General features: G+C 43.3%; 1 protein-coding gene and 2 long non-coding RNA genes across 6 annotated transcripts; 1 reads left to right on the forward strand and 2 right to left on the reverse strand.

Annotated features, from left to right (window-relative positions):
• Window positions 1-13,078: 13,078 nt before the first annotated feature.
• Window positions 13,079-17,847, reverse strand: LOC129504384 (uncharacterized). Its single transcript, XR_008663347.1, has 3 exons — window positions 17,727-17,847; window positions 17,401-17,450; window positions 13,079-13,339 (listed from the first exon to the last, which is right to left on the reverse strand). It is a non-coding gene; the product is annotated as an uncharacterized LOC129504384 (long non-coding RNA).
• A 6,527-nt stretch (window positions 17,848-24,374) lies between these two features.
• On the reverse strand, window positions 24,375-32,485 carry LOC129504356 (uncharacterized). 3 transcript variants are annotated; one of them, XR_008663338.1, is made up of 5 exons: window positions 32,420-32,480; window positions 30,917-31,289; window positions 29,755-29,813; window positions 26,934-27,076; window positions 24,375-24,526 (listed from the first exon to the last, which is right to left on the reverse strand). It is a non-coding gene; the product is annotated as an uncharacterized LOC129504356 (long non-coding RNA). The 3 variants fall into 3 exon arrangements; XR_008663337.1 differs by lacking the exon at window positions 30,917-31,289 and having other exon boundaries at window positions 32,420-32,485; XR_008663339.1 differs by lacking the exon at window positions 32,420-32,480 and having other exon boundaries at window positions 30,917-31,491.
• A 426-nt stretch (window positions 32,486-32,911) lies between these two features.
• NOCT (nocturnin) lies at window positions 32,912-59,648 on the forward strand. 2 transcript variants are annotated; one of them, XM_055317006.1, is made up of 3 exons: window positions 32,912-33,147; window positions 55,444-55,713; window positions 57,674-59,648. In XM_055317006.1, exons 1-3 carry the CDS (start codon window positions 32,985-32,987, stop codon window positions 58,507-58,509), a joined length of 1,269 nt encoding a protein of 422 aa, XP_055172981.1. In that variant the 5' UTR covers window positions 32,912-32,984; the 3' UTR covers window positions 58,510-59,648. The 2 variants fall into 2 exon arrangements, with proteins under 2 accessions (XP_055172981.1, XP_055172982.1); XM_055317007.1 differs by lacking the exon at window positions 32,912-33,147 and adding an exon at window positions 53,427-53,930.
• Window positions 59,649-60,948: the final 1,300 nt, after the last annotated feature.

A 60,948-nucleotide genomic window follows, 5' to 3' on the forward strand; every position in this document is an offset into this window, starting at 1 on the left:
GAGTCCAGGGTGGGTCTCCCTGAAGGCTCCTCTGGTCCCCTTAGATATCTCGTGCTCTCCCTGGTGGGTGCTGGCTCCCTGCAGCAGGGTGCTGCTGAGGCCTCCACGTTCCTCAGACCCAGCTTTGTGCTATTACGCATGAGCTGTGGGTTCCAATCACAGAGATTTTAGTCAAGCTGCTCTTTCTGTTTCTACTCCCAGACCTTCCTCCCCACGGCTCGAGACTGGAGTGTTTCAGAGTTGGCAAAAAAGACACACATCTCTCCCCTCTGGTCTGGCAGCAAAGGCTCAGAGCACACTGGTGTGCCTTGACCCTAACCTTGGGACAAATTCTTTGCTGGACTCCTCCTTGGTGACTCATATAAATAGTCACCTGTACGGCCTACCGCATGTGCCCTCCATTTACCCCAGGCCCGTGTGCATTTAAGAGGAACAGAACGAAGTCTCAAGTTTGGACACCTGCTAAATTCAGAGAAAGCAGTAGGATGTCCGTGCCGGTGGTAGGAAAAGAGCAAGCTGAGACTGTCCTGGCTCAGAGGGGAGGAGGACCTCCTCCTGCACCCGTTCATTCAACAGCCATACTTAGGAACAGGCTTTCCAGGAATAACCCAGGCACAGGCACTGGAAATCCCAGCCAATGACACTTCCTGACTTGGAAGTCTTGGCAGACTCTGAGAAATATGGCCATGTGACTCCTGGACCAGAGGCAGGGATGGAGTGGAGGCCCTCAGCTGAAGACTCAGACATGACTGGTTTGACTCTTGGCTCCACGCCTTGCTGGAAATGCGAGCTTCGGCTGAGCCAAAGGCAGACGCTCAACCACTGAGCCACCCAGGTGTCCCAACAAGCTTATCTGTAGTGAAAGGAGGGGAAACTAATATTTATTATCTATTATGTGCCAAGGTGACAGTAAAGCTTGGTAGCTAATTGCTGAGATTTTGGAACCACAATGCCTGTGTTTAAATTCAGACTCTACCGCTTAACTAGCTGTGTGGTCTTGGGCAGGAGACATAAATTCTTAGTGCCTGGGTTTTTAATCCACAATATGGTGGTGATGGCACCCGCCCTCCAGGATGTTTGTGACAATTAAATGCAATAATTAGAACAATGGATGGCACGGAATAAATGCTCGGTATTAGCTATTATTGCTTCTCTGTGTTTTGTATAGAGCTCGAGCCTCACAGCAACCCTTCAAGGGCTACGTTTCTCTCTCTAATCCCCCCTGAATGGGAAACTCTGACTGGGAAACCCGCCCTAGGTCCTCAGCTAGCACGCAGCCCCAGCTCTCCCACCCAACATTTTGTGAGCCCAAAGCCTTGACCCTCCTCTACAGCCTGCTATTTTGCAGGTGGTTGCCACTGGTTCTCTCGAAGCATTAAAACAGTAACTAAAACATGACTTATGAGATGGATAGCGCATAGGTCCTGAAGCATGGCTGACATACAACACGTTCCCCTGTGTAGGGGGAGTTTTGGATTTACTTTTGTTCCAGATTAAATTATGATCACATTCATGGTGAATGAATCCTGAAGCCACCTGATGGCCAGCAGACAACATTTCAAACCAAAAGCTACATAACTGCAATGTCCACAACAGCCAAACTGTGGAAAGAGCCATGATGCCCTTTGACAGATGAATGGATAAAGAAGACCTGGTCTATATACGCAATGGAATATTCCTCAGCCATGAGAGAAGACAGATACCCACTATTTGCTTCAACATGGGTGGAAGTGGAGGGTATTATGCTGAGTGGAGTAAGTCAGTCGGAGAAAGGCAAGCATCATATGGTTTCATTATATGGGGAATATAAGAAACAGTGAAAGGGATTATAAGGGGAAAGAGGGGGATTGAGTGGGAAAAATTAGAGAGAGAGACAAACTGTGAGAGACTCCTAACTCTGGGGAACGAACAAAGGGTTGCAGAAGGGGAGGTGGGCGGGGGCTTGGGGTAACTGGGTGAGGAGCACTGAGGAGGGCAATTGATGGGATGAGCACTGGGTATTATACTATATGTTGGCAAATGGAACTTCAATAAAAAAAATTAAATTAAAAAAAAAGCTACATAACTGTTTGAAAAAACAAAAGGGGGAAGGAACTCCTTGTTATTGAGTGCCAGAATGTTCTGCTATGCATTTCACGTGTTTTTTAATTCTCTCGGCGAGGTAAGTACTATTTCCCCTATTTCCTAGATGGGGAAATTAAAGCTCAGATGGATCATGTGACTTCTCCAAAAGTCAGAGAGCCAGTAAACATCAAAGGCAGCTTAACGACACAGGTCTACTCTGAGTGCCAGTGCCTTAGATATCAATAATCTCCGTAAGGGATCCCTGGGTGGCGCAGTGGTTTGGCGCCTGCCTTTGGCCCAGGGCGCGATCCTGGAGACCCGGGATCGAATCCCACGTCGGGCTCCCGGTGCATAGAGCCTGCTTCTCCCTCTGCCTGTGTCTCTGCCTCTTTCTCTCTCTCTCTGTGACTATCATAAATAAATAAAATTTAAAAAAAAAAATCTCCGTAAGCACTGGTCATCCCTTCATGACGACCTCCCAAACCCCCTGCTTAAATGCAAAACTATCTAAAGCTTATCAAGTGTTTGCTGCAGGCCAAGCTCTGTTCTAAGCACTGACACGCAACGTCCCATCTCATTTTCATCCCAGTACTATTGTCATCCCAGTTCACAGAAGAGGAAACAGTTGATAGCTTGTTTCATGTCACAAATCCTGGAGGTGGAGCCAGGTAATTTCAGAGCCTGTGACCTTAAGCAGCAGGCTAGGCTTTTCCCACAGAAAGAGGTTATGAGCATGGAAAATAAACCGAGTATTTTTTCCATAGCAACATGCTAACCTGGAAAGAGCACTGACCTACAGACAGTTCATCTGGGCTCTAACTGACTCTCTGGGCAGGTAAGCGCTCAATTTCCTTCTCCGTAAACTAGAAAGGTTGCACCTGTGTTTGCTCTGCTGCTAGAATCTATGATTTACAGCGCATCCGCATAAATGTCATAAGCAAATCAGTAGAGAAAATTTCACTTGGCCATAGGCACTCTTCCTCATGAAAGAGACCACCCAAGACTTTGTGGCCGTTTGTTAACCTTCACCTGAGCTAGACATTTGCTTTCAAACTCTTATTTGGCCACCCTAGGGAATGCACTAAATATATTAATTTAGAGTTGATGTGTCCCCCATGTGAAAGTGATAGTTCAGCATATGCAACATGGATTTTTACTCTCTGGGATAGGTAGATAAATAGATGATTAGATAGACAGACAGACTGGTGTGACACCGGGGCCACATAGACATGTGTCATTAAGCTGCCTCTGACACTGCTTGCCTGTCTGATCTTTGGAGAAGTCACATAACCTGAGCTTGAATTTCCTCATCTAGGAACTGGGGGAAATAGTGACTACTCGGCCAAAAGAATTAAATAACGAATGTAAAATGCTTAGCACAACGTGTTGTCACTCAATAAACATGAGTTCCTTTCCCTTTTGCTTATCAAAACAAGCAAACAAAATATTTAATTTAAAAAATTCATATACTGATAAAGAAAAAAATTTAAATTTAATTAAATTCATATTTAATTTAAAATTTAAATTAGAAAATTTAATAAATTAATTTTAAAAATTCATATACTGATAGAAAAAGAAAAAAAAAGACAAGGACTACAAAGACGGATATCTTAGGGATAGCCATCTAAATTCAAATGTATTTAAAATAAATAAATAAATAAATAAATAAATAAATAAATAAATAAATAAAAAATAAATTCAAATGTATTCTCCAGGGATGCCTGGATGGCTTAGTTGGTTAAGCCTCTGCCATTGGCTCAGGTTGGGATCTCAAGGTCCTGGGATCCAGTTCCACATGGATGGGCTCCCTGTTTAGTGGGGTGCCTGCTTCTCCCTCCCTTTCTGCCCCTCCTCCCTGGCTGGTTCCCTCTCTCTCAAAAAAATAAATAATTTTTTTTTTTAAATTCATGAGAGACACAGAGAGAGAGGCAGAGGGAGAAGCAGGCTCCATGCAGGGAGCCCCATGTGGGACTTGATCCCTGGTCTCCAGGATCACACCCTAAGCCAAAGGCAGACACTCAACCCCTGAGCCACCCAGGCATCCCAATAAATAAAATTGTCAAAAAAAAATTTTTTTAATGTATCCTCTAGGAGGCAGGGGCAAGGGAGAGGACAAAGAAGCCACAGTAAGGTTGCAAAATGCTGCAAATCCACTTAGAATTGTTTACTGACTTCTTCCCCACTGGCTTCCTCTCAATCTTTAGGGAACATAACCGAGAGCTCTAAACTCTCATTGTTTCCCCTCGTGGAGTTTCCCAATGGGAATTAGCAATCCACTAATATCCCTGTTGCCAATTTTAGCCAGAGGAGCCCCAGAAATCTGCTAAGGAAACGTTCTTGCAACTTCCCCTACAGGCTGACGAACTGCAGTCCTCTCTGACATATTTGGAAGAGTCATCAGAAACACTTTCTGGAGAACTGACCCAGTGCCCGGGGCAGGAAGACGGTAAGAACAAGGCTTCCAGAACAAGGCCTCCCTAAGAGGTCAAGGCAAATGCCAACAAAGGGGAGCCAGAGAACAGAACAAGCAGATTTTGTCTTTTTTTAGTCATTAAATTTTTTGAGGTAATTACAAATTTAGAGGCAGTTGTAGGAAATGATAGGGAGAGGCCTCGCATAGCCGTTACGCAGTCTCCCTCGTGGCAACATCTTGCCACACCATATCCAGTATCACAACCAGCATACTGGCAGTGACGCGGCCCGGACACAGCTCCACCACCACCAGCGTCCCTCATGATGGCCTTTCCTAGTCACATCCCCCTGCCTCCTACCCTAACCCGGAGCCACCATTGATCTGTTCTTTTCTAGAAGTCTCACAGTACAGAATGTGACTTAAATGGAATCATACAGTATATAATCTCTGGGCTGTTGGTTTTTGTTTTTGTTTTTTTTTAAGATTTTATTTATTTATTTGAGGGAAGGTGGAGGCAGGCTCCCTGTCAAGGGGGGAGACCAACACAGGGCTCCATCCCAGGACACTGAGATCGTGACCTGAGCCAAAGGCAGATGCTTTACCGACTGAGCCACCCGGGCATCCCAATCTTTGAGGATTTAATGCTCTAGAGATTCATCTAGGTTGTTGTGTGAATCCTTAGTTCTCTCTTTGCGCTGCTAAGTATTATTCCGTGGTGTGGATGTAGCACTGTGTGTTTGACCATTTACCTGTTGGAGAACATCTGTGTTGTCTCCAGGTTCAGGCTATTCCTAACAAAGCTGCTATGAACATTCATGCATAGATTCTTGTCCAATAAGTCTTCATTTCTCTAGAATAACTGCTCAGGAGTACTATGGCTGGTTTGTATGGCAGCTGCATGTTTAGTTTTATAAGAAACTGCCAAACTACTTTCCAGAGCGGCTGTATTTTATATTCCCACCAACAATGTATGGGAAATCCGGTCTCTCCCCATCCTTGCCAACATTTGGTGTTCCCACTATTTTTTTATTTTAGCCATTCTGATGGGTATGTGATAACATTTCATTGTGATTTTAACTTGCATGTCCCTAGTAGCCAATGCCGTTGAGCATATTTTCACGTGCTCATTTGCCATCTATGTATCTTCTTTGGTGAGATGTTTCTTCATAGCTTTTGCCCATATTCTAACTGGATTGTTTACTTTTTTGCATTTGAATTTTGAGAGTACTCTGTGTATAGTATCTACTCGTCCTTTGTAGGATATATAGTTTGCAAGTATTTTCTCCTACTCTAAGTGTGTCTTTCCAACCTCTTTTTTTTTTTAAGATTTTTTTTATTTGTTTTTTCATGAGAAACACAGAGAGAGAGGCAGAGACACAGGCAGAGGGAGAAGCAGGCTCCCTGCAGGGAGCCCGACATGGGACTCGATCCTGGGACTCCAGGACCACATCCTGGGCTAAACCACTGAGCCACCCAGGCTGCCCATGTCTTTCCAACCTCTTAACAGAGACTTTCATAGAAAGAAAGTTTCCATTTTGATGAAGTCCAATTTATCAATTTTACATCCCTGGGATTGCGTTTTTAGTGTCCAGTCTAAGAACTCTTTGCCTAGCCATAGATCTTGAAGATTTTCTCCTTTTTTTTCCCCAAAAATGTTTTACTTGTTTATTTTATGCATAAGTCTGTGATCTATTCTGAGCTGATTTTTATATAAGGTGTAAGACTTAGGTGGAGGTTTATTTTTTTGCCTATGGGTATCCAGTTCCTCTAGAACCATTTGTTGAAAAGACTACCTTTCCTCTACTGACTTGTTATTGCATCTTTGTCAAAAATTAGTTGGCATATTTCTATGGGGTTTATTCTGGGTCCCTCATTTTGTTCCACTATTCAATTGTCTATCTTTCTACCAGTAATGCACACTCTTAACTACTACAGCTACAAGTAGCTTGAAATTGGGTCAACTGATTCCTTCCTCCCACTTTATTCTTTTTCAAAAATGTTTCAGTTAGGGGCACCTGGGTGCCCAGTCAGTTAAGTGTCACCTTTGGCTTGGGTTATGATCCTGGGATTTTGGGATTGAGTCCCATATTGGGCTTCCTGCTCAACGGAGAACCTGCTTCTCCCTCTCCCTCTACTTCTCCCTCTGCTTGTGTACTCTCTCTCTCTCTCTCTCTCTCTCTCTCTCTGTCAAATAAATATCTTCTAAAAAAAAGGTTTTAGTTATTCTAATTTCTCTACCTTTACTCATAAATTGTAATCTCATCTATAGCTAAAAAAGAAAATCTCACTGAGATTTTGATAGGAATTGCATTACACTTTTCTGTGGGTTTAGGGAGAATTGCCATCTTTGCTATGCTGAATTCTCCAATCCATGAACATATGCCTCTCCATTTATTTTGGTTTGCTCTGATTTCTTTCACCAACTTTGTGTAGTTTTCAGCATACAAATTCTGTACATGTTTTGTGAGATTTACACTTGAGTATTACTTTTTTTAACCAACTGTAAATGGTATTGTATTTTTAACTTCAATGTCTGCATGTTTATTGCTGGAATACAGAAGTACAATTGATTTTTGCATGTTTATACTGTAGCATGTGAATGTGCAGAACTCATTTATTAGTTCTAGGAGGTTTTTTTTTTTTTTAAAGACTTTATTTATTTATTCATAGACACAGAGAGAAAGAGGCAGAGACACAGGCAGAGGGAGAAGCAGGCTCCATGCAGGGAGCCCGACGTGGGACTCGATCCTGGGTCCCCAGGATCACACCCCAGGTTGCAGGCGGCGTCAAACCGCTGTGCCACTGGGGCTGCCCCTATAGGAGGTTTTTTGTAGATTTCTTATGGTTTTCTACCAAGAAAATCATGTTATCTGTAAATAGGGACAATTTTATTTCTGCATGCCTTTAATTATTTTTCCTGTCATATTGTCCTGGCTGAAACTTCTAATACCATAATAAGAATGGTGAAAGTGAGTATTTTTGCCTTGTCCCTCGAACTGGGGAGTATCATGGGCTGAAATTGTGGCCCCCCCTCCCATCTATATGCTAAAGTCTTGCCCTCAGAACCTCAGAATGTGACTTTATTTGAAGATAGGGTCTTTAAAGTTGTAAATAAATTAAATGATGTCTTTAGGGTGGGCCCTAATCCAGTATGACTGACATCCTTATGAGAAGAGATTAGGACACAAACTCACAGAAGGAAGACTCTGTGAAGACATCATAGAAGATGAACATTTACAAGCCAAGGAGGGAGGCCTCATAAGAAATCACCCCTATTCACACTTTGCTATACCTTCTAGAATTGTGAGAAAGTAAGTTTCAGTTGTTTAAGCCACTGAGTCTAGTACTTTGCTATGGCAGTTCTAACAAACTAATACAAGGCTAAAGCATGCATGCACCTTTTCTCCATTAAGTATAATGCTAGCAAAAAAAATATATATATATATAATGCTAGGTGTAGAGGGGTTTTATAGATGTTCTTTATCAACCTGAGGAAGTTCCCATGTATTCCTATTTTTCTGAGAATTTTTATCACAAATGGGTGTTAAAGTTTGTGAAATGCTCTCTCTACGTCAATTAATATAATCATGTGATTTTCTTCTTTAGCCTGTTAGCATGGTAGATTATATTTGATTCCTTTTCAAATATTGAACCAGCCTTATATCTCTAGAATAAGTCCAATCTGCTTATAGTATAGAAGTCTTTGTATATGTTGCTGAAATCTACTTGCTAATATTTTCTTAAGAAGTTTTGCATTTGTATTCATGAAAGATATGGGTCTGTACTTTACTTTTTTATACTCTCTTTATCTGGTTTTGGTATAAGGTAATATTAGCTTCATAAAATGAATTGTGAAATGCTTCTTCCCTTTCTACTTTCAAAAGAAATTGCATACAATAAAAAAAAATTGCTGAAACTTGGTGTTCATTTTTTTTTTTTTAATGTTTGGTAGAAATCTCCAGTGAAATTATCCAAGTTTAGGGGCACCTGGGTAGTTCAGAGGTTGAGTGGTTGACCTTTGGCTCGGGTTGTGATCACGAGGGTCCTGGGATCAAGTTCTGCATCAGGCTCCACACAGGGATAAAACCTAGTTGGGGAGCAGCCCAGGTGGCTCAGTGGTTTAGTACCGCCTTCAGCCCAGGGCCTGACCCTGGAGACCTGGGATCGAGTCCCACATCAGGCTCCCTGCATAGAGCCTGCTTCTTCCTCTGCCTGTGTCTCTGCCTCTCTCCCTCTCTGTGTCTCAAATAAATAAATAAATAAAATCTTTAAAAAAAAAAACCTAGTTGGGGATTGATGGTGGTAATGGTTGCACAATAATACAAATATATTTAATGTCACTGAAATGTACACTTAAAAATGGCTAAAGTAAACTTTATGTTATGTATATTTTAACAACAACTGAAACATAACCCAGTTGGGGATGATACAGATACAGACACACAGAGATAGAGACAGAGATGTTATATATACACATACATAACTATATAAGAATTTTTACTGGGCAGCCCCGGTGGCTCAGCAATCTAAGCGCCTGCCTTCAGCCCAGGGCATGATCCTGGAGTCCCAGGATTGAGTCCCACTTCAGACTCCCTGCTGGAGCCTGCTCCTCCCTCTGCCTGTGTCTCTGCCTCTCTTTTTCTCTCTGTGTCTATCATGCATAAATAAATAAAATCTTAAAAAAAAAAGAATTTTTACTTTGTTAGTTTATAATGAAAGGGTTGGCTCTATATGTACTCTCCTCAAAAGAAAAAAAAATGAGTAAAGAAAATGTGTCTAATATCTCACTTTTGTTTTCAATACTCTAAGAAACATGAGCTTCTTAAAAGGTTAAATCTATCTTTATCTTGAGATTTATATAATAGAAAGTCATGTCATGAATAATCTGGACAGGACGTCAAGGCCGCATCAGAGCAACATAAATAAATTATATTCTCATCCTAAAGACTGCTTATACTGCTGCAAATTTACTTCTGAGAAGGAAGTTATTTTATATTTAGCTTCATTTACATATCAAACTTCTGGGATGACAAGACTTTTTAAGTTCCCTTTATGTTTCTTTTCTGGGTCAAAAGACTTAGAGGTCCTCTTCCTGCTACTTGCTGATTTTTTTTTTTTTTTTGGTAATTTCTTCTGGTATTTGGTTCATATTTCATTATTCACTGTCATTTTCGTTATCACAGACTGGTATTACCCCAGTTCCTGTGACACAGGTCCTGTGGCCGGATCATTGAGTCACCACCCATGCAACTGGCACTTTCCATTAGTCCAGAGAACCACGGACAAAGTCTAAAAAAGTCTGGAAAAGGAGTTGGGAAAAGACCTCTCCCAGCGCGTAGGCCCTGAAGTCCAAGTCTTGCTGTCAATGGTGTGCTCTCCTCACACATACACAGGTCTTTCCCATAATGCTGGGATCCAGGGGAAAGGACTCCTGTGGTTATGAAGAGGGGAATTGAAAGTGGAGTTTCCTCCTGTTGCTGTTTGCATAGCACTTGCTCTCTGCAGCTAGGAAGTCACCAGGGAGATAGCAGAATCGGATTCCATTGTTACTCTGCCCCCTGACAACGCCTTCTCCACCCCACAGCCAAATGTTTTATACGCTATGTTTTCAAATATGTTTTATATTTAAGAACATAAATCGTGGGGCACCTGGGTGGCTCAGTCATTAAGTGTCTGCCTTCAGCTCAGGTCATGATCCCAGGGTCCTGGGATGGAGCCCCACATCCTCGTCCTCATCCTGTCCTGGCAGTTGGGCTCTCTGCCCAGTGGGGAGACCGCTTCTCCCTTTTCCTCTGCCTGCCGCTCCCCCCGATTGTGCTTTCTCTCTCTCTCTCTAATAAACAAATAAATAAAATCTTAAAAAAAAAAAGAAGAACATAATCAGATAGTTTCTTTGTTGCTTAGCCTCTAATGGTTTTCCAGTGCTCTTAGAGTAATATCCAAACTCTATATGTCAGTGTGATCTGGCTTCAATCACATTGGCTCCTGTCCCTCAAAGTCATTAAATGATTTTCCCACCCCAAAGCCATTACCCTGGCAGCTCCCTGCCTCAGCTCTTCCCATACAGGGGTTCATTCTCATCCTTCAGTCTCAATTCAAATATTACTTCCTATCACATCATCTGACTTAGTTCCTTCATAGCACTGACCACACTGTATAACTGTCCTATATATTTTGCTGGCTTATTATCTGTGTCTTTTCCCTGAACTCAAACGTAAACTCTCTACAGCACTGTTGTCTGTCTTGTTTACTGTTGTGTGTGCGGTACCTGGCACTGCCTGAGTAAGGTGGGTGCTCTGTGTAAGTGTGGATAAACAAATAAAGGAGTGCGTAAAGATCCGTACCTTCTGCCTCAAATCCTAGTGGCCATAAAACAGCTCCCCAATGTATACCACATCGTGGGACAAGTATCCCACAATCCAAGAATTTATAGTCTGAAGTTTATTCTTAAAGAAAAAGGCAAATACTTAATGTGCTAAGAATTACTGTTAAGAAGGTATCTCTATCCCACCCCCAAAAGAGATAAAATTTTGATAAATTTACCATTTGCAAAGAGAACACCCAATGGCTAGTACCCACATCTTCCAGACCTTAAAAAGATCACGTGCTTGCTAAGTCGCCACCTAGGGTGTATCCTCAGGAAGACAGGACTGGAATACAGAGATGTTAAGAAACTTAAACTTTTGGGTGCCTGGGTGCCTCGGCTGGTTAAGTGTCTGCCTTTGGCTCAGGTCATGATCCCAGACTCCTGGGACTGAGTCCCCCATTGCGCTCCGTGCTCAGTGGTGAGTCTACCTCTCCCTCTACCCCTCTGCCCTGCTCATGTGTGCTCTCGCTCTCTATCATTCTCTCCCAAATAAATAAGATCTTTAAAAAAGAAAGAAAGAAAGAAAGAAAGAAAGAAAGAAAGAAAGAAAGAAAGAAAGAAAGAAAGAAACTTAAACTTCTTTCGAGTTACACACAGGGGGGTGTGGTTCATATGGAGTCTAAAAAAAATGAGCACCAGAAGGAAGAATCTGCTTGTTTCTCAAACACTGTGTATTCTAGGAAAAAGCATATTTGCTTCTAAATAGCCAGTCCTTCTCTAAACATAATCATGCTGCAAAAGTGAAAAGCAATCCTTTCGAAGCTAGCAAGCCAAAGGAGCAACTGAGAAAGAGACTCGGTTGCTCCAGTGCTATTCCACTCAGGTACCCCGTCTCCTTTCCACCCTGGCGGCCCAGGAACTGCTTCTCCCAGTTGCCTTGGGTAGGCTCCTCCCCAGGAAACTGATGTGAATTACCTGGGAGGGAAGGAGGAGTCACAAGTGAGGGTTGTCCTTCTGTTGTTTGAACGATTTAATGTCTTAAAGTGAGCCTGTATTCATGCATCATTTATAATAAAAACAGAAGGGACATCTGGGTGGCTCAGTGGTTGAGTGTCTGCCTTTGGCTCAGGGAGTGATCCCGGAGACCTGACATCAAGTCCCTCATCAAGCTCCCCGCAGGGAGCCTGCTTCTCCCTCGGCCTGTGTCTCTGCCTCTCTCTCTGTGTCATTCAGGAATAAATAAATAAAATCTTTAAAATATATATATATATATATATATATATATATATATATATATATATACAATAAAAAGAGATAATAAACTTACTTTAAAAATAAACCTCTAACTTATCTTCTTAGAATGAGACTGTCTTCCTGGGAAACAGCCACTTGAAAAGTAATTTGTCTTTTTTCATGAATGTACATTTATCACACAATTCAGCAACTCCACTCATAGGCATTTATCCAAAGGAAGTGAAGACATATGTCCACACAAAGACTAGCACATGAACATCCATAGCACTTTATTCTTAAAAGCCAAAGCTGGACACAATTCAAATGTCCAAAAACCAGTGAGTGAATAAACAAATTGTAGTGCACACAGAATACTCTCCAGTAATAACATGAAGGGACCTGAAGAGACACACAACATGCATGAATCACAAAAGCATTATGTTGAAGAGTGTATACTACATATTTCACTTAACTCTAGAAAAAACAAATTGAGTCTATAATAATAAATAGGAGATCATTGGTTGCCCGAGGTCAGGGTTTGGGGGGTGAGTTTTTACTAGGAAAGAGCACAAGGGAACTTTCCAGGGGGTTGGAAATGTTGTCATCTTCATTGTGTCAGTGATGACAGAAGTGTATACATTCGACAAAACTCACTTAGAAATGGAGGCAAATTTTTAAGACACTGGATTGCGAGAAGCTTAAGGAATTTGAACTAAACTTGAAGCCATCAAGGAAGTATAAGAGATTTTTAAGGTAAATTGAAAGGCAAGGAAATCATTTAAGAGGTAACAAAATATGCCAAGTATAAGCTGATAAGCACCTGAGTGAAATACAGTGAAGGGCAGTGGTGTGCTGGTAAATGTTTAACAAACAGCTCTGGTGGGGATGGGGAGCCCTGATTTTGGGGTATCTGTCCATTTCCCTGGTGTAAATATTCCCAGCACGGCATTTTTCAAGCAACAAATGTGATGTTATTGAACAGGGTCTGAAAAGAGACGCTCCACCATTGGCTCTCACAAGCCAATACAAGCAGCCCCAGCACACAACAGGGTAGAGGGCATTTAGATTTGAGAAAAACAGTTAAAATGTGTGTGTTAGCTAGAGTAAGGCAAACTGTACTAACAAGTTTGAACCACTAAAACTTAGTGATTCAAAAACAGACTTCTTTCCTTTTCAAATAACATTCAGGGCCAGAGATCCCAAGTTGGTGACGGCTCTGGTTCACATAGTCATTCAGGGACCCAGGCTGACTGAGACTCCATATCTTGAATAAATCACTCCCCAAGTCACTCTGGCCACTTCTATCATTGGAAATTCAGCCCCTGAGAGGAGGAAAGAAAGAATATAAAGGAAAGCACATACACACACACACACACACACACACACACACAAGGAAAGCACAGAGGATATTTTATGGAGCAGGCTTAGAAGTAGCACATACCATGGTCTGCTTATATTTCTTTGGAAAACTTAATAACCTGGCTCTATCTAACTTCAAGGGAGACTGAGAAATATGAAGCTGGAAAGCCAAATGGGAGACAGAGCATTCTGGAGCTCAGATAGCAGTCTGTGCTATTTTGAGAGATTCTGAGAAGGTAGGGCTGTCCGATAAAATAGAGGATGTCCAGTTAAATTTGAATTTCAGACCCAAACAAATGAATCATTTTGTGGTATCCATATTCCCAAATATTACACAGGACATACTTATATTAAAAAAATTATTTTTGGGGCGCCTGAGTGGCTCAGTGCTTGAGCATCTGTCTTCAGCTCAGGGCATGACCCTGGGATCCTGGGATTGAGTCCCACATCATGCTCCCCACAGGGAGCCTGCTTCTCCCTCTGCCTGTGTCTCTGCCTCTTTGTGTGTGTGTCTCATGAATAAATGAGTAAAATCTTAAAAAATATATTTTTAGTTTATCAGAAATTCAGATTTAACTGAACACTTGCAATTTTATTTACTAAATCCAGCAAGAGTAATTACCAGGTTTCAGAATTGGATGAGATAGTAATTGGTAATGCTATTATCTGGAGGAGAGATGACAAGTACAGGATAATCAAACACACAAGAGATCCACTATAAGCCACAATGGCAGTTCACTAACTTAAAAATGGGACGTGTATTTGGTAGTTTTGACTAATATTTGCCATTGGTCAGATCATTCTGGGTACTCTTAGGACAGTCCAGTCAAGATACAATAATCATAGACCAAGAAAGTAGGATGGAAACAATAGCATTAGGGCAAAATATGGAAAGATTTCCAAGCTACATAAAGTAAAAAAGGCTAGGTGCTGAGTAATGTGTACATGTGTGCGTGCACATGCAGGCATGTGTGCTTGTATATGTGTGGAGTGTCTGGAAGGAAACAAGAAACTGGTAACAGAGATGGTCTCTAGAGGGGAACTGAATATATGAGTGAGGGAACAATGGAAGAGGCTAATTTTTCACAATATCACCTCTGTAGGGGCCAAAGGCAGAGCACTCCAAGATGGGCCACTTTGGCATGAAGAGTATTTTGAGTTAAAAAGCAACCAAGACCCACCAGATTCAGGAAAATCTCTACTTTCTCTACAGCTGCCTAAAATAATTTAGAGAGAGAATCTGCTCCAGGAAGAGAGCTATCACTATTGGTAACTACAGTACGGTATGAACTAGGGATGATGGACAGGGAGCAAGCTAGCAAGGCTTGTTTGATCAAAGTCCTCTCTTTGTCCCATTGTTTCTGAGTGGTCCACCAAACATTCAAGTACCAAACATTTACCCTTTGTCATCTTCCTGAGGATTGCTTCCTTCCCTACCCCCTCTCCTTGGCTCAGGATGACATATATATCTCATTTTGCTTGACTGTCTTTGGAATTTCCATGTCTGTGTGGGTCTGTGTGGGTTCCCCAGACATACACTATTATATTTGATTTTCTCCTGTTAATTTGCCTCATGTCAATTTGATTCTTGGTTCAGCTAGAAGAATCTTGAAGGGGACAGAACATTCTTATTCCCTGACACCTTTCATGCTTTTTTATTTTTTATCATATGAATATATTCATCGTTCAAAAAGTCAATCATTTTTAAAGATGTATTTATTTTAGAGAGAGAGACAGTGAGCAGAGGGAGGGGCAGAGGGAGAAGGAGAGAATCTCAAGCAGACTCCCCATGGAGCACAGAGCCTGATGAGGGGTTCTATCCCATGACCCCTGAGATCATGATGTAAGCCAAAATCGAGAGTTGGGTGCTTAACCTACTCAGCCACTCAGGCAACCAAAAAATATTAATCTTCAAAAACAAATAATCCCAGGGCACCTGGGTGGCTCAGTGGTTGAGCATCTGTCTTCAGCTCAGGATGTGACCCCGGGGTCCTGGGATTGAGTCCCACATTGTGCTCCCCACAGGGAGTTTGCTTCTCCCTCTGCCTATATCTCTGCCTCTGTGTGTCTCTCATGAATAAATAAATAAAATCTTAAAAAAAGAAAAAGAAATGATACCACTTCCCACTGGAAAAAAAAAAAAAAACAAGCCTCTTTAAAAAAAAAAAAAAAAACAGGCCTCTTTAAAGAAATGGATGCTTCTGGGGTTGGGGCAAGGTATTGTGCCAGAAAATGAAGGTAAGCCCCCAAAATGGTAGGAACATGTGAAAAGGACACAAGAGCTAGCCTACTGGCAAAATACACTACAATATAATTATGAAAATAAATAAATAATAAACATAATGGCATTTAACCTATAAGAGTAAAATAAGTATCCATGAGTTCATACATAGAAACACACATATTCACTTACATACATACATTCATTAGTGAGGGAAAGGAAAGGCTCTTCTTTAAAATGGAATGCCAGTTAATATAGACAGAATGATGGGTCAAATTAATTATTTTACAAAAATCACAGTAATAATTGATTTAGGACAAAATCATCAATAGATTCTACTTTACAGAAGTTATTCATTGAGCTCCAGATCTTGCCTGGTCTAGATAATTTATCTCCTTTGATTAATACTATACATGTAATATACTAATATGTTACACATAATAATTTTGTATGGGTGTGTGTGTGTATATATATATATATATATATATAGAGAGAGAGAGAGAGAGACAGAGAGAGAGTTATCTGTTAGGATTAGGTTCAACTGATATAAAAGAACCCTTTCTCCCTCCTGTTGTATTTCATAAATCTCATTTTCTCTCATGTAAGAGATGACCTGAGGTAGGCGGTTCTAGAGTAGTATGCCAGTGTGTAAAGTGGTCCTGGGATCCCTGGGTGGCTCAGCGGTTTAGCCCCTGCCTTCAGCCCAGGGTGTGATCCTGAAGTCCCAGGTTCAAGTCCCATATCAGGCTCCTTGGATGGAGCCTGCTTCTCCCTCTGCCTGTGTCTCTGCTTCTCTTTCTCTCTCTCTCTGTCATGAGTAAATACATAAAATCTTTAAAAAATAAAATAAAAATAAAAAAGTAAAGTGGTCCTTTCAGTTCCATTCCACCATCTGTAGAGTGTTACCCTTCTTCTCATGATTCAAAAGGACTTCCAGAGACACCTGGATGAGCATCTGCCCTTGGTTCAGGGCGTGATCCCGGGGTCCCAAGATCGAGGCCCACATTGGGCTCCCGGCATGGAGCCTGCTTCTCCCTCTGCCTGTGTCTCTGCCTGTCTCTGTCTCTCATGATTAAATAAAAACAATCTTAAAAAAAAAAAAAAAAAGACTTCCAGAGTTCCAGTGGTCATACCCACCTTCCAGAAAACAACTGCACTCTATTGCAGTCCCTTCCACACCTGCTAACTTAGTTATATGGCCCCATCATCACGCAAAGGCAGCTGGGAAATGTAGTCTTTGAACCCTGTGTCCTGCTAAAACCCAGGGTGCTGTTACTTAAGAGGAAGGGGGAAATGAATAGCCATTCTATGATAGGCAATACTGAGACCATCTTAGAGCTGAGGAAACTGAAGCGCAGAGCTCAGACTGCTTAAATAACTTGCCCACATTCACGCAGCTTGTAGGAGTTACAGCTGGGACTGTTGCACCTCAGCTCTCTTGCTCTCTCTCTCCCCAAAGCCGGCAGACTTCCCAACACCCACCCCCAGCCCAGCTCACTGCACAACAGCATAGAGCTCAGCACCATGCCAGCTTCTCTGAAGCTAATGCAGGAGAGCCAGAGGAGAGGCAGGCAGGGACAGGAGGCCCCACCCAAAGAGGGAAGGAGCACCCCCCCAACCTTTCCCATGTGGTAGGTAGATGACAAAAACCTGATTGGGTGGCCGGCCCAGAGAGGGTTAATCGGATTAAAACAGCCTGCCAACAAACCCATAAAACCCCTAGAGGAAGAAACTCTCTCTGGGGTCCCCTCCCTCTTTGGGAGCTGTGTGCTGGGGCTCAATAAACCTTGTTCTGCTGCCCACCTCTCTGTCTGGTCCACCTCTCCGTTCTTCGAAGCAGCGTGGCCAAGAACCTTGGGAACAGAAGGAAAAGAAATCCTGTAACAAAGCCACACCATACACACAGCATATTTATGTGATACACATTTTGCTCCAGGATTTAGGAATAAAACAAGTTTACTTAACACAAATATAGCCATGTTATGGTGTACAGCAAGACCAGATTCGCACTTATTTTTATGATTAAACAAGAGACCTGAAGAAATTTGATCATGGGTTAGTCCCTGTGGACTGGCCAAGCTTGAGAAGCACCCCCTTCCCCACTGCCCAGCACCGTTTCCACTACACACCTGTTTGTTGTTACTTGGTGTCTCTGGTTACAGCTGTCTGTTTTCTGACCTTATCACCAATTACAGAGTTTACTCTGCTTGGAGCCTATAGCCTCTACATCCCAATAGTACTCCTGTCTTACATAGTATTGATTTGTACCAGCTGCTGTTATAAAGAAAACTAGGCCCCAAATGGTGTCACTTGGGCCAGGCCAAGTCACCAAGCCAGGACTTAATACCTAACCTAATTGCAGTTTCAACCTCCCCCAGAAACGAGAAACCTTAATGGGTGAGTCAGGCATTTTCCCATAAATACCCATAAGATAATCCATCCCGGGGGCCTTCTCCATCCCCCCAAGGGAGATGAGGTCATCTGCATAATAAGACCCTCGCGCTCCCCTGTGATCTGGCCTGAAACAAGCCTTTCTTTTCTCTCGCTAATAGCTTCCCGGCCCCACCCTCCTTCCTATTAAAACCTTTTGTACAACTCAGGAGCTGTCCTCTCCTTACTGATGGGATGCTGCCCAATACACTTAATTTCATTAACCATTTAATAATGCCAGTTAGAACTTCAAAATTACTTGATTCCATTTTGTTTTTTTAACACTGCCAATTGATTTTTTTAATGATGATTTTTAATAGAAATGTTCTGATGTTTTTAAAAGTTGGAAAATGACTGGTGATCCCATTTAAATAGAGTCCCAATGTAATAATAATATTGCTACTACAAAATATAATTTCCCAGCCATTTCACACAGCTTTAGGAATATCAGCTGATTTGCAAGGAAGGGTCTTGATTCTGACAAATAATTCTATGTGGCCCTGAAAGCATACAGTCTTAACTCGTGATTATACTTCCAGCCTAGCAGTTCCTTTGATGCTAAAGGTCCCAGAGTTTTCTGCAGATAGATCTTTCATGGATGGAAGTTTTAATTGCAGAGCATCATGCAGCTGATGAGATCCTATTATAGTGTCTGCTTAAAGGTCCTGGCTCAATTTTAAATAAAGCTCCCTAGAATACTACCAATTTTGGTGTTTGCTCCCTACAATTATTATACAAGCTAATGAAAAGTTTAGGAATACAATTTGGAGTACTATCAAATTAGTTCCAGACATCTGACAGGGAGATCTGCAAATGATATATATAAAAAACATTTCTTTTTTTAGGGCACAGATAGCAAAGAGCTTAGCAACATGTACCAAAGTTTGATTATAATGAGATAAATGGATTATAGTTTATATGGACAAGTAGCTCAGAGACTTTCTAATGTTAATAAAAATCAGCTCAATCAGGTTGCCTTAGTATTAACACAGTTTTTCAGGGTGTTTGGGTGGGGAAAACAGAGGAGGGAACATCTGAAATATTATATATGGGAAACTACACTTCCTAATGCCTTGGGCTCTTACAAATAGATGACATTTAAGCCAAATAAAAAAGTAAGGTTGGGACCCTTGCATCTGCTGCACGGGAAGACACAATATTTAGACATTGGGGAAAAAATGTCTAAGACATCCTGAAAATTATAGAAGTTCTGTCCTTTGGGATCCAAGACTCTGGGTTCTATGATGACCCTGTCATAGGGTTTCCCAACCAGGATTTAGCAAAAGGCAGGAAAACCATAAATTTCCCAGTCAGCATTAGGTGAACAAAACCAGATCTCAAAAAAGATCTGGGAAAAGATTGGTTATAATTATACCTCTGATGAATGTACATATCAAATTTCATTGGATTTAAGAAACCATCTCAAATTCCAAGGTATTAAAATGTGAGGAAAAAAATCAAATCTGTGCCTTAGAATTGATGATACATGGCGTGGGAGATGAGGACTGGGCTGAGACACACGTTTCCTTAACTGGGAAAGAGGCCAAAGAGAAATATATGTAAAACATAATGACCATGAGGCAGAAATGTTGTTGGGGCAAGACTCAGAACTGGATATGTGCTCAGAACAAACTACAGGCCAGATTAATTAGGAGCTCTGAGTGGGAGGACTATTCTTATACAAGAGTCCATTAGGAAGAGGATCTGTGTCAGTATGTAGGCCCTGTGAAGTCATTAGTTTGGACTGAAATAGTCACATCTACCTTTCCAAGCCCACTGCGGGGTATTACAGAGATAATCACAGAGAAACTTTTCAATTGGTCTCTTATTCCCAAAACAACACCTCCAAGGAAGTGTGGAATCCACACTTCCAATCGTTAAACCAATTGGAATGTTATAGGGTTGTTTTTCTGTTGTTTTTGTTTTTATTGTTATAGGTATCACTGATGGGCACTGGGGATTTAAATAAATTTTGGTTGCCATGGTAGGCTTGAGATTCAGTCAGCTGGAGACTGATAACTAGTCAAAAGGATCTATCCTATCATGTTTATATTCATAATTGCAATGTAATATTTTCTCTGCTTATTTATTTACATTTTGTTTTGTTTTATTTACATTTTGAATGGCTGGTTTGGACTATCGGTTTTAATCTTCTAAATTTCCAATCTTGTCAATCGTCTGTATAACTGAGTCTCTATTTTGCTACTTCACGATCAATAAAGAGGAGTTCGGCTTAATAATAGAGCCATGCAACCTGAAGCCTACAAGACAGAATGCTCTTAACAGTCTAGCTGCCTACAATTGTCCAAACCTGGTTTGTTGCCCACATATTGTGGAGATGGAGGGACAGATGTCTGTGGCAGAAAGCCCAAGATGGCATCCCAACTCTCTTTGCTTTCCTACATGACATAGAATCTCTGGTCTAATTTCTAGAGAGAGAAAACTAACCTGAATAGAATGCTGACAGGGTAGTGTGAGACCTGGAAGGTTGGAGATGTTTAGACTCTATAGAGAAAGTACCAGGGCAAAACTGCAAGCTATTCAACAGAGTATAATATAATTGGAAACGGTATTGTAGGAAATTGGTCTGACTTATCTATTTTCTGCAACCCTAAAATATAGGAAAAAAGTTGTGAAGATTATATCTGATAAAGGCCTTCTATAGAATATAAGAATAAATCTTACAACTCAATAATAGGGGTGCTGGGTGGCTCAGTGGTTGAGTATCTGCCTTTGGCTCAGGGTGTCACCCTCGGGTCCTGGGACTGAGTCCCGCATCAGGCTCCCTGTGGGGAACCTGCTTCTCCCTCTGCCTGTGTCTCTGCCTCTCTCTCTCTCTGTCCCTCATGAACAAATATATAAAATCTTAAAAAAAAAAACCCTCAATAATGAAAAGACAAATCATCCAAATTTTTTAAATGGGCACAAAAATATGAATAAACATTTCCCTGAACATCATCAATAATTAGGGAAATGCAAATCAAAAACAATAAAACATCAATTCATACCCACTAGCTAAAATGGCTATAAACAAACAGTAACACTTGCTGCTAAGGGGGGGTGGGTGGATAGGAACTCTCCTACATGGCTGGTAGGATGTAAAATGGTACAGCTGCTTTGGAAAATAGTCTGACAATCCCTCAGGAGGCTAAATATAGAGTTACCATATGGCTCAGCCATTCCATTCTAATGTATAAATCCAAGAGAAAGGAAAACATATGTCCACACAAAACTTGCACACACATGTTCACAACAGCATTATTCGTAATAGCCAAAAAGTGGAAACAACTCAAATATACCAACCGAAATGGTACACAACATGCAGTATATCCTTATAATAGAACTTTTTTGGCCATGACAATGAATGAGTACCTGAATCTTGAAAAGATTATGCTAAGTGAAAGAAGCAGACCCAAAAGACCACATATTGCATGACTCCACTTGTATGAACTGTCCATGATAGGGTAATCTATAGAGACAGGAGATTCATGGTTGCTCGGGGATAGGCTTGTGGAGAAATGAAGAAGTAACTGCTAGTGTCTATGGGATTTCTTTTTAGGATCATCAAAATGTTTTAAAATTGAGTGCCGTGATGGTTGCACAATTTTGCAAGTGTATTAAAACCCATTGCGTTGTATACTTTAAACAGGTGAACTGTTATGGTATTTATCTCAAAAAAGCTGTTAAAACGAAAACCTTAAATCATCTGTTTCCATATTCAAGCAGATGTCCAAATACCGAGTTGACAGCTAGTTATTCTCCTTCCCCTAACCATCAGCATTCTCAGATAGCTTGTTTTTTTCTTTTCTTTTTAAATTATAGCCAGTACTGGGGAATTGAATCATGAAGCTCTGGTTGGACTTTAGAGATTGGCTTGATTTTTCAGAAAGTCAGTAACCCTATCTCCCGTTTCCTGTTTAGCTATTATCAGCCTAACCTTATGGGCCTCTGTTTTTTCCTCATTTGTGAATACAAAAGATTGCACAGATAATCTCTGAAAGTTCTTCCTGTTACACTGAAGGAGCTTGGACTACTCCATCAGTGGAAGTGCTGGTTTTCTTCTTCTCCTTAGAACTAGTCAAAACCTGATATGATTTCAATTTACTTAGATGATTAGCAGGACCGGTTACGAAAAACTTATAGCAGATCTTTGTATAGACAGAAAGACAACAGATGCATAACAATGTGAGGTCAACACTTGTGGAGGTCAATTACTTAGTACCCACCTCAGAACAATAAATCAGTCTCCAGTAATTGTGTTCATTTCTTATTTTTACCTGTTTATAAATGACCAATCAAGAAAATAAGAAAAAAATGTATGTATCCAAGTAGGGGGGATAAGGACCTCAACCTTCATAGATAATCACTATTAATATTTCAGTGTATTTTCTTCCAATAATTTTGCTCTGTAGGTGTTTTGGGTTTTTGTCACTAAACACTAGAAGCATTTCTCCATGCCATTTTTTTTTCCTCCATGCCATTAAGTAGTTTTCATAAACATAATTTAATGACAATGGAGGTATCAGTTTATTCAACCATTATCTTATCACTGGATGTATAGATTGCTTCCAGTTTTTCCCTATCTGAAATAATGGGGAAAAAAGATTAATATCTTTATGCAGAAAGCCTGTGGTGTTTAGGATTATTTCCTGTGGTAGATTCTGATTCCTAAGAATTAAAATTAATGAATCAAAGGATATGACCATTTCATAGCATTTGTCAAGAAGTTGTACCAATTTACACTTATATGGAGTAGTGATATCATTAATTTACTTCATATAACTGGACCCACAAAATGAAGGTTACCCAGTGGCCCAGTCCAAGTCACAAATCTAAACTCAAGTCAGCCTGCATGGACCAGAAACACCTGTCATGGAATCCCACCATACACCAATCATAACCATCCAACTCAGCTTTAGCTAGCTTACCTTACCCTAGAAGACCGAACCTGCTAGCCTTATAAGGAAATCCCTGATCTTCTGAGCTAATCATGCTGTTTCTCAGTTGCTCCTTCTAAAGCTCTGTGAGACTCGCTCTTGCCCCAAATCCCTCGGGAAGAGCACTCCATTGCTCTTGAGGCACTGTACTTCCCTAGACATACACAGATTGGTTTCCCTTGAATAATGGACATCAAATTGGTTACTAAATTGTAGTTTTGTCATTTGATAGAGATAGTTAAGATAGATTTAGTGTCCTACAAAGTATAATTTAAGACCTGAAATTTCTAAGTTAGGTCTTCATCATTGAAATATTTAGTGGGGCATATGCCGGTGGCTCAGTCAGTTAAGTGTCTAACTCTTGATTTAGGCTCAAGTCATGATCTCAGGGTTGTGAGATGAGGTCCCACATAGGGCTTACGCTCAGCGTGGAGCCTGCCCTCACTACCTTGCTCTCAAACAAAATTTTTTTTTTTGAAAGAAATAGTTACTTATTGTTCATTATCTATATACTCTTTTTAGAATCTAAGCTCTACAAGGGCAAGAATCTTGGTTTATTGGTAGATCTCAAGCATCTCGAACAGTGCCTGACAGACGGAAGACACTTAAATATTTGTTTTAAGAACAAATGAAAAAAAAAAAAAAAGAACAAATGAAATAAAGCAGCCGCCTTCAGCCCAGGGCCTGATCCTGGAGACCTGGGATCAAGTCCCATGTCGGGCTCCCTGCATGGAGCCTGCTTCTCCCTCTGCCTGTGTCTGCCTCTCTCCCTCTCTCTCTCTGTCTCTCATGAATAAATAAAAAAAAAATTTAAAAAGGCTTTAAGAAAAGAAATGAAATAGGGAATGTTTATTTTTTTGATCATTATTATTATCAGTTCCGACACTCAAGCAGCTAGATTCCATAGCAGATTGTAACAGCACGGGTACAGCACGGGTAAATGAGGATGTTCCTATATTCATCCCATCCTCTGGTATTATTTACCATGACACAATTTAAGCTTTGATGACTTATCACATGCTTACTCCAAATATAAAAGTTGCACTTCCTCGGTTCTCATATATAGCAGAAACTACTAGTTGCCAATCTAATGTCAGGTTCTCTTGCTTGTTTGAAGACCATGCGCTCCACTAGAAGCCCTCATTTCTACTCTTCTCTAGAGGCCGACAGGTGTGGCCAAATGACTAATGAGATCTACATGGAACTTGTTGGAAGTCCTTTAAAGAAAGCTCTTTGAAAATGGGAACAAATAGCTGGTGTGGTCCTTTGTTTTCCTTCTGCTTCCTGCCTACGGTGTGAACATGATGGCTCCAACAGCCCTATCTTGAACAATGAGGTAAACTGAAGGCTGGAAACTCTGTTCAGTGGGTGATAGAGCAGAAAGATACAAGGAATCATTGTAGGGTTTTTTAAAAAATATTTTATTTATTCATGAGAGACACAGAGAACGAGCATCCCATTGCCACCAGGCATCCCATTGCAGGATTTCGTTTCCTTCGATGCCCGTGCTTCTTGGTCACGCTGCTTCAAAGAATGAAGAGATGGACCAGATGGAGTGTGGGCTGCAGAACAAAGTTTATTGAGTGATAGTACAAAGCTCCCAAAGGGGGATGGGACCCAAGAACGTTGCCATGGGGAGTTTCTATGTCTAGGGGTTTTTATGAGCTTGTGGGTGGGGTGTTTTAATCTGATCAAACATGTGCCTGTCATCTGATCAGGTCTTTGTCATCTATCACGTGGGAAAGGGTGGAGGGCTCCTTCCAGCGTGGTGTAAAATCTTTTAAAGGATGAGTTCCTCCAAAGGCGGGGATCCTTGTCTTCCAACTATCCATCATCAGAATCACAATCTCAGGTGATGTGGAGATGTAAAAGATTTCAAAATGGAGCAAGCAAGCCTAGCTAAGAGTTTCTTTTAAATAGGACCAGGAGGGGGACACCTGCGCGGCTCAGTGGTTGAGCATCTGCCTTTGGCTCAGGTCGCGACCCTGGGGTCCTGGGATTTAGTCCCTCATCGGGCTCCCCGCGGGGAGCCTGCTTCTCCCTCTGCCTGTGTCTCTGCCTCTCTTTCTCTCTCATGAATAAATAAATCTTAAAAAGAAAAAAAAAAAACCTAAACTGTTTTCAGTTTCTTTAAATAGATTAGATAGGCCATAAGGGAGGAATTTATGCAAGTCATCACCTGAGAAACTATGAACCCTTTGCCAGGGGCAGGCTCTCAGCCTGGACTCAACTCTCTTCTCACCAGGACACCTGAATGACTTTTCACATTTCTCACTTCAAAAGGAGCCAATTCAATCTGAGGACAAGTTTCAATTCCTCTTTTGCATATTAACCCAACCAATCCCAGTTGACCGACTTTCACATCCCTGTTTGGCTCACTGATCCTAAATAAGGATTGCATTCGTGACCTTTCATCTTCATAACTCTGCCCCTTCTTCCTCTTCCTCGGAACACAAGTCAGGTTTCTACCTGAATCTGTCTCTGAATCACAATTCTAATTGCCCAAAAAAATCCCCGTTTGCTTAAATGGTCAGTGAATTCTTTCCTGGTCAACCACACCAACCCCTGGACTGCCTGCTTCTATGCTATTTTAAATAAGAAAAAAAAGGAAGCACTATCTTTATGTTTTAAGCCAGTTATTTCAGGTTTCTTATCAGCTAAACACAATCTCAAACCGATGAACTAAATAGGCTGTCCTCTTTGTAAAGCTTTGAAGATTTCAGTCATACTATGAATGTTCTTTAAAAACACAGAGAAAAAAGAGAGAGAAAAAAAAAGAGGAAAAATAAAAACAGAGAAAAAATTAAAAAGTAAAAATACAGAGAAATGGGGACGCCTGGTTGAGCGTCTGCCTTCGGCTCCGGGTCCTGGGATCAAGTCCCACTTCGGGCTCCCTGCAGAGAGCCTGCTTCTCCCCTCTGCCTGTGTCTCTGCCTCTCTCTCATGAATAGATGAAATCATTAAAAAAAAAAAAGGGGGGGGGGAGAAATGGACCACGCCTCCAGCCGCACCAGTGTCTCTCAGCATTACCTGCTCTGGACCTCATTCCTCACTTTGGCTCAAAAGGGACTCCAACTGCTCCCACTACCCCCGTGGCTCCTGCATCTGTGCCCACTCGTGCACATGCTGTAAGCAGAGCTGCTGCCCCTGCTGCCCCATGGGCTGTGCCAAGCATGCCCAGGGCTGCATCTGCCAAGGAGGCATCAGGCAAGTGCAGCTGCTGTGCCTGATGTGAGGGAGAACCTGTTCCAGATGTAAACAGCAGCATGTACGAACCTGCAGTTTTAAAACATTTCTCACCTTTCTTCATTTCGTTACCCTGTTTGCTACATTCCTTTTTCTATGATATACATGAATTATAACAAAAGTTGGTGACTTAGAGATATTTTGCTTTATGTACTTATTTATTAAAGAATAAGAAGAGCTTCTTATTGAGCTAATCGCCAAGTTTTAATTTTAATCATGAAAAACAATATTTGGCCCATAAATTGGAAGCAGGGAATAATAATTTCATATGGCATCATTGAACCTTACCTTGCAAGAGTAAGACCATGAAATAGCTTTGGATGTTACAGTTCAGGAATAAAGAGGAAATCTGATGATTCCTTGATGCCATGAAGAATAAAAGATTAAAATCTAATTTCTGGTCATGGACTGCTACAAGAGTTTGTCCATTACTGAGACAAAACAAGGAAAGGTTTTTGAAATTTGCTTTTATATTTGTAGCTGTGTAAGTCTGTCCTCCAAGAAGTAGAGGCCAAGTAATTAACCTAAAATGAATGAATGTGAAACCTAAACCAGCCACCCCCACCCCCCCACCCAGGTCTACAGTAACCTGACTTAGTGTTCCATTGTCTTCATTGGCATAACTGTACTATTCCAGAAGCCTCTTGTCCGGGCAAATGACTTTATTGTTCATTCAGGAACTTGTTTGAAAAATCATCAACTGGGGGCACCTGGGTGGCTTACTGGATTAAGCATCTGCCTTGGGCTCAGGTCATGATCCTGGGGTCCTGGGATGGAGCTCTGCATTGGGCTCCCCACTCAGCTGGGAGTCTGCTTCTCCCTCTCTGTGTCCACATGTGCTCACTCGATTTCCCTCTCAAATAAACCTTAAAAAAGAAGAAAAATCAACTCTTTAATAGAAACCGTTGACATTTTTCCTACCACCACTCTTCCCCAGCCTCACTAATCCTTCCCCATTTCCACCAATCCTAAATCACTATATCACAAATTGAACCTGACTGATCTCCTCCTTGGTAGACCTGCATTTAAATCAGAGTTCAAAATCTCCATAGAAACAGGCCTCACCCTTTCCCCTTTGGGACACAACAAAGCTTTCTGGAGGTGGTAACTCTCCTGTGCAACAGTGAGCAACAAGCTCAGTTTCATCTTGTTGAGATTTGTGAGCTGGCATTTAACACATGCAAAAGATTTGTTAGGGCAAGGTCTGTGAAGGGAACAGGAAGGACTTGGAGGAGGCTGAGAGAGCGGTCATCCTACAGCAGGTCTGAGGCAAGATGCAGAGAAAGTGGGCAGGGAGGAAAGGAGGAAGGGACGGCAGGCAGCAGTGCCGTTCTCAGAGAATTTATAAGGCCTGTGTGGAGTTACCGAGCCAAATTCAATTACTCCGCAAAGTAGTCCTACATTTTGCAGGAATCTGATTTCTTTGACCTTGGCTCGCTCAGGGCACATCAGCTGCGAGCTGGACGCATGTTATGGGAAGCAAGACCCCAGCCCCACAGCAGTTATGGGGTCCAGAGCAATCAAACCTGCTTGCAGTTACAGGAGATGTGAGACACATTCTCCTGACTCAGGATGCCTGATGATCCAGCCTCTGAAAAGACAACTTACAAAAAGTGTGACCTTCTGAGAAAAAAGCATATAATGAATGAAAAAACTCCAAAGGAGTCTAACATAGATATTCAAGTGAATTTATTAACTATAAAAAATCTAGTCAAAACAATTGGGATTTTTCTGCATTTTTAAATATGCTCAAGATAATATCTGTTATTAAATTCAGTTTATTGGGGCACCTGGGTGTCTCAGTCGGTTGAGTGTCTTTCTTTTGATCTCAGCTCAGGTCTTGATCTCAGGGTTGTAAGTTCGAGAGCTCTGCATTGGGCTCCACATTGGGTGTGGAGGCTAGTTAAAAATAATGAACTCACTTTATTAACTGTTAATAAAAACGAAAGAATAACTTAAAGTGACAACTTGAGCGTTGTTTACCTTGTTTCATTTTGTTTGATTACTAACCAACTGATGTATTTCCGATCTTTGACAGTGCTACCGACTGGTGTACCCCAAAATTCATATGCTGAAGCCCTAACCCCCAACATGACTGTATTTGGAGATAAAGCCTTTAGGAAGGTAATTAGGGTTAAATAAGGTCATAAGGATAGCGCCCTAATCCAAAAGGACTGATGGCCTTATTAGAAAAAGGAGAGAGGATGCCTGGCTGGCTCAGTAGATAGAGCATGTGACTCTTGATCTTGGGGTGGTTTGAGCCCCATGTTGAGCATAGAGATTATCTGGAAAAGAAAAAAAAAAAGAGGGAGAGAGATTTCCCTTGCCCTCCAGCCTTCACCGTGCTCTTTTTGTGTAGCTTTGCTTCAGACAGCTGATGTTAGTAAACAGAGATTAGCTAGTAGACAGAGTCACAGAATTCCCAGGCCAACAATGGCGCTAAGCACAAAGTCTCAACAGCAGAAAAACTACGTCTCCTACGTTTAGTGGGCACCCTCTCCTCAGCTTCTATTTTGAGGTTGCTCCAATATCAAGAAACAAAGAAAACTCACTTGGGGCTTTATCCCATTGTTTTTCATGGACCTCCAGCCTTCCAGCCCCACTAATCCGTGCAATCTGATTTCCTCCACCACTCCCATGCCTGTCTACAACTATTCACAGTAGCTAAAGACCCGCCTTCTGTCAAAGGATTCAGTCCCCACCTTGATTTCTTGGGAGTGTTCATCATTACTACATCCTTCTAGAAACTTTTTTTAAGATTTCATTTGAAAGAGAAAGACCAAGAGCCTATAAGCTGGAGGGAGGGGCCGAGGGAGGAGAAACAGGCTCCCCACTGAGCAGGAAGGGACTCGATCCCAGGAGCCTGAGATCATGACAGGAGCCGAAGGCAGACACTTAACAGAGCCACCCAGGTGCCCCAAAGCTTTTTGCCCCCTTACTTTTAGACACCAGCCTCTCCTTGTTCTCCTCTGACCAGGTGTCGAGTCTCCCTTCTACCAATCCTTAAAGGTACGTGTTTCCAGGGATCTCCTCCTTAACGCTTTTCCTGTCTCACTCAAAAGACTTTTTGTGGGTGACCTCACTATCCAAGGCTTCAGCTCCGGAGCTCTTGAAAGTGCTTGCCCCTGACCCTATGAACTCCAAGTCCATAGTTTTTATTTGTCTACAAAGTGACTCCACCTGGGAGTTCCATGAGCACATCACGATTATATGTGCTGACCTTCAGTGCTCCCTGGAGAGCAGCATTTCCACCTCTTTTCCTTATTTGGTACTGCTTTCCACCCTCACCCAAGTCAGACCTAGACTCTGTCCTTTCCTCCCTCGACCATTAGATTTAACTTGCCACTCAGCCCTGTGGTTCCTGTTTCCATCATAGTTCTTAAAACCCTTCTCTTTTCCACCATCACTGCCCCCAATTTATTTGCTGAGAGAGGAAGAGAGATGTGCGTCAGAATCACCTGTGTTGTGTTTTGTTTTTTAAAAATAGGCATGCTTGCCCTGCCTCTCCTCCTGGGATTCCCACCCAGCACATGCTCTTCCTCACCTGCATTTTCTTACTCTTCCCTGGTCTCCAGTCCATCTTCCCACTGCTGACGGCATGATCTTTCAAAAAAAAAAAAAAAAATGCAACCAGGATAGTGCAAACGATCTGCTTATTTTTTCAGAGGTTCTTCAGAGCCTTCAGGATAAAGTCCAAACTCTACTGAGAGCCTCTCACACTTTGGTTCTTGCTTCCACCTCATCTCTGCCACTCCCGTATGGGCACCCTGCACTCGAGCCTTATCAAAGCGTGGTACTTGCTGTTCCTGGAACATCCCTCCTTTCTTTGCCTCGCTCTTCTCAGGGGATATCATCCCTCATCCCTTTCTGCTTAGAAGTCACCTTGTTCCAAAAGCCTCCCCTGACTTCTCCAGGCAACTAGGTATTTCCTGTGTCTCCATGGTATCTTGCTCCTATCATGATTCTGTATTTACTATCGGGTAATTATATTCGTGTTTATACAATGTCTCACCCACTCAACAGTGAACAGACTGTTCAGTCCATTATTGCATGCCCTAACATAGGGCCTGGGGCATACCGTGCACTCAACAAATGTTTACTGGATGAATTTTTTAAGTAGGTTTTATGTTTTTCTGATTGTTTAAAATAGACAGGGTTAGTATATCATAAAAGTAATAGTACTGATGCACTCCCAGCGTAGAATTGTCCTTTGAAATCCTTTTAATGAGTTTATATTTGAACAGCACTTAACTTTTCAGAGCACTTTTCCGCACTTATGAGTATTTCCAAAAAAAAAAAAAATTATGAGTATTTCCAAACATAGGGAAAAGAAAAAGAATCGTAAATGAACACCCACATACCCATTACCTAGATTCTAGTTCAACATATTGTTATATTAGCCCACTTTTTATGGGCTAATTTTCTTATCACCTTTTATTTCATGTAATGACTGAAGTATGATTCTATGTTTTATAGATAAGGAAATGGAGACCAAGAGAACTTAAGGATTTGCTAAGGAGATTATCTCCTAGAGTTGTGATCAACTTGTGCCAGGTGACTCATCCATACCCTGTGGGTATTAGACCTATAACCTGGGTCTGAAAAATGTTTTGAATATCCTTGCTAATGAAAGGCTTCCAATTCCACAAGATAGGAGAAATCAGGGAAATCATGGGAAAACCAAGAAAACATTTCTGGCTCATAACTCATTGAAAGAGGAATCCAGTCTCGGGTCACCGTCCCTCCGCTTCCACTCCTGGTCAGCCATTTCCCGCCCAATGGGAGATGCTTCTTCCATCCATTCTTCTGCAATACCAGATGCTGATCCAGAAAGATCCTTCATCTCAGCTGGTCTATTTTCTCCCGCCTTTCCATGTGGCAGAGACACAAGACCTCCATTTAAAACATGACCCTTGGGCAGCCCGGGTGGCTCAGCGGTTGAGCGTCTGCCTGCCTTCGGCCCGGGGCGTGACCCCGGGGTCCGGGATCGAGGCCCACGTCGGGCTCCCTGCATGGAGCCTGCTTCTCCCTCTGCCTGAGTCTCTGCCTCTGTCTGTGTCTCTCATGAATAAATAAAATCTTTAAAACAGTAAAAATAAATAAATAAAACATGACCCTCCTATCTCTGCATAGCTCACAAAACATTACCAAGCCACGTTTCCTACCCAATCACGCCTGGTATCACCTGTGCCATCCACACTAGGGTCCATCTATGCATCTGGCTCCTTAGCTTCCATCCTACAGAGCTAAGAGTCCGGGTTTCCCCGAATTCGCCGCGGGCGCTCTGCTCCTCTCCTTTCCCCGCACCCCGCTCCCCGCCCTCCCCGCCCTCCCCGCCGCCTTCCCGGTGCTGAAACCTACACCCAGTCAAGGCCCAACTCGAAGGCCGGTTCCAGGAAACCTCCCGGAATCCTCGAGCCTGGCTTTTTCCCCTCTCTCTTGAACATTTTACTTTCAAAGTCTCCTTTCTTTTTCCCCCCTCAAGCCTGTTGTAACCTCTACTGCGAAGCTCGGGGATCTTCCAGCGCCGGTTTCCATCAGAGCCTTGCGGCCTGGTTTTTCTTGCCACCTCGTGCCCCTTTGCGTGAGTAAAACGCGGCCCAGGGGAGAAGCGCCGGCCTACGCGGCTCGGCCGCAGCACCCACCCGGGCCTCGCGGGCGGCTTTCGGGGACCCGGGACCCGGCGGCCCCTCCGCCCGCACCCGCACGCCCTCCCCCGGGGCCCCCCTCCGCCCCCTCCGCCCGCACCCGCACGCCCTCCCCGGGGCCCTCCCCCGCCCCCTCCGCCCGCACCCGCACGCCCTCCCCCGGGGCCCCCCTCCGCCCCCTCCGCCCGCACCCGCACGCCCTCCCCGGGGCCCCCCTCCGCCCCCTCCGCCCGCACCCGCACGCCCTCCCCCGGGGCCCCCCTCCGCCCCCTCCGCCCGCACCCGCACGTCCTCCCCGGGGGCCCTACTCCGCCCGCACCCGCACGCCCTCCCCGGGGCCCTCCCCCGCCCCCCCCGCCCGCACCCGCACGCCCTCCCCGGGGCCCTCCCCCGCCCCCCTCCGCCCGCACCCGCACGCCCTCCCCGGGGCCCTCCCCCGCCCCCCCCGCCCGCACCCGCACGCCCTCCCCGGGGCCCTCCCCCGCCCCCCTCCGCCCGCACCCGCACGCCCTCCCCGGGGCCCTCCCCCGCCCCTGCCGCTCGGGCGGACGCGGCCCCCACCTGGACGCACACGTGTCCCCGGGGCCACAGCCGCGCGGCTCCCGACGCCCAGCCTGTGGGCGGTTCCATTGCCGCCAGCGGAAGGGGAGGCGCGTCTCCTTAAAGCCCTCTCGCCGCCCCTCGTCCGCCGGGGCCGCGCACAGCCTCCACCGCACGCGGAGCCCGGGGCCCGCCCGCTGCCCGAGGGCCGCCCCCGGCGTCCCGCAGCCGCAGCCGGGTCCTGCCGCCGCCGCCCGGCCCCTCGGCGCCCCCCTCCCGGCCTCGCGTGGTCGCGCCCGCTTTGTCAGCGCGCGGAGCTCGCCGGTTGCGCTCAGCCCTCGCCGGCCCGCGGGACGCCGCTCCGCCGCCGCCGTCGGGCTCGCCTGCCCCGCGCTGCGCCGAGGCCTGGGCCGGGCTGCCGGGAGCCTGAGCGCCGCGGCTCCGACCGCCCCTGAGCCCGCTGGGCGCGCCCGCCCGGGCCCCGGCCCCGGCCCCGGCCCGGCCCGGCCCGGCCCGACCCGGCCCGACCCGGCCCGACTCGCTCCTCCCTCCCCTCCCGCGCGGGGCCTCGGCCGCGGCGCCCGGCATGTATCAGAGCCCGCGGCGGCTCTGCTCCGCCCTGCTGCACCGAGACGCGCCCGGCCTGCGCCGCCTGCCCGCCCCCGGCCTGCGCCGCCGCTCGCCTCCGCCCGCGGCCCCCCGGCTCCCGGCGGCCTCGGCGCCCCCCGCCAGGTCGTGTCCCCGGACCGGTGAGTGCGCGGCGCGGCGCGGCGCGGGGCGGGGCGGGGCGGGGGGGGGTCAGGCCCGGGAAGCGGAGCCCCCTCCCCGCGCACCCCTTGCCCTCCCCGCGTTCCCCTTGCCCGCGCCGCGCCAGGTCCCTGCGCCCCCCCCCGCGTTCCCCTTGACCTCCCTGCGCCCCTCCCCGCGCCCCCCCCACGCCCCCTCCCCGCGTTCCCTCTCCCGCGCCTCCTCCCTACGCCCCCTCCCCGCGTTCCCCTTGACCTCCCTGCGCCCCTCCCCGCGCCCCCCCCACGCCCCCTCCCCGCGTTCCCTCTCCCGCGCCTCCTCCCTACGCCCCCTCCCCGCGTTCCCCTTGACCTCCCTGCGCCCCCTCCCTGCGCCCCCCCCCGCGCGCCCCCCCGCGCCCCCTCCCCGCGTTCCCTCTCCCCTCCCTGCGCCCGGTCCCCGCGCTCCGTCCCCGCGTTCCCCTCCTTGCGCGTCATCCGGGCCCCCTTGGGGCCCCGGACGCGGTCCCCGGGGCGCATCATCGCTTTCCCGACTTGGCCGCGGATTAGCGTCTGTTTTCCTGCTTATTGTGCTAATCATGGGAATTTTGCGTACAAAAGTCACCTAAGGTGATACTCGTTTGGTCACGGAATTGCATGATTTAGGTGATTTAGATGGTACGGGTTTGTTTTTTTTTTGATCGTGTTCGCCATATGGTAACACACATTGACTCCTATTACGTTTATTTGGATTTTTTTCGGAGCCTTGCACTCTCCCACCTAGTCCATCTGTGTCCTGTGTGCCTGGGTTGAGATCCTGTAAAGGTGATGCCTTCCGTTTGTCGGGAGCCAGTTTCCGACATCACATCCCCTGGACTTGCCCTTTTTTGCTGCCGCCTCTTCCGCCCGAGGGTACAGTACTGTGGCCAAAGATTACATACAGATTAATGATACATTTTATTTTATTCTTTATTTTATTTATTCATTGATTCATTCATGACTCAGACACAGGCCGAGGGAGATGCTGGCCCCCTGCGGGAAGCCCAATGGGAGGGGTGGGGGGGTGGGATTTGACCTCAGACCCCAGGATCACACCCTGAGCCCAAGGCGGTGCTCAACCACTGAGCCACCCAGGTGTCCCTAATGATACTTTTTTTTTTTTAAGATTTTTGTTTATTCATGAAAGAGAGGCAGAGACACAGAGGGAGAAGCAGGCTCCTTGCTGGGAGTCCGATGTGGGACTCGATGGGGGGGGTGTCTCCGGGGTCACGCCCCCGGCCCCAAGGCAGATGCTCAACCACTGAGCCACCCAGGGATCGCCCTCTAAAGATACTTTTTAATATGAGAAATGAAGATTCTCTTTCAAAACTGGCAATTCACCGCACTAAAAAGCGTATTTTAGCTGTGCTCAAGTTAGGTTATTACCGTCCAGGACGTTGGTCCAACCATCCTACATTATAAGTACATTTCACTCAAAAGTCTTGGATTAATTAGGGCAAACAGAGGTAGAATATGTCTAACGTGGCTTTCATTTTTTTTTTTTTTTTTTAACGAAAGTGATCATCTGAAATCTAAAAGCGATTGAAGCTAAGACTTTAAGCTCTTAGATTATTGGTGGCTGGTTAGGCTGAGACGTACTTTTGAAATTAGAGTGGCTAACCTGGTTACTGTAGACTCTACACTCTGTATTACAGGTTTTATGCTTTTGGTTGTTTTTAATAGTGCAATAAACACATTCATTACACGAAATCACCCTGATCCTATTCCCAGGATTTTGGGTCTCGCCCCCACCCCAAATAGGAATTCGGCAGGTTGTGAAATAGCTGTTAGAATGGGTGCCACCTAATGACTCTAAGCGTTCGTTCTTGCTGGACATTTTTAGAAGGACCGTTGTTAGGTTTGAGGTGGGAGAAATGAAAGAGAAAACGAGTTGGTGTCTCCTGCACCAGCTCGTATCTGAGTCCCTCAGGCCAGGTTCCTAGGTACATCTGCAATTACCGGTATCTTGTGTAACGCAGATAACCGTGCTGTTAGCTGAGGGGAAAAAGTCAGAGCATTTGGAATGTTTGGCTTCTGACACAGAGAGGGTTTTTTGTTTTTTGTTTTTGTTTTTAAGATTTTATTTATCCATGAGAGACACAGGCAGAGGGAGAAGCAGGTTCCATACAGGGAGCCTGACGCGGAATTCGATCCCAGGACCCCAGGGTCACGCCCTGGACTGAAGGCAAGCGCCAAACGCTGAGCCACCCAGGGATCCCCACAGAGAGGTGTTTAATGAACTTTTAAAAAGTCTCTGAAACCCTAGTTTGACAAAGAAATTGAGAGACTTTTATGGTTCTTAGTTACTACAGAGTCCAGGCAGTTTTCCTTTTTCATGCATTTTTAGCTTCAGCCACTTGTTAGAAGAAACAACATTCACTCGCTCATTGGTTGATCACTCACTCATTCCAGAAGTCTGCAGGATGCCTCATACCCTGTACGTGCTTATTATCATAGGTGGTAAAACCGTGTGAACCTTAGTCTGCCTTTACAGAGTTTACTCCCTAGAGACAGAAGCGCTTGCACATGAAGTGTCTACCTTAAGGGAACACCTTTTATTCTTTTACAGTTGGCACAAGGATACTGGAGGTTGGGAAGTCCCTTACAGCAAAGGTGATTTTTTTTTTTTAGGCTTCAAGAACTGATAACTTGAGCTGGGCCTTGAAATATGGTTAGGTTTGAAAAAAATTAAAACATTTTACTTAGGAAAAGGCAGGAGCAAAAAGGGAAACGCATGCAGCAGGGTGAGAGAAGAGCCTCCGTATAATGTTTTCCAAAGAGGCTTAGAACCCGCATTAGGTGCTTATAAAAATATAGACTAATGGATCCTACTCTAGACCTATTAATAGAGTTGTTATTGCTGGGCCCCAGAGTCCACATTACTTAAAAAACTAACAATAATAATGAAGCTCCAGATCATTCTTCTATGCCCAAAGTTTAGGCGTTTGGCAGTCTGGCAAGAGAAGTCTACAGGTACCTGATAGGAACTCTCCCTCGAGAGAGTACGTGGTTGAGGGCCTGGGGGGACGCCATGAGTCCCAACTCTGGACTCCACTTGATAATCGTTTCCTTCCTAACTTCTGCCCCTTGGCAATCAGAGATCACTAGGAAGATAAGTACAGCCATCCAATCCTCCGATACTAGAATTTGAAGGGCAACTGGGAGACAGTCTGTGTTTTGCTGTCTTTTCTCACGCAAGGACAACACCCCCACAAAGAAGCAGCGATTGCCACAGTTACTGTACTAGGTGAAAGGCAGTCCGGAGTCCTCTGTGGGTTTATAAATGCTGTCGTCCAGAGTCCTCCTCAGATAATTAAGAGTTGGCTGAATTACTGTTCATCACACTGGAACACGTTGCATTTTTCTTGGTACAAGTTTAAAAGCAAATACCAGCTCATTTCAGGAGGCCGCTGTATTTAGTGTGTCCCTTAACTCTGAGTAAGCTGCTGATGAGAGAGGAGAAATGGGAAAGCTTGTAATTATCAAGTTTCTACAGAAAAAAAATTGCTTTCCTTGTGGGAGAACTAAGGTATCATCTTCTTGTAGCATATCAATGCTGAGAGTTTAGGAAACCATTGGGGGCGTTTGAGTTAATAAACATGGCTTCAGAAGCACATTCAACCCACTTTATGAACATTTGCAAATCATTTAATGTTGCTTGCTGTCTCAACACTGGACTTTACCTAGAAAAAATAAACAAGATAGATGCCCTTCAATGCACAAGTTATACTGAATATAGAACACTTAAAGGTCAAATATTGTATCACAGGACTTCTATGTGTCAGGAATTGAGAAGAATGAGAAATCCGTGTGGCTGGATTTGTTGGAGGAAAAAACTACTATGAATAGGTAAAAGGAAGGTATATCCGTGGGAGGGAGCACGGTGGATGACAGGGAGGGAAGACCGCATGAGAAGCTGGCAGGCACAGTAGCAGTGATACCATCAGAAAAAGATGTACTTCCAGAATCTGGGACACTTGTTAAAATACAGATTTCTTGTCTTTCACCTATGCACTCGAATCCGTTACTTCCGGGAGAGGCCTGGTTAAGTTGTATATTTAACAAGTGCCCCGGGTGATTCTGGAACACTTGGGGAGTATTTTATAAGCTCCACTCCTTTCTAAAGATATTTATTTCTGGAAAGTTTGAGAAACCTGGGAGAGGATTCTGATAGTGTTAAAATCTTTGAGCTTGGGCCCCAAGGCAGTTTAGAAGGCCTCTGAGCAAGAACGAATAGTTGAACAAAGCAGGCTTTACGAAAGGGAAGGAATTGGTGTATTTGTGAAAGCTCAGTAAGGAAAAACTTGAGACTGACTTGTACAACCTCTGGCGTGCGTAGGTGGGTAACTATACCGTGTAGGTTTCGATGACGTCTGCTAATGGGAGACGTGAAGCAATTATTTTCTGATTTCGTGGAACTAGGCGGCGGAAGGGAGGAAGCATCTTTATTTGCTTAAATTCTCAGGATTTATATGCTTGAGTAAATACTGGGAAATTCAAAGATGTGCACCGATATTTGGCTTCATACTTTGTACTTTTGTGAAAAACGGGTAAAATATTTTGGGTTTATTGTTAGAATAGGCCAAGTGGATAGCCACCTGGGTGGCTCATTCTGTTAAGCGTCTGAGTCTTGACTTCAGCTGGAATCATAATATTAGGGTTGTGAGATCAACCCCAGACTCAGATGCCTTGTCTCCACCCCCTCCCTACCTCTTATTTGCCTGTTTGCTCTCTCTCTAATAAGTAAATCTTTAAAAGAAAAATAGGCAAAAGCCAGCCTTCCCACAGGGAGTAGGACCTCAAGTGGATAATTTTGGCTGTTCTCTTGTCTCTGCGTGGTGTCAAAGGAACACTTAATATACCAGGTACCATGAATTCTGTGTCAGGGATCTGGGCAGGCATGCTTTGGAAAAAGAGGGATAAAGAAAATTGTCATATTTGAATGCTCCCCCCCCAAAAAAAAAAATACTTTTTTCTCCTTCCAGCATCAAAAAATGTGTGGGCCTATTCTGATCTTCTCACGTGGGGCCTGAGCATCTGGTGATTCTGATGTATAGCCTGGAGGACAGCCAGTTACAACACAGGTGGACACCCAGCCAGTGAGGACATCTGTTTTACTAAATGCACAAAAGCCTGCCAGAAGTTTCTTACTGATACATTGATTCTCATGCCTCCAAAAGTTAGATTCTGCTATTGGATTATGAGGGATTATGGAGGAAGGAGGAAGGAGGATTATATATATGTGTATCCTATACAAATGTGTCCTACAAGCACACATATATGTGTTACACATACACGTATGTGTATATACTTAGAGAGGGAGCACAAGTGAGCTCGGGAAGAGGGGGTGCAAAGAGAGAGAATCTCAAGTAGGCTCAGAGCCCAGGGCTCAATCTCAGAACCCTCATCAGGGACACCTGAGTGACTCAGTAGTTGAGCTCTGCCCTTGGCTAAGGGCGTGATCCCAGAGTCGCAGGGCCCAGTCCCTGTGTCCCTGCATCAGGCTCTTTCTGCAGGGGGCCTACTTCTCCCTCTACCTGGGTCTCTGCCTATGTCTCTCAAGAATAAATAAGATTTTTATTTTTATTTTTATTTTTTTTAAAGAAGAACCCTGAGATCATGACCTGAGCCAAAAACAGGAGTCAGGTGCTTAACCGACTGAGCCACTCAAGTACCCCGAAAGGAAAAATTTTAAAGCCAGTTTTATTCCATCTTCAGAAAAAAGGTAGTATGAGAAGTCTAGGAAAGCAAATTTACCATGCAGACAAAATTACAGCAGAGAACAGTTGCAGTAGGATGTTCAGGGAGTCCCTGTTGTGCCTCCTCCCACTGTCTTCCTTTCCCCCAGCTCTTTGAGCTTCCGGTCCTTGAGTAGGTGCATTGCCAACCTGCAGATACACTTGTGGCAGGGTACAAAGTAAATTAATGTGCAGATTCTTTTTTCTTTTTAAAGATTGTATTTATTTGAAAGAGGAACAGTTAGCCAAAGTGCACAAGCAGGGAGAGGGAGAAGCAGACTCCTCACTGAGCCAGGAGCCCGATGTGGGGCGATCCAGGCATCATGACCCGAGCCGAAGGCAGACGCTTAACTGACTGAGCCATCCAGGCACCCCTAGTTTGCAGATTCCAAAGATACCTTTAATATAATAGTTTTATATTTTTTATGTTTTGTTACCGCGGATTATGGAGGGACTGCTGAAAGAACTTTGTCTTTGAAATCGTATATAGGTCAGATAGGTTTGCTGAGAGGTATTCTCTTAAAATAGAATTAGTTTCTCTTTTAGGTGGTTCATTGTTCTGAATTTTATTTGGAAAAAAGTCATGATGATTTTTAAAATTCAGTTTAGAAAATTACGAGTAACAGATGCCCATTAATAAAAATCTTTCCTTCAAAACTTTAAATGTCTATTTAGTATTTCTAGAAGCTTACAGGTTTTTTCTTAATCCTTTATGTTCCAAAATTCCATCAGGAAAATGTCTCAGCATTGAGGTACCCCATTTAATCTGAAAGCATACCTTTCTTTAACAAAGGAAAAATTCTGTTTTTGGATCATTTTATCAACCCTGTCATCTTATTTTCATGTTCTTAAACTCCTGTTAGATTGGTGGCCATGTGGATCTGTCCTGTGTCTTCTCTCATTTTTTAATGTCTTTATCTCTTCTCCATTTTGTGAGGTTTCCTGAATATTTCTATTGCAGTCACTTAAAATTTCTAGACATTCTCTAGTTCTAGAATCCCATTCTTGTTTCGTGTCCACAGTACTCTCCTGTAGCTTTAAATATCCGTAGCTCTATATGCCTCTGTTCCTCCCACGGTGTCTCCTAAAGGGGAGAGCAATTTCCGTGTCCTGTGAATGGGAAAGTCACGCGGTGGGTGGACAGGTAATAAGCTCCCCGAAGAGGAGGCCTCCACCTTTGCCAAAGCTAGGAAGGCTTCTTTCTGTGTGTGCTAATCTGCGTAAACTCCTTACTGTACTTCTAAAATTTTCTTGTGATCAGACTTAGACCTTGATCTTTTATTTTTTTATTTATTTTATTTTTTTTTTTTAGTGATCTCTGCACTTAGCAGAGGCCTCAAACTCGCGACCCCAAGATCAAGAGTCTCCTGCTCCGGTGCCTGAGCCTCTAGTCCGCCTTGCCTTTAGGTCTCTCACCCTTGATAGCTCTTCCAAGACATACCTCCCACTTTTTTGGGACGTGTTCTCTGGTTCTGCCCCAGGTGGAAGCCACCTTTGCCAGCTTCTATCCTGGAGAAGGGAAAGTAGGGTAACCAGCACAGCTGCTTCAAAAGCCCCTGTTAAATGGACTTACCCTAACACTTGCCACCCCCCCCCCCCCGCCCTTTGTTGACTCAGCTTGGAGTTTCTTCAGAGGTCCTTGGGAAGAACCATGTTTCATGTACTTTGGTAACTTGTGCTGGTTTTCCTCCACTCTGGCTTCTCTGCTAATGCCAACCTGTCTGTTTCTGCCTTCCTGGAACTTTGGGCGCATCGATGGCGTCCTTTCTTGTCGATTTCATTCTCTTTAAAAATTTTGACACATATAGTTTATTCCTGAAAGCTCTTAGGAAGGAAAAGTGAATGTATGTTCTGCTTCATGCCGAGTGACCTATTGAGTGTAACCTATCAAATCCCATTTTATTTTTTTAAATATTGGTTTCAATTCCCATTTTAAGAAGGAGTGGTAGGAATAGAGATTCATTCATTCATTCATTCATTTATTTATTTATTTTTAATGATAGTCACACAGAGAGAGAGAGAGAGAGACAGGCAGAGACACAGGCAGAGGGAGAAGCAGGCTCCATGCACCGGGAGCCCGACGTGGGACTCGATCCCGGGTCTCCAGGATCGCGCCCCGGGCCAAAGGCAGGCGCCAAACCGCTGCGCCACCCAGGGATCCCCCAAGGAGTTCTTAAGACCGTAACAGGTACCACGGTCCTCCGCCAGCGTGAGGCAGCTCCTCTGGCAGAGTTGACAGGACTCCGTGGCGCTTGGCTGTGTCTTGGCATCTTTTCTTTTTTCTTTATTTGTAAAATTTGAAGTCCAGGACCGTTAGCACATAGTGGTGTTATTAGTTTCAGCATCTTTCGTTTTATGGGTTGGGTACTTGAGGAAGTAAACGAGGTAGACACGGTCCCTTCCCTCTTGGAACCTGGAGTCTGAAAGGCAAAGGACCAGGACTGCGGCCCGAATACCAAGGACAGTTTAATAAGCGCAGCTGACCAGGTGCAAGACAGAGGGCTTGATTGGTAAAGCTGCGCAGGCCGGGAGGCCATAAATCTTTATTGATTTCTTCAGTAGCTACTAGATAAGCATCCAGGCTGGTCGTGTTGCTCCTCTTAGGGTGTTAGCGCTCACCGGTCCTGAAGGCCACGTTTATCCGGGAAGCCTAGTGGGAGTCTGCTGCTGGGCCCGCTGGGTTTTCTGGAACAGTTCAACAGGGGCCAGCAGATGGCAGCAGGAGGTTGCCGTTCCCCCAGCCTTCGGGTGCCGTCTGTCCTTTACAGTTCCGTGTGCTCCGTCGTGTGCTCCGTCGTGTGCTCCGTCGTGTGAGGTTTTCCTGGGCCGAGGTTGGTCAGCTCCAGCGGCTTCCCAGGTGTGGATGCAGATTACCTTGGGGTTTGTTTGGTTTGGGCGTTGGGTCTGGTCTTTTGGACCAAGTCACAGATTCAGGAGACGAAACTCAAGTTAACTGTGAGAGAAATTATTCACAGACTGGATTGTTCGGGCAGAGGCCAGGATGTGCAACTGCTGGGCAAGTCGAGACGAGACACACCGCGTGGAGAGAGCTTTCTGGCGTGATTTCTCGGTGCCGTAGCCTGGTCAGCTGGGGTCAGCTGGGGTCTCCGCTGTTAGCGTTCTCATCCAGCGTCGTGGTTATCGGGGTGAAAGTGTCTCATCAAACCCCGTTCTTTTCCCTCTGACGGTTGACCCGGGGAGCTTGTGTTGCGCTCTGCCTGTGGCTTCAGAGGCACGTGTACTTAGTTGGTGACATAAGAGTAAACGTGTGTTCTGTATTTTACTGATTAGCCCACTTTTGCTTTGTTTTCTAGGAAAGAGATGGGTAAACGGGCGTCGTTTACACACTGCCACTGAACTTCAGGAATCTAAACCTCAATTCTCTGGCAGATCTTTAAAGGCTGTTATGAAGGGGAGAAGATTCATCTGTTCTATAAAATGAGATAGCAGCGAGGCAGTATAGCGTCAAATAAAAAATACCCATCTCCACAAATACATGTAAAACCCACCTAGAAGGCAGTATGAGTGCCAAATAAAGTTTAACAGAGGTTTTGGCAAGATTTTGTACTTTTCAACATCTTAACGATCCTAGGGATGGATTATTTGTGCTATCTCACCTGGGGAAATTGGCTTTGGATGTTGAGCTGTTGTGAACCTTGGACAGTTTTCACAGAGCTCCATACAGCAACCCCTGTTACGGCATAAAGCCAAGTACAATGGCTGGAAATCTGGGAGTTGGACATTGTTTACGAATGGAAAGAATTTTTTTTAAATTGCTTCATACTCTAAAAGAAAAATAGACATTATCTTTTTAAAAACAGGCAAGAAACCATGAGAACTGTTACTAAGTTACTTCCTCATTGTAAAAAGGGCATAATAAGAGCAGCTACCTCTTAGGATTTGTAATGAGATTTAACTGAAAATGCAATCAAAGCAGGCAGAAGAATTTGTGGATGGTGCATGTTAAGGATTCAGTAATTCTTATTAGCTGCTGCTGGCATTTTTAGGATGGGGGGAAGAGAGAAGTGCCCCATAATCTTTAGCTTGCTTTTGTTTTCAAGATGACATAACCTTACTCTACTACACTGCAGTCCTTATGTGGGTGGAAAGAGCACACGCACGGGCTCGCTCGCTCATGAGCAGTGGGGCTCAATCCCAGGACTCTGGGATCCTGGGCTGAGTGGAGGCAGATGCTTAGTGGACTGAGCCACCAGGCGTCCCTAAAACAAATTTAGATGATGTGCTTTGTGTTCACCTGATTTAAGTGACATGTCTGCTTTCAATCTATTGCTTTTTTTTTTTTTTTTTTTTTAGATAAAAAAAGTTTTCATTTTCTTCCCAGGAGATTGCCTTGTCCCCCAAAACAGGATGTCTGCACTTTTAAGGTGGTTGATCTAGAATAGAAATTCTCACTTTTTACTTACTGGATCCTTTTTTTAGTCTTAAATTTTGAGGGCCTAAAGAACGTTTTTGTTTATGTGGGTTATATTGGGTATGCATATCGATAAATAGAACATGAGAAATGTAAAAATATTTATCAAGTCATTTAATAAAATCAGTATTAACATAAATAACTTTTTTTTGAAAGATTTTATGTATTTATTCATGAGAGACAGAGAGAGGCAGAGACACAGGCAGAGGGAGAAGCAGGCTCCATGCAGGGAGCCCGACGTGGGACTCCATCCCGAGTCTCCAGGATCACGCCCTGGGCTGAAGGCAGGCACTAAACCGCTGAGCCACCTGGGCTGCCCCCATAAATAACATTTTTATGGAAAAGTAGCTATATTTTTCAAAGCAAAAAAAATAGAAGAGTGGCATTGTTTTACATTTTTGAAAATCTCTTGAAGTCTGGCTTAATAGGAGACAGCTAGAACTCATATCTGCTTCTACGTTCAATATGTCGTGATAAGTTGTTTTGGTTAAAGTCAATGAAGAAGGGCAGCCCCGGTGGCGCAGTGGTTTAGCGCCACCTTCAGCCCAGGGCGTGTTCCTGGGGTCCCGGGATCGAGTCTCACGTCGGGCTCCCTGCATGGAGCCTGCTTCTCCCTCTGCCTGGGTCTCTGCCTCTCTCTCTCTCTCTCTCTCTCTCTCTCTCTCTGAATGAATAAATAAATCTTAAAAAAAAAAAGTCAATGAAGAAAATCCAGTCTCACAGGTATGTAGTTGGAAAAAAATTACTTTTAACAGCATTTTTAGATAATTTTGGTTATTCTTTGTGGTAGTTTCTATGTTAGTAGTCATTTGCTACATGGTGCCGTTATCAATGAACTTTTTGTATTGTTACATTAAAATCAATGATATGTTGCTTTGAATTTTTTAATCCATGAGTGATTTTGTTATCTGTCATTTGGAAAATGTTGGTTACCTGGGTTATGCAGATCTTTCAAATACTATATACAGTATCAGAAAATAGCATTAGTTAATATACTACCCATCTTCTCAGAAGTCTTTAAGTATTTTGAACCTGTCATGCCCCTGATGTCAGGTAAAAGTTTTCCAAAGTTTTCACTTGGAAAAAAAAATTTTTTTTTTAAAGATTCTATTTATTTATTTGACAGCGCGCATAAGCAGAGGGAACCGCAGGGAGAGGGAGAAACGGGCTTCCCGGTATGGGGCTTGATCCCCAGGACCCTGGGATCACAATCTGAGCCAAAGGCAGCCTCTTAATCAACTGAGCCACCCAGGCACCCCTCACTTGAAAATTTTTATCATTGATGCAAATAACTATCTTTTATTTTCCTTAAAGTGACAGGCTCACTTACACATTATTTTTTTAAGATTTTATTTATTCATTCCTGACAGACACACAGAGGCAGAGACACAGACAGAGGGAGAAGCAGGCTCCCCACAAGGAGCCCTATGTGGGACTCGATCCTGGATCCTGGGATCACGCCCTGGGCCAAAGGCAGACGCTCAACCGCCGAGCCACCCAGGTGTCCCTCACACATTTTAGTGAAAATGCCTGATGTCCTTATCTGATTAACTATACTTGGTCAGGTTTACCTTCAGGTGAAAATGGTGCTCTGTGAAAAAGGGGGCTATTCATTTTGCAGCTCAAGTACTTTTCTGTAAGACATTGAATTTTGTATGCAGCAAAAGTGCTTTATATGTATTTTCCATTGTCACATACAACAAGACACATGTTATCTGGATGCCTGGGTGGCTCAGTGGTTGAGTGCCTGCCCTCTGCTCAGGGTGTGATCCTGGGGTCCTGGCGTGGGGTCCCACCGAGCTCCCTGCAGGGAGCCTGCTATCCCTCTGTCTCTCATGAATGAATGAATAAATAAATAACCTTAAAAAGACATGTTATCAAGGTTCCAGATTTAACAAAAATACTACTGCCTCACTAAGGATGTTTTTAAGTAAAACTAACTTTTTTAAAAAACTGAGAGTGTGTGGTGGTGAAGAATACTATGGCTACTGATGGTCTGATGCCAATGCTTGATTCATGTTAAGGCAAAAGCAGTTTTAACATGTTTGTGGATAAACAGGAAAATGGTGTATTAGTATTATTATGAAAGTAAGGGCCACGCATACCTCTAAAAGGGTCTGAAAAAAAAAAATGGTCTCAAACATCCCCAAGGGTCTATAGGGCACCCTTGGAGAACCGCTGCTAGAACAGCTTCATTAGTGGGCTGTTAACTCAATTTCATTGGGTCAAGACCAGCATTCTTAAAAAATGAAAGGGAATACATTCGGGAATAGCACATATTTCCTGCAGAAGAAATAATCATTTTGTGAAGCTCATTAGATATTTATATCTGCCACAGTGTGTACTGAGTTGGGAACATAGGCTTCATTTGTTGCTTCAGTTTTTACATTGGCTTAAAATATGTATCCTACCAAGTTATACATATAAGTCTATAAATATTCATAGCATTTATTATATATGCTTACAGAGTGACATGTGAAGTGACTTTTTTTAATGACATTTTTAACCTAATGTGTTCATCACCACAGAAATGCAGTATCTGCTGAGGAGTGATTAGACAAGGCATCGGGACCATCTCGGGCCACAAATAAATGCAGGGGTTCCCTGGGTGGCTCAGCGGTTTAGTGTCTGCCTTTGGCCCAGGGCACGATCCTGGAGACCCTGGATTGAGTCCTGTGTCGGACTCCCGGCATGGAGCCTGCTTCTCCCTCCTCCTGTGTGTCTCTGCCTCTCTCTCTCTCTTTCTCTCTCTCCACAAATAAGTAAATAAATAAATGCAAGGAGAATTCCTTAGATGTAATGTTATATTTTATTTAAAAATGCTTTAGATTCCTGTCTTTATTTTATCCTCACAACAATTCTGGACATATGAATATATAAAATATATGCAGCATGGGGAACAAAGCAGCTAGATGGCAGAGCTAGCTAAATGGTTAGCTAATGGCAGACAGCAGGTGGAAAATCAGAGTCCTACAATATACGTGTCTGTAATTTATCTGTACACCTGTGTGTATAGGCAGTGAAACATGGATTCATCCTGAGACTTCTGACTCTAGTTCAGTACCGCATAATTCATCCTGGCTTAATTCCTTATTTCCTTTGTCTGTAACTTGCCTCTTTCAGTGAGAAATATGGTTCCCACCCTCCACTGTCCGCCCCTTGTTCAGCCCCAATGTGTATGCGAAGCAGTTCTGGAGCTGTTAACACCTCCACCCCCGTGAGAAACTTTCCTCACTGGAGTACAGTTCCTTTAGGCTTGAGCTGCGTAGTTTCCCATTAAAACGCTGTTTCCCGAAATTACTCAGATCACAGCTCTTTTTTCACTTGAATCCCTTTTGTAAGATTGCCATACATTTGTGCTACAGTTAGGTTCGTATGTCGAAATCTACATTCTGTCCTGATTGTTCCGTCTTCTGATTGGTATTTTCAATTTGTGCATGTTAAAGTTTCTTCTTTTTGATGGATGGTTGTATGGATTTTGACGAATGCATGGGGTTGTGTATATCCCAGCCTAGGGCTGTACAGAGCAGTTCCGTCACCCTCAAAATTCCCCTAGTCAGCCACCACTGTCCCCCTCCCCTCCCCCCCCCCATCCTCTGGCAGCTACCAATCCATATAGTTTTGCCTTTTCCAGAATGTCGTATGAACAAAACCATATAATATGTAAGTTTTAGGGTCTGGCTTCTTTGATTTACAAAATACATTTGAGATTCATCCATGTTGCATCCATGAATCTTGCAAATCAACAATTTGTTCCTTTTCATTCCTGGATACTGTTTTATTATTAGGATGTGATGTGCTGCAGTAGTTTACCATTCCATGGTGAAGGGCATCTTGGTTGCTTCCAGTTTGGGGCAGTTATTAATAAAACTGCTTCCTAACGTTTTTGTACATATGTTTTTTGCATGAACATAAGTTTTCAGGTTACTGTAGGTAAAATACCTAGGGGCAGGAGTTCTGGGCCATATGGTTAGTCTTGTGTTTAATTTATAAAAACCTTGGGGATCCTTGGGTGGCTCAGTGGTTTAGCGCCTGCCTTTGGCCCAGGGCACAATCCTGGAGTCCCGGGATCGAGTCCCACATAGGGCTCCCTGCATGGAGCCTGCTTCTCCCTCTGCCTGTGTCTCTGCCTCTCTCTATGTCTATCATAAATAAATAAATCTTAAAAAAAATTATGAAAACCTGCCAAACTGTCTTCCAGAGGGGCTGTTCATGGGAAGCAATAAATGGCAGTTTGTGAAGGAGTGGTATCGTTTCTTATTTAAATATTTGGTAGACATACCAGTGAAGCATCAGAGCCTGGGCTTGATAATTCAGTCTCTTTGCCGCACTAATTGAACTACTCCCATAGAGCTTGAGGGGCTGGGGGGACTAGCTCTGGTGCAGGAGTATCGCAGATTATACTCTTCTTTCCTGAAGTCCAGAAGCTCCCATGAATATCAAAGCTCCTTTTTGCTGTATGCCTTTGATCCATATTCAGAGCGTTGAAATGGTTGGTTTTGAGAGTTCTCCTTAGGTTTATAGAGCTTTGGGAGGAGAGGGATTTGTGGGCTCCCGCATGCCCATCAGGTCCAAACTCTCCTGCTTCTGTGGTTTTCCCTTTATTGTATCACCATTAGCAAACAAGCATGTATAATAATAGCCTCCAAAAATTCTCTTGCCTCCATCCCTAGCCACTGCTCATTTCTCTCAACTCTTTCAGGGCAAAATTTCCTCAGATTGGTTCTCTGCTCTGTCCTAGCTCCTCTTTTCCCCACAACTCCACCAAAAATTGAAAATCGCTCGTTAAAGCCACTGAAGTTTTCCATGCTGCTGAATCCAGATGGTCTCAGACTTCATTTTCCTGGAACTGTCAGTAGCGTTTGACACTGGCGGTAACTACTTCATGGATGAAACACTTTGTTTACTTTGTTTCCAGGAAGATCATGCTCCCCTTCCTCTTCTCCTGCTTCTCTGGCATGTCATCCTCGGATTTTCACCACATCTTCCCCAGTTTGCCCCAGAGCTCAGCCCTTAGACGTGTTTTCTCTCAACTCACTTCAGTCTCCAGTGTCCCTGGACTTCTCCCAACCATTTATTTCCAGTGTACTCCTCTCTCCTAAGCCTCAGCCCTAATTGCCAAACTCCTATTTGATTAGGGCCAACCACCAAATCTTCCTGGCTGGTACTGGCAGCGTCATCTTTCTAGCTGCTCTGCTGGCAACCTTCGGGACCTTTTTGACTGTTTTCTCTCAGGCCACATCCAGGTTATCACTAAAACTTCATGGCTCAAATTAGATTTATTCAGAATCCAGCCACTTTAACGGCTGTCATCACGACTCTAAGCCACCACTGTCTTTTGCCTGGATGATTGTTAGTTATCCTCTACTGGGTTTTCTATGTCTCCTCTTATTTTCCTGCAATGTAGTATATTTTTAATACATCAGCCAGTGAGTTTGTTTTTTTTTTATATAGTGATAGGAGGCATGGGGGAAGGGCAGAGGGAGAGAATCTTAAGCAGGCTCCCTGCCCAGCATGAAGCCCAATGTGGGGCTTGATCTCACAACCCTGAGATCATGACCTGAGCCAAAACCAGGAGTCTGTCACCTAACAGATTGAGCCCCCCCCAAGCATCCACAATGAGATTTTTGTTTTAAATGAGATTCTTATTCCTGCTTACAGTTCTCCTGTGGCTTCCCATCTCAGATAAAAGCTCAGGTACTTTGAATGGCTTACAATGGCCTATAATCTGCCCTCCTGTCCTTACTGTCTCACTGACTTCCTCTCTCATTCATTCTGTAAATCATCTCAGTGTGTTCCTGTTTATCAACCTTGCCAAACATGTTCCTTTCTCAGGGCTTTTGCATTTGCTGTTCCTTCTGTCCAGAAGGTTCTTCCTTTGAATCTCCATTAAGACTTCCAGATTTATTTCCTTACCACCTTCAGGTCTCTCTGCTCAAATTCCATCTTTTAGTGAGACCTCCTTGAGCATCCCGTGTAAATCAACAACTCCCCAGTCGCCAGCATTCCCTATTTCCTCTTCTTTTATTTTTCTCCATGGTACTTTTCACCATGTGACCATCGTCTTAAAGCTTATACTACAGTATAAGCTCCCTGAGGACAGAGATTTTAGTCTATTCAGTGATCCACCTGCAGTGGGCCAGAATGTGTCTGGTATCTAGTGTCTGTGTGTGTGTTTGGGAGAGTGAGGCAAGAAATTATGGTGGCGACCTATGATGGACCAAGTAAATGGCTTAGTCAGGAATTAAAGTTCCATATTTTAAGTCTTATTTTTTTACAGTGTTTTTCTGATTACTGTTACCTATCCTGTTTTAACCCTTATTATACCCTAGCCCATCCACATGGGCTCTCAGTTTTTCTCTCATTAGTTCATGTGTATTAACCTTTCCCCAAATTCTTGAGAGAAAAGATCAACACGTATCTTACTGGTTTGAAGTGCCCTTCCTGAAACTTACCACCGGCCAATTGTCTCTAAGGACTGTGTGATTAGACTAGATTACGAAGATTAGAGTTTTGCTCCAGACCACACCCGAAAGAGGAAAAGGTAGAGGTGGTTAAATTGCAGCGCGTACTATGAGGACAGAACCTGAACCTGACACACAGGGGGCCCTTGAGTGTGCAGAAGAGTGGACTGGCAGAGACGTCTTTCAGATCATCTGGCTCTCTCCATTCAGGCTCACTATGCAACAGGTTGATTCATTAATCAGCTTCCTAGGTACTTTAGTATTAGAAGGCATGTGCTGGGTCGCTTTGTTATTGCATAAATTGATGTTCACATTTGCATCAGTCCACCTTAGGGACCACTCCTGAGTTTCCTATAAGATCTAAGGAGCAGAGACAGGACTATAATAAATACTTCCTAACAATACCCCTCCACCTAGTCTCTTATTTGAAATTTAGCGTAATGACCTCTTTCTCAGGCAAATGAAATAACAGTGAAATAACAGCAAAAGGTCTATGCTAGTAAAACATTTTTAAAGGTTATTTTCAGGTATTTCATACCCAAGTACAATTGACTGTTGAACAACACAAGGAAGGTGGGGGAACCAAACCCCTGCATGATCAAAAATTTGCGTGTAATTTGATTCCTCCAAAACTGTACTAATATTCTGTTGACCAGAAGCCTTGCTGAACATAAGCAGTTGACTAGCACATATTTTGCTTTGTTTTAAGATTTTATGTATTTATTCATGAGAGACAGAGAGAGAGAGGCAGGGACACAGGCAGAGGGAGAAGCAGGCTCCATGCAGGGAGCCCCATGTGGGACGCGATCCGGGTCCCCAGGATCATGCCCTGGGCTGAAGGCGGCACTAAACTACCGAGCCCCCCGGGCTGCTCTAGCACATATTTTGTATGTTGTGTTATATACTGTATTCTTGAGAAAAGAAAGTGCTCTTTAAGAAAATCATATGGAAGAGGAAATACACTTAGAGTACTGTACTATAAAGAAATCCACATATAATTGGATCACATCTTCAAACTTGTGTTGTTCAGAATCACCTGTACTGTTAACACATGAAAGTGTCTATTCTGGGTCTCAAATAGAGGAACAAAAGTCGTCATTAACAGTACATGCAAGTTTTCTTAATATAAATATGTATCTGTAGTACAAATAACATGTTATTTTGAAGTCGCCACCTGTTCTAACCTGGATGCGTTTTCCCAAAAAATCTTGAGGAAATTAGGATCCTTTAGAAAGCCCTGATTTGAAAGGTCTATAAGCAGGTCTAGAGAGTTGTGCACAGCTAAACCATGATAGAACTGGATGGTAATTGGTCTGTGGATGCCTTTCCCTTTCAAGGCCTTACTACTTAGCCATGCTACAGTTCATCTTTTTTTTGCAAAGCTTTGTCTTTTGAGGGTAGATTTAATTTTTGAAAACCACCAGAAGACTGAGAGGCCAAATAAGATAGATGATCAAACTTTAAATAATCTGCTGGTGGTCCAAAATGAGTTGCCTTTACCAAGAGTATTTTCCTTGAGTGTTGTAGTTAATAGTTTTGAAAATGCATTTATAGGCTAAACCCCCAAAAATACAATAGAGAATGATGGAATCAGAATATTCACTTGCTTCGTTTCACATCTACACAACAATGTCACAGTAACAATCAAATCCTGCCACTAATTATGATTACTGTAAATGCTTTACAATTTAAGTTTTTCAATTTTTTTTTTTGTTTTTAGTAACCTCTACACTCACGTGGGGCTTGAACTCACAACCCTGAGATGAAGAACTGTATGCTCTTGCAACTAAATCAGGCACCCCCGGTTTAAATTTTTTTTAATAAAATTTACAAAATTGTATATATTTTCCTTATTCTGGTCCCTGCCCTTCCCCCTTTTAGTTGTATAAGTTATCACAAGTTCGTTGGGGGATTAGACAGCCGTTATATATTGTACTCTTAACCTCATTTAGACTTGATTTTCTGACTAGCTGTAGGTTTATTTTTAATAAAGATTTTATTTATTTACTCATGAGAGACAGAGAGAGCGAGAGAGAGAGAGAGAGAGAGAGAGATCCAGGCAGAGGGAGAAGCAGGCTCCCTGCAGGGACTCGATTCCAGGACCCCGGGGTCACGCCTTGAGCCAAAGGCAGACGCTCAACCACTGAGCCACCCACAGGTCCCAGAGTCTTGCTTTTTAAAAAAAAATTTATTTGACAGAGATGGGGGGGGGGAGAGCACAAGCAAGGGGAGAGATCCTATTCCATACTGTGTGTATGTGAGAGTCTGTGTGTTTAACAACCCTTTAAAACCATTCTTAGCTAGAGGACTGTACAAAAATACGCCTGGCTACACTTTGTCAGCCCTGCTCTATAGTTTCCTCAAGAAAGGCTCATGGAGTCAACTTTCCATGCTGGATATAAATTCTCTGCCCACATATGGAGGAGCTTTATATATAAAGTTTGAGTTATAAATTTAAAATATGTCACTTCGTTTTCTCTTGGCATAAAACATTGCAGTTGCAGTCTGATGATACTCTTATTTTCCTTATAAGTTACTTAATGTTTCTGCCTGTATGCCCAAGGGATTTTTTTTTCTCTTTACAGTCCATTTGGTGTTGGTCATTCTGGGTTGATATTCTCAGGTATGTGTTGTGTTTTTCAATACGTAGTTACAAGTATTTTTTTTTCCAGTTTTTTTTTTCTTTTTTTCTTTTTTCTTTTTTTTTTTTTTTAGATAAAAGACCTTTGTGTCTGTCTTTTTTAACCTTACATAATTTTTTTCTTTTAAACCATTTTATTAAAAAAATTAAAAAATAAACCATTTTTTTTCCAGCTAATTGAAATTAGTACAGATAAAAATAGTATATTTAAGATGTACTACATGATGTTTTGGTATACATATGCATTGTGAAATGATTACCTCAACTGAGCTAATTAACACATTTTCAACTTCACAGTTACCGTGTCTGTGTGTGTGTGTGTGTGCGTGTGTGTGTTTGAAATCACTTAAGATCTACTCTCTTAAAAGATTTCAAGGATACAGTACAGTGTTAACTACAGTTACATGCTGAAATTATATCTCCAGAAATTAATTCAACCCTGCATGATTGAAATTTTGTATTCTAAAAACTTTTTGATTTATAGTTTTTAAGTATTCGTTTCATTTCCTTGCATTGGTTTTCCTGCTACAAGAATTCATATTACCCATATACTGGATCTTTGCTTAAATTAAGCACATAATATTTGCCACTATCTCATTTTCTTATTACTTAATTCTCTTTTGTTGCTAATTTCTGAGTTTTCTAATTGACTTAGACTATCCTGTCATTTTCTTAGTGACTCTCAGGTCATTTGTATTAAGATATAGTTTTTATTTGCTTTCTGGGCATGTATATCTGGTATGCTTTCATTGGCTGAAATGGATGTTGCTCTTTATGTGAAGGTTTTTCTAACTTTAGAAGGAAGTGTGGTTCAGAATAGTTTATATTTATAAATTTATTTTTTATTTATGTTCAATTTGCCAACATATAGAATAACACTCAGTGCTCATCCCATCAAGTGCCCCCCCCCTCAGTGCCCGTCACCCAGTCACCCCCACCCCCACCCCCGCCCACCCCTCCTCCCCCCACCCCTAGCTTGTTTTCCAGAGTCAGGAGTCTCTCATGTTCTGTCTCCCTTTCTGATATTTCCCACTCATTTTTTTCTCCTTTCCCCTTTATTCCCTTTCACTATTTTTTATATTCCCCAAATGAATGAGAACATATAATGTTTGTCCTTCTCCAGTTGACTTATTCACTCAGCATAATACCCTCCAGTTCCATCCATGTCGAAGGTTCAGGATGGTTTAATCTGGCTTCACATAACTCGTCAAACCTTGGAATCCTGTTGGACTGTCTTTTTCATGTTCAATTTTGCATACTTTTTATCACAATAACGACCCCACAACTCCGCTTGACAAAGATTCGTCAAAAAGAGTGGAGCAAACCTGTTAACTGAACTACCACAATAGGCTGATAGTGTGCTTCGAGCCTGACGTATGTCAAACATTGCCATATGTTTCAGATGTAACCTGCCCCGTGGTGCCCCTGTGACATTTTGGTGTACAGTTTGGGTGGTGCTACTGTTCTGTAGACTACACTTGAGAAACCAACCAGTAAGACCATTAACTTCTTTTTTCTTAAAAACTAGAAGTACAGAAGAAAGATTTTCAAAGTTGTACTACCACTTGAGAAGAAAATTTCTTCCTCTGGACCCATGCACTCAGATAGGCAAGCAGATTGATTAAAAATAATTTAATATGCTCAAATCAAACAGACTGGAAACAATTGTGTGCATGCATTTGCGCATGTATGTGTGTGAGAGAACAAACAGGCTTGCTTGAGGCTGCACGTACACTTAAATGGTGTAATGCGTTTCTTTGCCTTAATCTAGTATTCTTACTGGGGAAAAAGACGACGTCTACATTGAGTTGATGAAAAGAAACAACAGAGAGCATGCGTGCATGCTCATTGACCTTGATATTTAAGAACATTTGGTGGTAAAGATTTGAATTTGCTTTTGTGACCTCTATCAGTGAACATGATTGACTGCTGGCTTCAGATTCTGTCAACAGCCTGCCAGATTATGTATTTTACGAGAAAACTGTGTTTCTCTCAAGAGAGGCAAGGATATGGATGTGGTACGGAAATCCAGATTCCTCCCTACCACGGTTTGTCATATACAGAATCTTGGAGGTTATTCCAAGTAAAAACTTGACCCTAAGTTATACTGTAATGAGGAGCCCGAAAGAGCGGTCACTTGCTTCCAGGTGCAGCTTCCCTCGAGCTAAATAGTGGGAGATCGTGCTCTCCTCTCCTCGGTGAATTATAATCTATCAGGATAAAGAGTGAAGCACTAGGAAATGCACTGAGCTCGGTGTGATCCTGCTCCTCTCTATATCATTTCTCTTTCCAGGATCCCAGGAAATGTGGGCAACCTTCTCTTACCCCCTTCTACCTCCAACCCTTTTTCTGGATTCTTAAAACATCTGGCAATTGATATTATAGACTCTATTGCTCAGTGATGTTCAGAGTCCTGCAGAAAGCCAGAGCTCTGATGGATAATTAACATTTAAGAAAAAATGGATATGGATTTAACCCAGCTTTCACTTTCCATAACAGAGGGATCTGTATAGATGAGGTGGCCAGAGCAGCAGCCTGCTATCACCTGATCTTTTCTCCAGGATTATCATGGGTTTTCTAACATCTGGCTTTTTACAAACTGGCCTTCAAGTTTTTATTAAAACATGTAGAAAGACGAATGTGGATTTTTGTCAAGCTATGCTTTCATAATAAGACTGGGTCTGTAAGTTACAAAGAAATCCTAAACTGGAAGAGGACATAAAGATCAAGGTATATCTCCCTTAAAAGATTTATCTTAATCAGAGGCCGTTATGAACATAGTATTTCAGTTAACCTGCCCTAGTAGGAAGCTAGAACCTGGAAACCCCTGTAAGCCACCACCTCTGTGGAAATGCTTCATACATGAACCTGGCAACATTGCCCTCAGTTGAGTTCCTTTGGCTTCTATGGAGCAATAAATATTTTATCTTCTAGTTGAGCTGAGTGAAAATGGAAGAAGGGCAGAAAAAGGAGCTGAGTGTATGATTGTGCCTTTCTTTTCTACAGTGTGTTCCATGGGAAACGGTACGAGCAGACTCTATAGTGCTCTTGCCAAGACACTGAACAGCAGTGCTGCCTCCCAGCACCCAGAATATTTGGTATCACCTGACTCTGAACATCTGGAGCCCATTGATCCCAAAGAACTCCTTGAGGAATGCAGGGCTGTCCTGCACACTCGACCTCCCCGGTTCCAGAGGGATTTTGTGGATCTGAGGACAGACTGCCCCAGTAGCCACCCACCTATTCGAGTCATGCAGTGGAACATTCTTGCCCAAGGTATGTCTGATGCGTTTGTGCCTGAGCAGTTAAGTTTGCTATGACTGCCTTTCCGTTTCTGTACCTGCCCGGAGCACTGTGTTATGTGGAGGGAAGAGGTGTGGGCAGGTAGAGGTGTAGGAGGATTGGGTGACTCAGGGCAGCCGTGAGGAGCTCCCAGAAGGGGAAGGTAAGAAAGAAGCCCATCCAGTTTGCACAAATAAATCTCGCACTCAAGATTTATACCTTACCTTCCATGTTTGCAGGCTATCCAAATAGAGTATCTACTTCCCAGCATGTCCGTATTTAAAGGACCTTGTGTTTTATTAGCCTCAAACTTCTGTTGCCTCTCTCATTCCTCAGCACCAAGACAGCACTTGCAAGGGAGAAACTAAACCTGCTGAAGGGGTAACATGTATAACTTTCTTCAAGGAATTGGGGCGGGGGACTCTCTGGGGGTAGTGAGGTGGTGCGAGTGTGGAAGCCAGATTCCCAAAGCCAGATTCCCACCCGTATGTGTCTCTGTAACTTGAAGCCAAAGAGATCATTGCTTTAGTTCTTTATTCGTTAAAATGTTACTTTGTTACGGTAGAAAGGACAACTTAGGTCTGCCATATTAAAAAAAAAAAAATGTATTAGTGAACTCTGTAGTATTTACCCCTTCATGTAGCAGTTGAAATTTTTTTTTTAATTTTTTTTTTATTTATTTATGATAGTCACAGAGAGAGAGAGAGGCAGAGACACAGGCAGAAGGGAGAAGCAGGCTCCATGCACCGGGAGCCCGACGTGGGACTCGATCCCGGGTCTCCAGGATCGCGCCCTGGGCCAAAGGCAGGCGCCAAACCGCTGCGCCACCCAGGGATCCCTAGCAGTTCAAATTTTAAGAAGCAAGGTAGCTTTTTAAAGAAGGGCATATACCCACTTTTCCATCTTAGATTTGTTTTTTTATCCTCCTAGGTGTTCGTCCATAAGTAGGAAAAGCTGCCTATTTAAGATAGGTTCCATCCACATTGGTTCATATGGCTCATTACATAGTGTTAAAATTATAGATGGGGCACCTGGCTGACTCCGTCAGTAGAGCATGCGACTCTTGATCTTGGGTTGTGAGTTCAAGCCCCATGTTTGGTGTAGGGATTACTTAAAAATAAAATTTTTTTTTAATTGGCATATAAAGTTAAGTATGTTTATTTCATCTGACATGGTTTAGATCCCAGGGACTGTAAAGAACACTGTTTAAGGCTAAAATTTAAGCTCTTTATGTCCTAGGTTACAGTTACATGAAATAGTTTTAATATGAAAGAAAATAAATAGCTTCCCTTATCTGAATAGTAAGAGGTTATTTAGTTTGGTAGCTTTTTTCGTTTGTTTGGTTTTGGGGTTTTTTTACTTTTTATTTTTTTAATTTTTTTTTTAAAGAAAGATTTTATTTATTTATTCATGAGAGACAGAGAGGCAGAGACACAGGCAGAGGGAGAAACAGACTCCATGCAGGGAGCCGGATGTGGGACTCGATCCTGTATATCCAGGATCACGCCCTGGGCTGAAGGCAGATACTCAACCGCTGAGCACCCCAGGCACCCCTGTTTTTTGTTTTTGTTTTGTTTTGTTTTTTTGAGAGAGCGAGCACAGACATGTGCACGTATGAGCCTGGGGCGCAGGCAGAAGGGGAGAGAGAATCTGAAGAGGGCTCCACGCAGAGTAGGGTTCAACGCAGGGCTTAGTCTCACGACCCTGAGATTGTAACCTGAGCCAAAATCAAGAGGTACTGGATGGATGTTAACTGACTGAGCCACCCAGGCAGCTCAGTTTGATAGATGAATACAGTTTAGACAGACAAGAATCGCCTAAAGCATCTGAAGTAGAGAAAGCATTCTAAGGGTCTTGAGTCGTGTCAAACCGAAGGAGACTTGCAGGTACTTAGCTACTATAGAACCATGACTTCTAAGTACCCTGTGACAACTGACTGGCTTTTTTATTTCAGCTCTTGGAGAAGGAAAAGACAACTTTGTACAATGCCCTGTGGAAGCCCTCAAGTGGGAAGAAAGGAAATGTCTCATCCTAGAAGAAATTCTAGCCTACCAGCCCGATATATTATGTCTCCAAGAGGTGGACCACTATTTTGACACCTTTCAACCACTCCTCAGTAGATTGGGCTATCAGGGCACGTTTTTCCCAAAGCCCTGGTCACCTTGTCTAGATGTAGAACACAACAATGGACCAGACGGCTGTGCCTTGTTTTTTCTCCAGAACCGATTCAAGTTAGTCAATAGTGCCAATATTAGGCTGACGGCCATGACATTGAAAACCAATCAGGTGGCCATTGCACAAACTCTGGAGTGCAAGGAGTCCAGTCGACAGTTCTGTATTGCTGTCACTCACTTAAAAGCACGTACAGGCTGGGAACGATTTCGCTCAGCTCAAGGCTGTGACCTTCTCCAGAACCTGCAGAACATCACCCAAGGAGCCAAGATTCCCCTCATTGTTTGTGGGGACTTCAATGCAGAGCCAACAGAGGAGGTCTACAAGCACTTTGCTTCCTCCAGCCTCAACCTGAACAGTGCGTACAAGCTGCTGAGTGCTGATGGGCAGTCAGAACCTCCGTATACTACCTGGAAGATCCGGACCTCAGGGGAGTGCCGGCATACACTGGATTACATCTGGTATTCTAAACATGCTCTAAGTGTGAAGTCAGCTCTTGATTTGCTCACAGAAGAACAGATTGGACCCAACCGGCTACCATCTTTTAATTATCCTTCAGACCACCTGTCTCTAGTGTGTGACTTCAGCTTTAACGAGGAACCTGATGGACTTTTATAAATGCTTGTCTATGTCTCTTTAATCACCAGAGTCTTAACCAGGGATGTTTCAGGAAACTGAAATAGGATAAGTTGCTTGAGGAAGGATTCCCAGTTTCTCTCACATCATTTTCCATGTTTCCAGCATGCCCTTGGGAAGGAATCCCCATTAGTCTACAAACGTTTTCCATTAAAACCTATAGCAAAAAAGGTGTTTGCACTCCAGTTTTAGCTTGTAGGATTTTCTTTCCCTTAGCGTTACATTTTCATCATTTAAGGGCATTAAAAATTAGGTTTGTTTTGTAGCCTTTTCAGATTAAGGATAGACTTGCTTGAGCCCTCCATAATTAACAAGTATACAAGAACAATTCCTCTAGACAGCATTTCAGGTTATTTATTTGTGGTTGTTAAAATGTCAGCAAGGGATGCATGGCAATATTTATTTTTTTATATTTTCATGTAAGATTAAGTAATTAGAGCATTGTGAATGTTTTAAAACCACGCAGAACATAAGTTATATAGAGTAATTTATAGTGATTTTCTTAAATCTCTAAGATCTTTTTATTTGGGGGTCTAGTAGTATACAAAGGGACTATTTAGCCTGACGGGGCTTTTTTTTTTGTTCTAGAAGTGGACATATCAGGTGTCCTTGATACTTTCTTTATAAGTAATCCTTGCTATGCCTCCATGTTCCCATTGTTGGGTTTCTTAAAGAGATTCCTTGGCCAGTCAGTCTTCATTATTGAATCAGTGTTACGCACTTAAAGAGTTTTCCATTAGAATGCTATGGTATACATTTGAGGTCACTCAATGTCTATTTGTATGGGACGTGCTTTTCACACCAGGTTATTTAGGAACTGCTATGTGGCAGTAGCTAAGAAAGTAAGTGGGGCCTTCTTTTCAGAGATGGGAAACTAGGAAGCCTATCAACCAAGCTGTCCTTGAAATCTCCTAAGATAGCCAGGTGGCTAGTCCAAAACATCTAGAAGAGAGTAAAAACTTAGAAAGGTAACCTGGAATTCTGTTCCGACGAAATAAAAGTGGTAAAGATAACAAGTGAAGCCCCTTTCAAACAAAATCCCAACAAATAACCTATTGGTGAAAAATTGATAACCCGTGAGTTGTAAATATTTAAGAATAATAAATGGTCTTTTAAAGCTAGTGCTTTTAATATCTTGTCTTTTTAGTCCAAAAAGAACCTGGGAGTACATTTGATCTTTGAATACTGTTAACCTGGTGACCCACAGTAATGGATACTATTTACACACAGACCTTCATTTTTAAAGTGGACAAAGGTGGATTTGTAGCTGTACACTGAAGGCATCTATGCTTATGTAACATCTCTAGGCATCAAGGTTGGAATTCCCCAAAATGGTTCACCCAAATATTCTGCATCGGAACTACCCTTGAGACAAACGAGGTTTTCAGTACATTGTAATGTCAAGCAGGAAGAGCATCCGTACCAACTGTTATTTGGTTGAAATCCTAGCATGAGAATGGTACTCATATGCTGTTGAGAAACCAAAAGCTGATTGATACAGGCATTAGGTCTCGTATACGGTCATTAGGTATTGTTTGCGTGGCCCAAAATACACCAACCTGAAGAGAAACTGCCACAACAGCCGTAAGATGAGCAAATCCGGATGAGTATGAAAGCCGGATGAGTATAATGTTTGAATTTCAAATGTTGTCCACCAGTGTATGAATTAACAGGCTATGGACTGAGGGTTAGACGAGGGGTGGCTAGGAATGCCAATGAGCAAAAAAGCTGGAAATGCCATGTGATTGTAATGTGCCTATAAATGAAGGAGCTAGGGGGAAAATTCTGATGGAACTCTCTCCTTATGACTGACCCTTTGGAGTTACTGCAGGAGGCTAAACACTTCAGTATGCTTGTTTGCTGCTTTTGTATTTGTCTTTATTTAAAATGGAGTTATGTGAACATTTTATGTGTAAGTAAACAATTTTTTAGTAGTATATTAAATCGTGTTGCATTGTACTTCATATTTTATTTTTCCTTTTAAGTCTTCGTAGACAGACACCTTCCTTGCCTTCTGGACTAGCAGTAACCGGAAGCAGAATGGTAAGTAACACATCTGTATTCTAAGTTTTTAGGCATGTTCCACTTAATGAATTTCTCTTATTCCATCGCCTGTACCTTTTTTGATTCAGTTTTTCCTTTTATATTATCACATAATATTTTAATCATTGCAGTAAGAGTCTTAAAAAGTAAACTGCAGATTTGAAGAGAGAATGGCAATGGACTTTTTCCTCCTCCATGCTGTATTTCAGTAGATTCCCTTCTACAAGGTGGCAGGAATACAATGACCTCTTCATTTATTTAAGCAAAGGATAATGGTGTATACTACGTAAGAAGTAACTTAACATTTTGAGTTCCCTACCTTTGGCTCTAAGAGCTTTACATACAATCTTCCAACTACTCTCTCTTAATTTGTCTATA

Source organism: Nyctereutes procyonoides, unplaced genomic scaffold, assembly GCF_905146905.1.
Source record: "Nyctereutes procyonoides isolate TBG_1078 unplaced genomic scaffold, NYPRO_anot_genome, whole genome shotgun sequence".
Lineage (NCBI taxonomy): Eukaryota > Metazoa > Chordata > Mammalia > Carnivora > Canidae > Nyctereutes > Nyctereutes procyonoides.

Coding starts and splice junctions, on each gene's coding strand:
- NOCT (XM_055317006.1), top strand. CDS start 32,985: ATGTATCAGAGCCCGCGGCGGCTCTGCTCCGCCCTGCTGCACCGAGAC. Junction 33,148..55,443: donor CAGGTCGTGTCCCCGGACCG/GTGAGTGCGCGG, acceptor TCTTTTCTACAG/TGTGTTCCATGGGAAACGGT. Junction 55,714..57,673: donor GTGGAACATTCTTGCCCAAG/GTATGTCTGATG, acceptor TTTTTATTTCAG/CTCTTGGAGAAGGAAAAGAC.